Source organism: Dendrobates tinctorius, unplaced genomic scaffold (genome assembly GCF_039654945.1).
Source record: "Dendrobates tinctorius isolate UK_male_01 unplaced genomic scaffold, ASM3965494v1 ptg000046l, whole genome shotgun sequence".
Classification (NCBI taxonomy): domain Eukaryota; kingdom Metazoa; phylum Chordata; class Amphibia; order Anura; family Dendrobatidae; genus Dendrobates; species Dendrobates tinctorius.
The window spans coordinates 51,595,998-51,668,086 of NW_027361714.1; positions in this window are offsets into that span (position 1 = coordinate 51,595,998).

Consider the following 72,089-nt stretch of genomic DNA (forward strand, 5'->3'; position numbering starts at 1 on the left):
CCCAGTCCGGCCCACCGACCCTACATATGATATAGGTTGCATAGATGCAAAACATTGATAAACACCTGTTCACATGCCTGGTATCTCTAAAAAGTAGATAATTAGTATTCAAAATGTCAACAAATAAACCATCTGTATCAGGGGTGCACAACATCATGAACATCAGAATATAATGATTCTTTTAGAAATCCCACCTTCCATGGTAGATGTCTTGTTCTCTCCCCCTCACAATCCAGAAAGGAAGTAAGTGTGGATTTAGCTTTTTCCATTGCAGTTCATGAGAGAGGCTGACAAAGTCAAGTGTTTCCCTTCTCCCATAAACTACAGTGATTATGGCAGCGCTTGTACATAACAACTTCTTTATTTCATCAGCTTCTTATCTAGATGATGACATGGTCACAGACATGACCACCCGGTGCACCATTATTAGTCACTCATCCCTACGGTGCTTACGGACACTCCTCTATTTCCTAACATGGAGCATACATATGAACAGCCATCAGACACTGTCAAGCATGTCTGTGACCATGGAGTTGAGGGCCACCCACAAAGGCAATGAGAACTGTATGTGGCCCCCAAGTCGTAGCGTATGCACCCCTGTTCTATATAGCTCCAGCCACATAGATAGTTAGTGCACCTTGCTGTCTAAAATTCTATTGGATATTGCCATATTATTAAAACTGACACAATGTCCAGAACCTCGATAAGCAAAACACATGAGTACTAACACCTAATTTTTCTCAATTGTCAACATTGAAAGGCTTTGATGTATTCTTTAAAAATAATAATAAACATGAGATATTAGTTGGTATTTTGATCAGATTATCATTAATATAAAACTAAATGAATTTATGTGTGATTTACATGTGTATGATGATTGTATTATAGGTACCCCAATAGTTAACTGTTTTTCCCAAAATTGCAAGCTATGTCTTATCTATAAATCCTGAGAGTCTTAAATGGAGCAGAGGTGCACCTACACACCCTCAGCTTCATTAATTGCCTATGGGACAGCCTAGAAGGCAGAGGGCAGTCAAATTGACAAAAAATGGAGCGCAGGCTGAACATGCACATTTCCTCTCTATTCAAGAGGAAGAGAACACTGGGTGCTAGATAACATGCAATTTTTAGGCAAAACTCCTTTAAACTCTACTAGTATTGCAAATTATACTTGTATAAGTGAATATAACACAAGCTTCAAACCTTGGTTGACAGCAGCTGTATCAAAAGTGCCTTCAGCACCCATTAAATTAGTCTTTATGGGAATTTTGGAATTGCCCTTGTTCAAGGTGCCATTGTCTCATAGTCTACTTTTATTGTCAGAGATACTGACTTTTCATTACTAAATACAATGCTTCTTAATAGCATAAAGAAACTTTTATTAAAGAAATGAATTGTTGCCAAAATTCTAAACTTTTCAAGCAGTGGCAGCTGTTACTGATAGTGTTTATGAATGCTTGACTCAAAATCACTATCAGGACATCTATTTTGCTAGCAACTCATTCATTTAGATAGGATTCACGAGTATTTCACCCAATTATTATTATTTGTATCTCTTCTCTGTCCCTATTCAGATTTTGTAACCATATACAGTGTAGCCAAGTAAGTTCATACATTTATAATTTTGTGAGAACATTGTAAACTATTATAAAGTTGAAGGTTGAATGCAGAATTAATAACAGGAATTACTCCATGTACTATTGTTTAACGTGAGAATTTCTCTGCCGAGATTACTGTAATTTTTTTTTTACTGCAGAACAATCATGGGAAGTTTGTCATAGGAATATAACACAGGGGAACATGAAGATGACGGTATCTTCTATTACATTTTAGGCTTTTATAAGGAAATACATTTTCTCAATTAGCAATATTTTGCTGTTAGAGATGAAAGAATCCCTTGAAATTTGAATTTACCAGGTTTGCTGAATTTTTCCCAAATATTTGATTTTCCGTAAATCAATTTGAGTTGAATTACACGTACTTCAGTTGCCCTTAAAAACATGTCTGACGCTTTGAGGTCTCTTAAGACCATACACAACTAATTCCATGTTCTTTTAATGCAAATGCAGCATCAAAGTGACCCAAACATAAATGTCTATGTTCAGCAGATGGTGACTGCTTTTCACTGGCGTGCTGTCACATATTATCTATAATATTTGTTCATTGTTTTGTGACATTCTCTCACTACCTCTATGCTAAACTGTGAGATGTGACATCTTCTAACTTTACAGATTCATAGCCTACATTGGGTGGAGTTGGAGCTTTTGAGTTTGGGTGTTGAAATTATATTGTGCTGAGCAGCCTACCTTATCTACGGTCATGGCCAAAAGTTTTGAGACTGACATGAATTTTGCTTTTCACAAGGTTTTCTGTTTAAGTGTTTTTACATCTTTTAGTCATACATTTCTTTGATAATTGCAGTAGAAATATAAGCATTGCATGAGTTTTCATGCTTTTATTAACAAATACATTTGTGCAGAGACTCATAGAGAGCCCCTTTTCTGGGGCGGCTGAGAGCTGATGTTTTGAGCGGGGGGGGGCAGTAACTATTATTATTATTATTATTATTGGTATAGCGCCATTTATTCCATGGCGCTTTACATGTAAGGAGGGGTATACATAATAAAAACAAGTACAATAATGTTAAACAATACAAGTCATAACTGGTACAGGAGGAGAGAGGACCCTGCCCGCGAAGGCTCACAATCTACAAGTGATGGGTGAGAATACAGTAGGCGAGGGTAGAGCTGGTCATGCAGCGGTTTGGTCGATCGGTGGTTACTGCAGGTAATTGGCTTGGTCTATGGACTATGGTCCATTCCTAGGCTATTAATATCAGTCCGCAGCTGTCTGCATAGCCTTTGCTGGTTATTAATTATAGGGGGACCCTAAGTAATTTTTTTGGGGTCCCCCATTTTAGTAGCCAGTAAAGGCTAAGTATACAGTTGTGAGCTGATATTAATAGCCTGGGAAACTCCATGGTTATTACCCCCTTGACAGGATATACACATCGGCCCCCAGCTGGTTACCAAAATTGCGCAGGAGCCCACGCCATTTTTTCAAAAAAATAATCTTTTATTAATTACTGTAAATACATGTACAATAAGCTTCAAAAACACTGTATTAATTGTATTTGTCACAGACATCAGTATATCTACCTATTCTATTTGCATTTACTGTATGTAATCCATCTCTTCTATCCTGTTGGCTCCGCTGTACTTTTGATAACCAGCCAGGCAAATAGTGAGGTCCCCACACTGTATTTTTTAATTATTTAAATAAATAATTTACAAAAACGGCATGAGGTCCCCCTATTTTTGACAACCAGCCTTTTAGCGCTCACAGCTGGGGGCTGGCATTCTCAGGCTGGTAAGGGGCCATAAATATTGGCTCTCCCAGCCTAAAAATAGCAGCCCACACCACTCAGAAAAGGCGCATCTATTAGATGCACCAATTCTGGTGCTTTGCCCGGCTCTTCCCACTTGCCCTGTAATGGTGGCAAGTGGGGTTGATGTCACCTTTATATTGTCAGGTGACATCAAGCCCACTACTTAGTAATGGGGAGGTGTTTATAAGACATTACTAATCCTATAGTTACATGGTAAATAAAGACACAGCCAGAATAAAGTCCATTATTAAAAATAAGGCTAAACAGTTTTCCTTTTTTATTTGAAAATAACAGACACAGTTATACTCACCTAACGCCTAATTCCACCGAAACCCTCGTATACATGGCCCCTTATCAGCCTCAGAATACCAGCCCCCAACTGTGAGCTATAGCAAGGCTGATTGTTAAAAATGAGGGGATGCCACACCATTTTTTAAATTATTTGTTTAAATAATTTAAAAATACAGCGAGGGGTCCCCTCAATTCTTAATATGTAGTCTTGCGGAAGCTGACAGCTGAGGGTTGCAGCCCCCAGATGTCAACATGCATTTACGTGCTGCATGTGTATCAGCTCAAACCAAGCTCAATTTTTGTGTTTTTTTCTTTGTATATTTGCATTCTGTGCAAGCTGGGGTGTGGCCTCCCTCTCCTGAGCTGGAAATTGTATATAAGGCTTCCCCAGACTGGTGTCTACTGTTTGGGACCCAGTCATTTTGTCTGCCCTTGTTCACACATTGAGGTCAACCTTGACACAAGGCAAGGTTTTTAATATTAGACGGTGTAGGACTATCTCAAACACAGTTATCGTGTTGTGGTGTGATGGCTATTTTTGATCAAAAACAGTATTACTAAAAACTCTGTATTATTTAGATGCACTTTTGCTTTTACTTATTTAGTTACAGCAGGGTTTTTTCTCATGTTGTCTTTTGTAGGTTTTATGTTTTATGGCCAATGTCAACATGCATTTATATGCTGCATGTGTATCAACTCAAACCAAGCTCAATTTTTGTGTTTTTTCCTTTAAAAATATGGATGCCACCTGATGCCCCTATAAAAATAGGCTTTGTGACTTTCAGAGTCCCTCCTTCATAAATGAAACAAGATGTGTCTGATGATGTGTCACACACCACATTGCCAGCTAGGGTGTTAAATGTTAAAATGACAAGTTCCCTGTGAATGCATTTGTCTTGGCTGAAAGCAATGGTAAAGTTGAAAAATGCATCAAAAACGCTACGTGTGAACATAGCCCAACTGGTGGAGGTACATACAAATCATTACCCTGGAAAGGATGTTCCTTAACATATTTCCCAGGAAAATCCATTTTGGTTTCCTTTTTGTATGTTTTAGTTTGCGCCTGTAAAAGTGACACAACACTCTGATAACATTGATCACAGCAGTGACCAAGGAGTAAGAAATGCTTCCTGGGGTCTTCCTTATGATGTTCCCCTGTCATTTGAGCACTGTTACTATCAATTTCAGACATTTTTAGACCCTAAAAGGACCCCCGGGGGGATCGCAGCAAAAATGCTCGGTTTTCCCATAGACTTACATTGGGCTCGTTGCTTGGGGCAAGCACCCGAGCATTCCAATTTACTTGACTCGAGCAATGAGCACCCATATTTTAGTGCTTGCTTATCACTAATCTCTACCTGCTAACAAGCTTGTAAACATTTTGATGGCTTCCTTTCTCAGATACTGTATACAGTGATACTTTGCTTGTAAACATTTCTGTGATCTCTGAAAGTGAACAAAAGCTTTTAAAAATTTTGCAGGCTTCCATATCTCAGACATACAGTATTACATGGTCTGTAAACATTTTCGTGATCTCAAAAACTACTAAAAAGCGTTTAAAAATTTTGTAGGCTTCCATTTCTCAGATACAGTGGTATTTGTGGTTCCGTGATCTCTAAAACTAAGAAAAGCATTGAAACATTTTTCTGGATTGAATTGGATTGTCATCCATACACTTTTTCATTCTTTCTGTTACATTACAGTGAAGTAAACGCACAAAAAACACTTTAATGGCTGCAGGTTACCATTTTTTTCTTTTAGTAAAATTAATCTTGGTTTAAAGAGACCTTGCAATTACCAAATGTGTAAGGCATGGGACGGGGAAGTGAAAGTGCTGTCAATGTGTAACTACGCTTGCTGATGGAACACAAGAAACATGCCCATCGACGACACATAGGATCCTGTGCCACTTTGCAGGGAGGCAAGATTCACCACTTCTGAAGCCAGAGCAGTGTAAATAGGTGGTCAAAAGTATAGCAGATAATACTTCCAGCAGGCTTGGCAGCGCTGCACAGTCTTCCACACAGTCATGTCTCACGAGCATAAAGTCAAGATCACTAAATACTTGATTGTGGACTCTTAACCTGTATGCTCCAAGAGTGACTGGAGGACTTGCTGATAAGTGAGGCACAAACTTTAGAGCAATCATGGCCACAAGAAGATGATGGTGAGGAACGGCAAATTTGGAATAAGGAGGAAGCTGATGAGACACAGTTGTCGCTAAGTCTTGTTATTAAGTCACAAAGTCAGGAGGACCAGGGTGCAATGGTGAAGATGAGGTGGTGGATGAAGAAGTCACTGACCTAACCTGGGAATTTGGCATGCAGAGCGAGGCCAACAGTGCTGAGGGGTAAAGATATGCAGCATCGAAACAGACAGGCTGTGGGTTGACCAGAGGGAGTAGTAGGGCAACTGTTCTGTAAAGCACCGATACTACTGAATTTCTCCATTAAAGAGTTAGGTGTTCCTCAGTCTGGGGCTCTTTTAAAGAGTTCTGAGGTAAACAAAATGGCAATTTGTAACCTGTGCCATGCAGATATCAGCAGGGGCCTGACCACTAAGAATCTACCTACCACTAGCATGATCAGGCACATGTTATCTAAGCACCAGACTCAGCCAAACGCCTAGGTCCACGATTGGTGCCATCAGTTGACACAACTACCTCTTCCCCTGTGCTTGGTGCTTTACAATCCTTTTTCCAAAATGCTGGCACAGATACCTCCCGCACTGCTCCTATCTTTGTGCATTCTGACTTAGCATTATCTGGCACTTCCAAATCTCTATCCCAGCCCACCATTCAGCTGTCTCTACCCCAGGCCTTGGAGCAAAAAAGAGAGTGCCTAGCTGCTCACCCACAGAAACAAATGCTAAACGGGCACATTTTCAGACTGATTGCAGTGGACATATTGCTAGTTAGGCTCATAGACACAGAAGACTTCCATCAGTACTCGATCCCCAGGCACCAATTTTTCTCCTGGTGTGGTGCCCCTGCCTTGTACCAGCATGTGTCCAAAAACATCACCCATGCCCTTACCAATGCACTTCATTGTTCACTTTGTGACCGACACATGGACAAGCGCTTGTGGCCAGGGATGCTACTTTTCCCTGACAAAACACTGGGTGAACATTGTGGATGCTGAGGCTAAGTCACACCCTTGCACGGCACTTGTGCTCGCAAAGCCGAAGATTTCTGGCCCTACTTCTATCAGAGTTTCCTCCACCTCCAACTGCAGTTCCTGCACCCCCTCCAGCTCATCCTCATCTTCCATCTCCAATGTGGTATCTCGGAGCATATCATCCACATCAGCCAGAAGCTGGAAGCTCTGCAGCATTGCCACAGCGAAGCATCAACAGAGTTACTTAAAGGAAAAACAGACCAGACAGAGTGGTTTTTGCCACTGAACCTCCAACTAGGCATGGTCATGTGTGATAATGAATGCAACCTGATGGCGGCTGTGAAACTTGGCAAGCTCACAAACGTAACATGCTTGGGGCCACTTGATAGTTCAGCGGTTTCTGAAAACATGCTGATTTTCCAGAGTTTCTGGTCAAGGTACATTTCATCAACAGCCATTTCCACAAGTCGGCTACAGCTGCCACCGCTCTGGCAGTTCTGCAGCAGTGCATGCAAGTGCCAGCTCACTGACTGGTTTGCAGTGTCAACATGCACTGAAACTACACACTGCACATGCTGGTAAGGCTTTTTGAGCAGAAGAGGCCAGTGGTTGAGTACCAGTTCCATCACACTCATCAGTATCCGGGTCTGCCTCTGCACATAACAACTGAAAAGTGGGCATGGATGTGTAAGATTTGTTGGGTTCTCCAAGACTTTGCGGACTCCACAAAGATGGTGATGCCATAGTCAGACCAACTATCCCGCTTCTGTGCTTACTTAAACAGTTGGTGCTCACAATAAAACATGAAGCTTTGCAAATTGGCCAAGTGGAGATGGCATGAGACAGTGAAATACTATACAGCCCAGCCTCATCTCATCTGCTCAGCATGGATTTGGTAACAATGAGGAGGTGGACACCGAGGAGGAGGAAGATGAGGAAGATGACTGCATCCCAAAAGGCCTGCTTATTCAAAAATCCCTATCCGGGGATATAGGGGATGAATCAACCCTCAATGAGTGGGACACTTTATTAAAAACATTCTCAAGACAGGCAGTGTCCTTCATAATTAACAAGCGAAAACACCAACACTTGGCTAGTAAGAGTGAGATCTCTAAATTATTTAAAGAAATTGATCCTTATAAGGACCAGCCAGAGATCAGAAACTTTTCAAATTGTATTCAAAATCATCTTAACTATAAACAAGAAGAAATCATTGAAAAAAAGAAATGTAAATTTGGCCGAGACCCAATCCCTGAGTATGAACCCCGAAACCTAAGAGAGGAGCAGGAGTTTGAAATAATAATTCGTCAAATAGATGGCAGTCACTCATCCATGAACCTATCAGAAGATAGATTCTCCAAACAACTTTCCCAGGATGATGGTGTTACACCAAATCAAGTTTGTCTCCCTGGGGAAACCGCAGAAGTTGGGGCTACCACTTTGTCACAAATAACCATTAACCATCAATCCATAACCCCAACCTTAACTCAAAATTGATTTCAGGTTCTGGATACATTACCAGAATCGTCATCCATCAATTGCTATACAACTCAACCCCAATCTAGTACAGCAAGGAGGACACAAACCAGGGACAACACTAAAAATAACCAACCTGTAAATGGGCGAAAAACAACTAATCCGTTTTTTTCAACTAGGCCACAGAAAAAATGTAATGGGCTGTAGGGGGGGGACTCTCCCAAAAAAAGAAAATCACAAAGAAATGAACAATGAAAACCAAAAGATTTTTAATTTAAGCAAATACCCACTCAACAACAAAGAAGTGTCCTTACTGAGAATAGTACTGACGTTTGCCCCAACAGCTAAGTTTAACAAATTTCAAGCCTTTATAGATATTAAGCAATTCATGTGAAAATTGGCTTAAAAAAACATTTTCTCAACAAGACCCCAACCGATGTGCGACTGCTAACATAATATAGTGATGAACGGCCACCTAATTTTACCAACTTACAGGTTAAATCAAAGTTTAACCCATTAAATGAATATTCTGAGGCCTTTGAGTCATTCCAAAAAAATGTCATCTATGATCTAAAGAAAATTAGTGATAAAAAGTGCTCCCAGTTCAGATACAATCTTTCCAACAAAGAAAGAAATGCCATACGGGAACTCCAACAAAAGGGGACATTGTCATCCGCTTGGCCGACAAAGGCAGTGGCATTGTTATCATGGACTGCTCCCAGTATGAAAAGGAATCCCAGTGCCTATTGAGTGATACAACAACATACCAGAAGCTGGATAGCGATCCCACGGATATAGCCACAATTGAGCTAAAAAACCTGCTAAATAAAGGATTAAATGATGGGTTGTTAGATAAAAAGGAATTTGAATACATTTATACACCATTTCCTAGAGCAGCTGTGTTTTACCATCTTCCCAAGATCCACAAGGATCTCGTAAATCCACCAGGCCATCCCATTATATCTGGAATTGAGAATTTAATGTCAAATTTATCCCATTATGTAGACTGTCACCTACAGAGGATAGTACCAAACCTGCCAGCCTACCTTAAGGATAGTAAGCACATCCTAAAAATTTTGGACAAATTGCAATGGAAAAATCACTATATCCTTGGCACATTTGATATTACATCTCTGTATACAGAAAAATATTCAGAATTAAGAGTCCTCAGTGGTTGATACCTTTTAATGGCTAACTGAAAAGATGGTAACACATTGCAAGCTTTCGAGACTACTCAGGTATCTTCATCAGGCATAGACTAATACAAAATTTTGATGAAGAGACCTGAGTAGTCTCGAAAGCTTGCAATGTGTTACCATCTTTTCAGTTAGCCATTAAAAGGTATCAACCACTGAGGACTCTCAATTCTGAATATTTTTCTATCTACTGGCTAACACGGTACAAAGATATACATCTTTCCTGTATCTCTGTACACAGTCATTCAACATGATAAAGGAACTGAAGCAATGCAGTATTTTTTTAATAAATCACACATTTTTCCTCCCAAGAAAGTGGATTTTATTAAATAATGCACACTTTTTATACTAAAACATAATACTGTTCAGTATATGAAGAACTGCTACACCCAGCAGTAGGGCACGGCCATGGGTACTAGATTCGTGCCCAGTTATTCAAATCTCTATGTGGGTAGATGGGAATAACCCCACATCTACCAGGGGGATGCACTGCGCTGGTCTGGTCCTATGGCTTCATTTTATTGAGGATATCTTTTATATATGGGAAGGAATTTTCCTAGATCTGAATATTTTCGTTGACCAAGGCAAACTTCAAACATGCACATACAATAAACCTACTGACTCCAATAGCTATATTGCTATGAATAGCTGCTATCTTCTAAGATGGCTGCTAAATGTCCCCTGTATTCAATTTATGAGATCATATCGTAATGGCTCTAGCTCATCTCACTACAATAAGGAAGCCTACACCCTTATTAGAAAATTTTAAATGAGGGCTATGACATTAACATCTATTGGAGATAAAAAATAGTTTAAAGGAATTCCCGCATGATGAACTCCCCTAAAGCAGTAAACCAAATAAAGGAAACCAATTGGAAAATATGGATGAAATATATATTCCAATTATCACACAGTATAATTCAAATATCCACCTCCTGAAGAAAATTGTAAATAAGCATTGGGACCTTTTGAAAGAGGTTAAAATCATTGGTGCAAAGCTACCTCAACGCCCAAGTTTTGCTTTTAGAAAGGCCAGAAATTTGGGCAGTATTATTGCCCCCACAGTACGGGCCCCTAGCCCGTCAAAAAATCGACTTGGCCTCTTTAAGCAACAAATAAAAGGATTTATCTATGCCAAAAATGTAACATGTGCAAAACATTACATCTGACCATACAAAAGTCTGTGGTATCCCATAGTAACGTGCTGTTAAGGGCTGGCGGAATGCACCAAATAATAAAGATGGTATTTAGGTGTGTTCGCAGCCTGGGATCCACCATGCAGAGATGTTAACTGCTGCTTGGTAATGGCAGATGTTATATGGAGGTATAATAGAGGAACACACAGGGTTAACTTCACCCAGTGTGAACAGAGGCGGACTCTGTTACCTCACAGAGCTGCACGACCGCCAAATATAAATGCTATAGCCTGTTTATGCTCACAGAGCTCGGCAGTGTGAGCGTTAGTGTTTAGTCACAGGACTCTGCCCCTGAGACACTTGGTTAGAGTCCCTCTAGACACACTAGTGCTCGACACCGCAACTGCGTTGTCATGAAGAGGCGAATAAATAGACTAAGCACACTACATGCGCACAGCACCGCTCTGGCGGATGCCACTAACCACCCGGGCTAGGGAAGAAAGCGCTAGACTTGCGCACAGCACCGCACTGGCGGATACAGTTACTTAACTCGGTACAAAGGTGCCTAGAACAGAACGGCACCGTATGGCACTACGTGAGGTGCTGCGAATAGGTAGCTTTAGTGGTGCAAGACAATGCCACTAATGGCGCTGACTCTAAACCCTATACCCTACGAACAAGCACAACCAGAGGGAAGGGAGTCATAATGAGTCAGTCACCAGTCTTAAGCATCCATCATCACACACACAAATAGCAAATAGAGTCTATACTAGTGCATGGCCGAGTGAACCATTTATAGCAGCGTCCTTCCAGGACCTTCCAGATGGTCCAATCCGAGCTGCTTGAGGACCTGGGCACGTGACCTCCGACCTCCAATGAGAGGTCGTAGCACGGGCATGCTCAGTAGGCTGCAAAAAGGACTTAGACTCTGGAACTGCTAGCTGCTGGCTAGTGTGGATTGCTAAAGCTGATGGCTGATGGCTGATGGCTGATGGTGGCAGCCGCAACCAACCTGAAAGCACTAGCTTGAGCAAGACATCGGGATCGACGCCTTTGCTGAGCAGCCTCCTCTGCGGCCGGAACAGAATGGAAGACCGCAGAAGGCAAGTCTCGGGCTTCCTCCCATGCAGAGGCAGGAACCCGATGCCTAACACATACAATTTCCAATTACTGATTTCATTACATGTTCTATACAAGGAGTCATTTACATGATTGAATGTCCATGTAGAAAAATATATGTGGGGTGAACGACACACCCCCTATGTAAAAGAATCAATGAACATCTTCGTAATATTAGAAATAAATTTGATGACCATCCCTTATCCAAACACTTTGCTGCGTTACATGTTGGTCTTTACAGGGTGTGAAAGTAACAGGCATTAAGGTGGTCCATAAACATTGGAGGAATGGGGACTTTATTAAACGGATGTCTAAAAAGAAACCCTCTGGATCTTTGAACTGGATACTCTAAAACCAAAGGGTGTAAATAATGAGATCAAACTATTTGCTTTTGATTGATTTATACATGACGAGCCATGGATGTTTAAACCCACCAACACAGAAGGAGCCATCCCTGATGTAGGAATCCACTGTTAGCGAGCGTCTGATAACAATGTCCAATAGGGATAAGCGAGCACTAAAATGCTCAGGTGCGCATTGCTTGAACCAAGCAATTTCTGCTACTTGCATACTCGTTTAGAGTAATGAGCATAACGGAAGTCAATGGGAAACTCAAACTATTTTCCAGCAGACCCTGCAAAGCTGGGGCAGAGATAATGTTTAAATGGATGGAAAAAGTGTTGAATGGAAAGAGAACAGCATGGGGAATCCTATAGAATCATCTTTGACTCCCAGAATGCTGCTGAGAACATTGGTGTCACACTTTTACTCCACTTTAAGTACTGACAATAAAACATTAAAAATCGACAAGAAATTGGAGTTTTCAGAAAAAAATGTTTAAGAAACATTCTTCTCTATATAATGACTTGTATATAAAGCAAAATTAAAAAAAAAATTAAAAAAAACAAGAATTTAAATAGTGGCTAGAGCTACTGATCTGTCTGGTCTGCTATTCCTTTCCTAAACTCGGCAGCAGTGTGCGGTTTTCATTCTAGACAAATTACCTTCAGCAGAGCCTGTTGCTGCTTCGCTGACACAGTGCTGCAGAGCTTCCAGCTGATGTAGACGATGTGCTTTGAGATAGCACATCGAGATGAAGGATAAGGAGGAGCAGGAGTGGTGCAGGAACTGATGTTGGAGGTGAAGGACACCCTGATAGAAGAAGAGCTAACAATCCTCGACATCTGTAGCACATGTGCCATGCCAGGGTGTGACTCCTCCACAATGTTCACCCAGTGTGCCACGAGGTAGTTAAGTGGACATTCCCAGTAACTGCGCTGACAAAGGACAATGATGATGTTCCTGGGTCTGTTATTCCTTTCCACAAGTCTGCAGTGGTGTGCTGTGTGTCTCCTAGACAAATTAGCTTCAGCAGAGCCTGTTGCAGCTTCGCTAAGGCAGTACTGCAGAGCATCCAGCTTACAGTTGATATCGATGACATGCTCTGAGATGGCAAATCATAGATGGAGGATGAGAAGGAGTAGGAGGGGGTAAGGTTACTGATGTATGTGGTGGAATAAACCTTAATAGAAGTAGGGCGAGCAATCATCGGCATCCATAGCACATGTTCCATGCCAGGGTCAGACTCAGCCCCAGCCTCAACAATGTTCACCTAGTATGCCGTTAAGCGACAATAATGGGAGTTGTATTCAGCACCTGCTGTGTGCATCCTATGTAAAATTAAGAAATAAATAAAAAAAATATTGTGGGCTCCCGTGTAAATTTTATACCCAGCAGAGGGAAAGCCCATGGCTGGGGACTGATGGTAATCAGGCTTGGACTGGCCCACAGGGTAACAGAGGAATCCCCTGGTGGTCCCCTGTGCAGATCTGGGCCTCCAAATCCACTGTATGTGCAGTACTTGGCATAATTCACTTAATTAATTCTGTACATAAAAAGCAGCATACTGTATTTCATTCATTAACCAAACTACCTGGTTTATTATTATGTAGAGATATAGATACATTTGTGAATGAGGGTAGTGTAATATTTGCATGCAGGTGAAAAGTGGGCCCCCACAATCAATATTACTGGTGGGCCCTTAGCACCCCAGTCCGACACTGATGGTAATTATCTGGAAAAGGGGACAATATCCCTAAAAATTCCTAGGCTTTGAATGACAGCTCACAGTTGTGTGCATAGCCTTTGCTGATGAATTTAAGGGCACCCCAGAAAAAAATGATGTAAGGTCCCCCTGTAAGTTCAAACAAGCAAAGGCTAAACAGAGAGTTAAGGGATTATATTAATAGTCTGGGAAGGAGCAAGAGATATTGCCCTGCTTCCCAGGCTGCGAACATCAGCCCTCTGCCACCCCAGAAATGGTGCATCCATAAGATGTGCCAAATTTGGCACTTAGCCTCAATCTTTCCACTTGCCCTGTGGTGGTGGTAAGTTGGGTAATAGGGTTGGTGCTGATGTCAGCAATGTATTGTCAGGTGACATTAAGCCCATGGGTTAGTAATGGAGAGGTGTCTAAAAGAAGATAATTCTCTAATGCCCATGTCCCCTGTAAAAAAACCAAAATTGTAAACAACCATATCCCTCACCTGTCCAATGTGAAGATAATCCATACTGTTCCACGCTGTAATCCATCTCTGCTACATCTAATTTTTAAACTGGATGATGGGATGAAGCGAGTGTTCAGGATATAAACCAGGAAACAATGAGGTGCTGCGAGCATAGCTTCGGTGACAAGTGGCAACGTCATAGAGGTTACCGCCGGTCACTGAAGCTACGGTCACACGCTGAGTTCACTGTGAGCTGGGATGATTAACTGCCATGGTCTAAATCACCAGTAGCACTGTGACAAGATTATGAACACTTTTTTGGAGCTTTAGATACCACCATAATGCAACACTAACCACATTAAATTGTATGCATGAATAATTGAATCAAGAATTTATTTTTTACATTTCAAATACCACTGTAACTGTATACATGACTAATTCAATGTACAAATTTTTTTCAGCATAAAATATTTTGAAAGTGTAGTTGATGCACTCCTACACGCAAACACTTTTCAGAAACTGCAAAGCCAGGAAAGGAGAGTAATACAGTAATACTCTTCAGGTGCCCACATCTTCTCCTTCCACGGGAGGCTGGGGGGACTACCTCCACTTGCTTTCCAGATCCCAATTCCCAGGTGCCTGGGCTGTAAGTAACCCTGCTTTGGGTAGTGTCAAAGCCCCCGACTTTTACAAATGGGCAACAACCCCCTGTGTCACCTGCACCATCTCCTGCTCCTGCATAGGAGGGACAGTCTGATCTCTCAGGGGTAGTTGCCCCGTTTCAAGCCACCATGAGGAGCCTCTTCTAGGCCCATTCATTTCTCAAGAAAGGTCCATCCTGCTCCCTTATTTCTCAGATCACACCCACCGCATACATGCGATGTTGCCTCTCCATTTTGAGGAATATGATTTTGGTTCCAGCCATCAGCTCTTGCAGTCTTAGAGGCAAATGTTCTGTCTCTGCTGTCCGCTTATTGAGAGAGATGTGATGGAGGTTCCCAAACTCGTCCTTGGATCCCCATCTCATCTGACTGTCATATAGGTCAACCTTCTTTCCGGGATGCCAACTGTAAGTACCTTATGGCTAGCGCACCTGCCAGCATGTCTCCAGCCTTGGTTCTTCTCTCTTTTGGCTTGCCTAGGCTCCACAGTCTGCTCACTAGTTGCTGTATCCTGGATTTCCCATCTGCAGTCCACAATAACCCCAGTGGTCATGGCTGTAGCCTTGGTGGTTTCGTGAAAACATCCGTATCAGGACCACAGGCGTCTGCCACCTGTCGCGCCAGCTTGGTCTGGCTTCGATATTCTTCCTGTCTCTCCCTCTGGAGTCTTGAGGGATTTTGCCATTTTTGTTGCCCATTAAGACCATAATACTATATGGATAACTGAGTGAATCAAGACAAATTTTTCAACGCTGATGGATGACTACACTGTGTGCAGAATTATTAGGCAAATGAGTATTTTGATCACATCATCCTTTTTATAGATTTTGTCCTACTCCAAGCTGTGTAGGCTTGAAAGCCAACTGCCAATTATGTAAATCAGGTGATTTGCATCTCTGTAATGAGGAGGGGTGTGGTGCAATGACATCAACACCCTATATAAGGTGCGCTTAATTATTAGGCAACTTCCTTTCCTTTGGCAAAATGGGTCAGAAGAGAGATTTGACGGACTCTGAAAAGTCAAAAATTGTGAGATGTCTTGCAGAGGGACGTAGCAGTCTTGAAATTGCCAAACTTTTGAAGCGTGATCACCGAACAATCAAGCGTTCCATGGCAAATAGCCAACAGGGTCGCAAGAAGCGTGTTGAGAAAAAAAGGCGCAAAATAACTGCCCATGAATTGAGGAAAATCAAGCGTCAATCTGCCAAGATGCCATTTGCCACCAGTTTTGCCATATTTAAGAGCTGCAACGTTACTGGAGTATCAAAAAGCACAAGGTGTGCCATACTCAGGGACATGGCCAAGGTAAGGAAGGCTGAAAAATGACCTCCCTTGAACAAGAAACATAAGATAAAGCGTCAAGACTGGGCCAAGAAATATCTTAAGACTGATTTTTCAAAGGTTTTATGGACTGATGAAATGAGAGTGACTCTTGATGGGCCAGATGGATGGGCCCAAGGCTGGATCAGTAAAGGGCAGAGAGCTCCACTCCGACTCAGACGCCAGCAAGGTGGAGGTGGGGTACTGGTATGTGCTGGTATCATCAAAGATGAACTTGTGGGACCTTTTTGGGTTGAGGATGGAGTGAAGCTCAACTCCCAGACCTTCTGCCAGTTTCTGGAAGACACCTTCTTCAAGCAATGGTACAGGAAGAAGTCGGTATCGTTCAAGAAAAACATGATTTTCATGCAGGACAATGCTCTATCACATGCATCCAAATACTCCACAGCGTGGCTGGCCAGTAAAGGTCTAAAAGAAGAAAAAATAATGACAAGGCCCCCTTGTTCACCTGATCTGAACTCCATAGAGAACCTGTGGTCCCTCATAAAATGTGAGATCTACAAGGAGGGAAAACAGTACACCTCTCGGAATATTGTCTGGGAGGCTGTGGTGGCTGCTGCATGCAATGTTGATCGTAAACAGATCAAGCAACTGACAGAATCTATGGATGGAAAGCTTTTGAATGTTTATTTCTAAATTTTGTGTTGTTATATTGGTTTACCTGGTGAAAATAAACACGTAAGATGGGCATATATTTGGTTTCTATTAAGTTGCCTAATAATTCTGCACAGTAATAGTTACCTGAAAAAACAGATACCCTCCTAAGATAGCCAAATCTAAAAAAACCCACTTTCAACTTCCAAAAATATTAAGCTTTGATATTTATGAGTCTTTTGGGTTGATTGAGAACATATTTGCTGTTCAATAATAAAAAGAATCCTCTCAAATACAACTTGCCTAATAATTCTGCACGCAGTGTGATTGAATCCCAAAATATTTTTCAACGCTATTTTGGAGCATTATATACCACCGAAATGTAATAGAAAGCAATTAATACTCTATGAATTACTAATTCAATCAAGAAAAGTTTTCAACTCTTTTTTGTTGTGCTATATACCACTGAAATCTAATAGAAAGCACTTAATACTCTATGGATGACTAATTGAATTCATAAATTTTTTTTACCGCTTTTTTGGAGTGTTATGTTCCATCAAAATGTAACTGAGGGCACTTAATACTTTATGGAAGAATAATTGAATCCTGAAAGTTTTTTCAACTTTTTTTTTTTTAGTGTTATATAACACCCATATCTAACGCAAAGCACATAATACTCTATGGGTGAGCAATTAAATCCAGAAAAATTCTTCAACACTTTTTGGAGTGTTATCTAACACCAAATTCTAATGCAAAGCACGTAATACTCTATGGGTTAGTAATCGAATCCAGAAAAAAAATTCAACGCTTTTTTGATGTGTTATATAACCACAAAATGTAACGCAAAGCACATAGCATTCTATACATGAGTAACTAAGTACAGAAAAATGTTTCAACGCTTTTTTGGAGTGGTGTATAAAGCTGAAACGTACCACAAAGCATGTAATACACAGTGGATGACAATATAGTGAATTTGTTGACCCTCCAAAAAGGAATGTGGTCAACTGTTCCAGTTATATATTTTTGCATCGTAATGTAAATCCCTAAGACCCAGCCACTCTCCCTGCTCCTGCAACTGTCCATTCCTAGGCTAAATGCAGGAAAGATGTATATCTTTGTACCGTGTTAGCCAGTAGATAGAAAAATATTCAGAATTGAGAGTCCTCAGTGGTTGATACCTTTTAATGGCTAACTGAAAAGATGGTAACACATTGCAAGCTTTCGAGACTACTCAGGTCTCTTCATCAGGCTAGACTAATACAATATCTGAAGAGTCACATATTTATGCACAATACAACACAGAAAAAATGCAATAGATGAGACAAGTGACGTGAAGCAGAACTATCAATATGGGAGAGGGAGAAACATAAATATTGGACCAGTACATAGATAAGTAGTCCGGATGTTTAATAGTCCTCTGATTGGGGTCTCCTAATGTGTTGTGATGGTCTTGGAAGCAAATTCCTTAATTGATGTAAAAAGACATAAATCCATGTGACACATTCATTCCAGCACTGAGAGTGTCAAAGGTTGTCATAAATTTATACTCACATACTCTTCTCTCTCTCTGAGACTTGAAGTTACCTTTCAATACCAGTAATTTCATATCCATGTTGCTGTTATCAGGGATGCAAAAATGTTTTGCCACAGGTAGATCCATTCTTTTTTCTCTTATTGTGTGGCGATGAGCATTCATCCTTGTTCTAAGCTTTTGCCCTGTCTCCCCCACATACAGACCCCTAGTCTTTTTACATCAATTAAGGAATTTGCTTCCAAGACCATCACAACACATTAGGAGACCCCAATCAGAGGACTATAAAACATCCGAACTCCTTATCTATGTACTGGTCCAATATTTATGTTTCTCCCTCTCCCATATTGATAGTTCTGCTTCACGTCACTTGTCTCATCTATTGCATATTTTCTGTGTTGTATTGTGCATAAATATGTGACTCTTCAGATTTTGTATTAGTCTAGCCTGATGAAGAGACCTGAGTAGTCTGGAAAGCTTGCAATGTGTTACCATCTTTTCAGTTAGCCATTAAAAGGTATCAACCACTGAGGACTCTCAATTCTGAATATTTAGGCTAAATGCAAAATTTATCTGCTACAAACAGCAAAGCACAAAATTAGTCCTTAGAAGGACTGATAGTATGATGGTTTAGCATCAGCACCAGTATCAACACTAGGAAACTTGAATTAATTAAACTCTGCATGCAGATGCCGGAACAAATACTCTCCCACAAATAAGAACTGTCCATAAGCTGTGCGATGGCTTCAGTGTGCCGAGCATTGTGGTACCAGTCCTTATATAATCCTACATGGTATCACACGGCCAGCCAATTACAGTAATGCCATTAGCAAGATAGCTATCAAATGTGGCGTAGTGACCACTTTGTCCGCTAGGGGGCGCTGTGTGGGTGTCCCAGGACGAGTATACAGGCACATCCAGTGTGGTAACAGGAGTAGGGTGCTAAAGGACTGTTATGTATCCCAAGGTGGGTGGCCTTGGGATAAAGGCTTGATTATGTGCTGATCAGCAGAGCTACTGCTGATGTTCTGTTCCAATGTGTTAGGGAGAAGCCTTCAGGTGATTGGTGAGACAGGTGGGATCAATCACCTACAAACCCACCCAGGGGCGTGTGTCTAGAATGCCACAGTAAAGTGTATGTGTGTGAATGGTTGTAGGACCTGCGATGAGGTCATAGCCATGTGATCCGGTGGGCGTGGCTACAGACCATATAAGGTGACCAGGGTAGGTCACATGAGGAAACGCTTCGACCCGGTTGGTCCGTATGGAAGGTCTCATCAGAGCAACTGCAGGAAGATGTGTCTGCCTTCCTGAGTGCACGTGAGGAAGCTGTGTATCATGGCTGCATGTGTCTGAGAGTTCCCAGGAGAGGGAATGAACGTCAGGACTGAGAAGCAGCTATGAGGTAACCCAGGAGGGGAAATAACTGTGAGGCTAGAGAACCTGCGTACCGGACATAACAAAGCCTGTGTGACCATAGGGTTAATAGAGCGGAGCTCTGTCATGGACGTTATCCTGTTTTAATATGAACTTTCTGTTGCTATTGATGGTTTATGCTGCATAATAAACTGAATGGACTGAGTTATGTTGGGAAACCTGTGCCGTACCTGATTTATCGGCTGCCTAGCGAGTATCCCCTACCTGAATGACAAGCGCCACCTTACAGACATTACAGTGACTTGTATGCTATTCGAGTTTCAAATTCGAGCACCAGCTAATCCACACCGAGGGCTGAGCACAGTGAAGCACCCAGATACTTGAGTGATATTCGATTATCACCGAGCACGTTCACTCATCCATTCTAAGAACTTATTTTGTCTAATGACTTTAAGTGAAAAGTCCATATAGACAACATCCATGGAATTACCATGGTCCTTTCTGGAACTTACCTCCTCATAGAAGCTGACTAGAATAATTTGAAAGGACTGATCCCTCATAAAATCATGTTGATTCTGGGTTATGAGGTGATTCTTCAGATATTTTAACATAGCATTTAGCTCAAAACGATCAAGGATTTTCCTCACAGTAGAAGTTAAAATTACAGGTCTATAATTTCCAGACTCAGATTTTTTCCCTTTTTTGAATATTGGCACTATATTTGTTATGAGCAAGTCCTGTGGTTCAGACCCTGTTATAATGGAATCCTTGCACATTAGATGTCAAATCTAATGCAATTCTTTGGGAAAAATCCACTTATAAAACTCACCATAACCACAAGAGAAAGTGACATGTTGTTTATTTCAAACATGCAGCGCAGGTCAACTTACACAATGTAAAAAAACATCGTGGATATGAGATTTACGGTATATACAGTAAATCCCATCCACTTTGCTGCTACAGAAAAATGCAGCATTCTGATGCAGCAAAAACATGCAGCGCATCAAATACTTGCCTAAAAATCATTGTGGGAGCTTATTCTTTCCTTACTAGTTTTACTAGTTATTTCTATTTGTAGCTTAAACCTTAGAAGTTGAGAAACACCTTTTAATAATTCCCATAAATCAGTAAGAGAACACTGTGGGAAGAAAATTCAAATAGAGTCTCACAGCATGGGAGCTCAAGTCTATGTTTTTGTTCTTCCAATTGGATCCATGCTCTAACATCTAAGAATGCTTGAAATTAGAATTTCAGCTGGCAAGACTACACGTAACGATACAATTTTCTTATAATCTGGCATTTTACTTGGTGCAGATTAAAAATAGCAACTTCTGGAATGGTTTCTCAGTGCTTGGGTAAAATAATTTATTAAAAGAAGTGATTGATATCGATCCAGAAATCACTTTCTATACTCTTTTCTCTTGAAGCTCATTTGTTTTACAATATGTGTGTAAAGGCCCCATCACACACAGTGAGATCGCTAGCGAGATCGCTGATTTTGTGACGCAACAGCGATATCGCTGTGTGTGACATGCCTCAGCGACTGGCCCCCCCGCCGGGTATCGCTGATCATGCAGAATCGTCCTGGGACATTTTTTGATCGTTGGTCTCCCGCTGGCCAGCACGCATCACTGCATGTGGCAGTGGGAGACCAACGATCAGTGAGCGCGTCGCTTAGTTACCCGATGTCTACCTTGGATACCTGCATGCTCGCGCTGGGAGCTGGTATCCAAGGTACACAGTGGGAAACTAAGTGACGCGTGCGCTTAGTTACCCGATATTTACCTTGGAAACCAGCTCCCAGCACGAGCACGCATGTATCCAAGGTACACAGCGGGTAACTAAGTGAAGCGCGCGCTAAGTTACCCGATAATTACCTTGGATACCAGGGTTGCTGGTCTTGATCACTGGTGAGAGCTGCCTGTTAGACAGCTCACCAGCGATCATGCAGCGAGGCACCAGCGATCCTGACAAGATCGTATCATTGTTGGGATCGCTGGTGCATCGTTTAGTGTGACGGCACCCTAACATTTACATGATTATCTTTATCATCTTGAATTTTTTTGCTAGTGCTTTACTTACTTGCAGTTCATAGTAACTCTACACTTGATGTAATTTAATTGAGCCACTGATAAGATAGTGAGGCACATAAATATTGGCTATGTGGTTAATACAAGTAAAAATTACTATGACACCTAACAGGCTGTAATAACCACAAAGGTTTGAATTGCTCTCTTAACAACAACAGGAGAGGTACTAAATGCTTGATTACCAGGACTGTGTGGCGCCCCCAGGAATATGGTCATCACAGTGGCCTTAGCTTCCACCAAGGGAGAGTGATGTCATTCCTGGGAGCAATGAAAGAGTCTCTTTATCAGGTAGTTCCAGCACACAACACAGTTCCTACTCCAGGCCAGCAGAGGGATCTCTTAACCTAACTGTAGAGGAGCTGCTCTCTGTGGTCAGGAATAGGAAGTAGGCAGATGAAGAGTGGACAGGGAAGAAGGAGGACATGGGAGAGGAGCTGGGGACTGGAGCTATAGCGAGCTCATCTCCAAGGTGAATCGCAGAGGCCGGACACCGGAGTCCGAGGTTGTGTGGATACTGAAGGTCCCACAGCAGAAACCGGAGGAATAGAGGCTGCAAATGATCTGTTCCCAACTGAAACTCGACAACACAGCAGCAACGTGTGTGAGCCGGAGATGCCATTGTGGCGTGGTATTTGAAGGAGGCTACAGCTACCTGGCCTGCGAGTAGAGTTCTAAGTGACAGACAGAAAGAGGAACTTGAGTGGAGTTCAGAACCGCAAGTACTTCAGAATAGCGCTAGCAAGGAGACCTCACAACCCATATGTATAGAGAGATTTCCAAATTGCTTTCAGGCTGAGCGACTCCTGTACCATCTGTAATCTGAATCCTGGACTGTACCTACAAAGCACAGTAAAAGGTAAAGGAAACTGCACTCTGTTGTGTCCTTTGAATTCTTCCTGCATCACCTTCTCAGCACTGCTACATCTCTTGCTACCTACTACATCTCCATCTATTCCTCAACATCTTTCACCTGGGACTCAGCTCTGCCCGTGGAGAGCTTTCCCAATGCTGCTGCATCACCATCAGTCCCAGTGGATCTGCACTGCAGCACTGGACACCATTGATCAGATACCACGGGTGGCGTCACAAACGCTTTACAAGAACTCTTTATTTTTCATTCCCTTGTAACTACACCCCTTTTATTGGACGCCCAGGCCCACGGACCGGGTCACCACCGCTGTGGCACTGCCCCTTTAAGAAGCGGCCTGGTACCGAGTACCCCACTGTCCTGGCTGGGCGCTTCAACTGCCACTCCAGGATTTAGGACTGCCACTATAGATTAGCAGAATGATCACAGGTGAACAGTGGCTATCAATGCAGCTCACAACAGGTGCAGAAAAGGGACTAGGACATTAACTGGTTTTTCATTCAGTATTTCATTGGGGTTTACGGAAGGGTCACCACTGATTCACATATTGATTACCCCACAAGATCATACATGGTATACCCTAAAGTTAAAAGGTTCTGTCTCAAAATGTCACATTACAAACTCTATTCCTTATTAATTAGATATTTGACACTTTATCTGACTCATGTACTTACTTTTAAATTTATGCCAAAATGACTACATAACAGTTATATGAAAATGATCTTTTTATTAGACCAGATCTTTTTATTTGATATTATTTTAATATCAGGATTATATATCCCTTCTGTCATGGATTTTCAAATTATTAACATAAGTCTCATCAGCTTTAACCCCTTAGGGACAGAGCCAGTTTGCAGCTTAATGACCAGGCCAATTTTTACAATTCTGACCACTGTCACATTATGAGGTTATAACTCTGGGACACTTTAATGGATCCCGCTGATTCTGAGACTGCTTTTTGTGACATATTGTACTTCATGTTAGTGGTAAAATCTCTTCGATAAGTCTTGTGTTTATTTATGAAAAAAATGGAAATATGGCGAAAATTTTGAAAATTTTGCAATTTTAAAACTTTAAATTTTTTTGCCCTTAAATCAGAGAGATGTGTCACACAAATTTCTTAATAAATAACATTTCCAACATGTCTACTTTACATCAGCACAATTTTAGAAGCAAATTTTTTTTCGTTAGGAAGTTATAAGGGTTAAAAGTTGACCAGCGATTTCTCATTTTTACAACAAAATTTACAAAACCATTTTTTTTAGGGACCACATCATATTTAAAGTCATTTTGAGGGGTGTACATGACAGAAAATACCAAAAAGTGGCACCATTCTAAAAACTAGTTCCCTCAAGGTGCTCAAAATCACATTCAAGAAGTTTATTAACCCTTTAAGTGCTACACAGGAACTAAAGCAATGTGGAAGGAAAAAATTAACATTTAACTTTTTTTTGCAAAAAATTTACTTCAGAACCAATTTTTTTTATTTTCACAAGTGTTAAAAGAGAAAATCAACCACAAACTTTGTTGTACAATTTCTCCTGAATACGCCGATACCCCATATGTGGGGGTAAACCACTGTTTCAGCACACGGCAGAGCTCGCAAGGGATGGAGCGCCGCTTGACTTTTTCAACGCAGAATTGGCTGGAATTGAGATCGGATGCCATGTTGCGTTTGGAGAGCCCTTAATGTGCCTAAACAGTGGAAACCTCCAACAAGTGACCCCATTTTGGAAACTAGACCCCTTAAGAAACTTATCTAGATGTGTGGTGAGCACTTTGATCCTTCAAGTGCTTCAGAGAAGTTTATAACGTAGAGCCGTGAAAATAAAAAATCATTTTTTTCCACAAAAATGATCTTTTCACCCCCAAATTTCTATTTTTACAAGGGTAACAGGAGAAATCATACCCCCACAGTTGTTGTGAGATTTGTCCTGAGTACGCTGATACCCCATATATGGGGGAACCACTGTTTGGGCGCATGGGAGAGCTTGGAAGGGAAGGAGTGCCATTTAGGAATGCAGACTTTTATGGAATGGTCTGCGGGCATCACGTTGCATTTGGAGAGCCCCTGATGGGCCTAAACAGTGGAAACCCCCCACAAGTGACCCCATTTTGGAAATTAGACCCCCCAAGGAGCTTATCTAGATGTGTGGTGAGCACTTTGAACCCCCAAGCGCTTCACAGAAGTTTATAAACGCAGAGCCGTGAAAATAAAGTCTTTTTTATTTCCACAAAAGTGATTTTTTAGACCCCAATTTTTAGACCCCCAAAGTTGGTAAATAGTGTAAACCCCTCAATTCTTGCGCCAACCCTAACCCCAACACACCCCTAACCTTAATCCCAACCCTAACCCTAATTCCAATCTTAATCCCTAATCATAATTCTAACCCTAATCTTAGTTCGCCCTAACCATAATTCGAACCCTAGCCCTAACCCTAGCCCTAACCCTAGCCCCAACCCTAGCCCTAACCCTAAACCTAGCCCAACCCTAACCCAAGCCCTAGCCCTAACCCTAGCCCTAACCCTAGCCCAACCCTAACCCTAACCCTAGCCCTAGCCCTAACCCTAACCCTAGCCCTAACCCTAACCCTAATGGAAAACTGAAAAAAAAATATTTTCTTTATTTCATTATGTTGGCCTAACTAAGGGGGTGATAAACAGGGGGGGGGTTAAGTACTATTTTTTTATTTTGATCACTATGATAGTTTATCATAGTGATCAAAATGAATGAATGGAATCTGCCAGCTGGAGCCAGAAGATTCCCGGCGGGCGCACTGCGCATGTGCCCGCCATTTTCTTCCGGATCCAAGATGGCAGTGCCCACCGGAGGATGCCAGCGGGACATGGGACCACCGGGAGGGGACCCTGGACCACGGAGAGGTACCTGTGGGGATCGGGGACCTTATTTCTCTCTCCTCTGATGTGCGATCACATCAGAGGAAAGAGAAATTTAATGCAAAATCGCGGCTTTTTTTTTGCGGTCACCGTTATAGGGTTAATAACGGCGATCGCAAATGCGGGGTCGGTAAAAACTGACCGATTCATGTTCTCTGGGGTCTCGGCTACCCCCGGCTGCCGAGACCCCGGAGAAAATCCGACACTGGGGGGCGCTATTCACTTTCTCCACAGCGCCGTGAATTAACGGCGCTGTGGTTTAAGTACACTTAATTACCGCCGTTAAAAGGCATATCGGCGGTCGCTAAGGGGTTAAAGATCTAAAATATTTAATAATGTAGGCAGTTTAAATAGCAAAATCTCTGAACAGAACTCTTTAAATTCCTCCAAATTTGTTTTCATGTGGCAGGTAAAGTTTACAAGTAATAGGTAATTTTCAAAAGGGTTTTTTGGAGTCATATCTTCCAATGCCGTACTAAAGGAAGATTGCCATATTATTTTCCAACTCTTTATCAATGGGAAGTCTGTTATCTGAGTTCTTAAATCGTTCTTCCACATGCCTCAGACAAGTTTGCCAAATATCATTCTCTGAAAATGTATTTAACATTTTCATTCCAGGATCAGGGTAACCTGCATAAAATAATTGGTAGATTTGTCGATTTGTCTACATACCAATCCTTCCGGTATTCCATGCACATTGGCTAGTCAATTATTACGTGTAATTTGATTCACAATGCACTCATATTACATTTGACTTCACTTGCTGGCTTTACTGTGTTATCTTCTGCTTAATCCCATCTGCAAAACAAATGGAAACAAGTTTAACAATATATTTTTATAACTTTCTGCAAAGATGCCCATTAAGAAGAAGCCCAAGTTTCCATTATGAATTTCCATCCCTGCTTGATACACGTCCCTGTCTTCACTATTTTTTTTCCAGTTACACTTTGATAAATGGGGCTATAATTGGAGACAAGAATCTCATATTTGTGAACTATGTATCACTGGTAATTAAGAATTGAAAGGAGAAATACAGGGCGCATCCACTGTGTAAATCTGTATCAAAAAACACAATAACAGAGAAAAAAGGAAGGTGCTCACCTATTGGGGTTGTGAGGAAGTCACAACACCCATAAACGCATGAGAAGCAGCAGCAAATCTGCACAGGGTCCTAGGACAAATTTGCAAAAACGGAGTGAAAGTGCAATAAGGACTGCGCTTGCTTCTGGTGGAGTACAAGGTTCTTTATTCAGCCAACGCGTTTCCTGAGCCTACTGGCTCACTTCATCAGGGCAGATCTGCCCTGATGAAGTGAGCCAGTAGGCTCAGGAAACGCGTTGGCTAAATAAAGAACCTTGTACTCCACCAGAAGCAAGCGCAGTCCTTGTTGCACTTTCATGCCGTTTTTGGTCATTAAGAAAGCATAGAGTATTCATTTTAGATGCCATATATCAGAACATTCACAAAATTTATGACTTAAGTTTAACTTTTAAGAAGGATCAAATATAAATGCTCTTGCATCAATCTGAGGATAAACAACAGAAACCATGCAGTCTGCTATTATTTAGGGACTTAATTCTAAACCATGTTTAAATACTTATGGTTTGTAGCATTGAAGTGTTCTTTACTCATTTTGCAGGTTACTGATCTATACGCATTGATAAAGACATCTGTAGACGTACAAAGATTTTTAAAGGAACTGTCTTAGCTTGGGCAGCTAAGCCAAAATCAAGTCATGAAAGCATACGTCAAATTTTGGATGACTTTTCAAAATAAGATGCTATGAGTATATACAAGCAAAATAAAGTTTCTGTCAATCATACGACTAGATAATGTAAATGTATACAACTAGATGGAGGCCCGATGAGGGCAGTAATGTCACGAGGGGGCAGGCTATGCAGCATTGAGAATTTCTCCCTCATGTACTCACCCACCTATCCACTCTCTCTTTCCCCATGTGCTGACTTCTCCCGTCTGTGCTCTCTTCTTTGACCTGTCTACCCCATGTGCTATCCCCCTTGTCTGCTGTCTCTCTCCTTCCTTTGCTGTGTTCTCCTGTGTCTGACTGTGTACAGAATATACCACAGCTCCTGGGCAGGGGAGGAAGCAAAAGACAATACTGACATTACAGCAGGAGATCGCAGAGGATACATTTTGTGAGGTAAAATATTGTTTAAAAACAGTCAGTGAAATATTTTACCTCACAAAATGAATCCTCTGTGATCTCCTGATGTAATGTGAATATTGTATTTTGCTTCCTCACCTGCCCAGGAGATGTGGTATGCTCCATACATGGTCAGACACAGACAATTTTTTAAAATGAACTTTCGTTCATGGGAAAATCCCTTTAATGTGACCGGCTTCCTCTGCCTGTATTCACATCATGCATCTGCCGCTGGGATCAGCCAAATGATTCACTGCGCCTGCGCGGAATTTGCGCTGGTGCAGTAAATCAGACCACCACAATCTTTGTGCAGACAGATAGTGGCGGTCACATTAAGACTGCGCATGCGCTCCTCCTGTATAAAGATGGCAGCTGTTAGTGAATCATTCGGCTGATCCCGGCGGCGTGTTCACGACCGTGTTCTGCTGGTATCTCGCAAGAGGCTGTGTACGGTGTATACAGTGTGTGTCTGTGTGTGTGTGGTGTGAATGGCGTAATCAGTGTGTGTATGTGTATGTGTGTGTGTCATGCGTACAGAGTATACAGTGTGTGTGTGGTGTTCAGGGCGTATACAGTGTGTGTGGGGTGCATACGGCGTATACAGTGTGTGTGTGTGTGGGGTGCTTACAGCATATAATAAAGGGATGTAGAAGCATAGGTTTGAATAAAAGCAAAATATTTTATTAAAAGGATATGTGCACACGTTGCTTTTTTTAGCGTTTTCGTGGCGTTTTTCCGCTATGAAACGCTAAGAAAACGCATGCCATGCAATCCTATGGGATTCTCCATTGCTGTGGTAATGCTGCGGATTTTTCCACTGCGGAATCACATAGCGGAAAAATACGGAGCATGTTCATTCTTTGTGCGGAATCGCGGTGATTCCGCACCCATAGGATTGCATTGAAATGCTATGCCCACCATGCATGAAGTGAGCGCTTCATGTGCGGATGGTACCCAGGGTCTGAAGGAGAGAAGAATCTCCTCCAGGCCCTGGGTACAATAATCCTGTAAAAAATAGAATTAGAATAAAAAAAATTGGGATATTCTCACATTCTGATGGCCCCCGGAGTCCTTCCAGCCTCTCACCACGCTGCCAGCATCTTCAGATCCGAGTGATGCTTTGCGCGAATCATCTGAGATGACGTCGCGCTCTCGTGAGCATGACGTCACAAAGGTCCTTCGCGCAAAGCTTCACTGGGACCGGAAAATGGTGGGAACGTCGCTGAGGGGCGGGACGACTCCGGGGGCCATCGGAACGTGAGAATAACCATTTATTTTTTTTATTATTATTTTTGCATATGCAGCATCAATAGTAAAAAGTTGGTCACACTTGTCAAGCACTATGCTAAAAAGCTTGCAAAACGCTTGTGTTTAGCAGGAAAACACATGCAAATTCCGCAGGAGTTGCGGAAATGTTGCGGAAATGTCCGCAGCATTTCCGAACATGCGCACATAGCCTAATTGTTAAAAAGATAATAAAATTTAAACATAGGGATTAACAATGGGTATCACAGTACACCAGTAAAAGAAACCGGGCCTTAGCAGCAATGAAACAATTAAGGTTTGAAATCAAACATGTGTCTTAATTACTTTGAAAGTAATGAGCAAAGTCCTATGTTGCAGGTAAAATTAAAGTATAAAGACATGTGCTCATAACTTTAAGGAAAGTCGTGCAAAGCCATCAGGTATTAACAAATATCAACTGAAACTAAAGTGCTAAGTGCTTTGCTGTAAACTAGAAAGAGAAGGCCAGAGCAAAGCGGCCCCCCCACCCCACAGCGTGGACAGAGGCCGGTATGACAATGGGTTGGGGGAGGTAGGGGATATTCATAAGTGGGATGGGTCTTAGTGGGCTCATTTATAGATCCGGGTTTGGGGTGGGGTCCCGTCAGTCCCCGCTCTCCAGGGTCGAGTTCGGTCCCCTCACATCACTCACTCATGATGTCCAATGTGCATTGGGTCCTGGAGAGCCTGAGGGCCTGCATTATCGCAGCCCTACAGCTGGCTAGAGAGGCAGGTGGCCGGTATCATTAAGGGATGGCAGGGCCAGCTGGGAAGGCCCCCTTACGTGAGCCGCATCCTCATCGAGTGAGGCCTCTGGAGAGGCTTTCACTGGATGCTGCTTGCCGGACTTTGCGGAGGCGCAGGAGCCCCTCCGGGGACCCTCCAGGCCAGGCGCCAGTCAGATCACGTACCAACAGGCCCCGGCCTGGGAGGAATCCGATTACAAAGTGGGGTCCAGCGGTGGCATCTAGGCCTTTGTAACATGGCAGTTTGGGGGTGGAGCCAGCCCACGCTGGGCCTTCTGGGATGCCTGACATCATGGGGGGTTCACTGCGGTGAGGTTCCAGCCAGGTGGCCTGCCTCTTCACCCCTGATAGACAGTGGGAGTAGGGGTTTGAGATGGCGGGCAGTTCGCACCTGGGACAGGCAGTTCTGGCCTTTTCATTTTTGGTGGCAGGGGGCTCTCCTGGTCCCAGAGGAGTTCCGGTGGTGACTTCTTCCCCTCGGCTGCGGAGCATTTCAGACAGCGGGCTGTGCGCTGCAGGTTTATTGGCGCAGGCACAGCTGGCTGGTGCAGCACAAATGTTAGGACGCTCCATTTTCCTTGTGGATCAGCTTCCCAGGATGTCAGCAGCTTCTGGGACACCAGGGTCATGTCTGGGAGCCCTGGATGGCACAGTGAAAAGGATCAGCACAGTGGATGGGTGTCTGGATTCAGGATTTCTGGCAGGAGGGTCACAGCTCTCTCACAGCCTGGTGAGTATTATTCTGTGTCATGTCCGTGTCCACAGATTTTGATGTCCCCTGGTTTGAGTGACAGCCAGGTGGTAGAAAAAGGGCCTAGCTTAGGGGTTGTGGTCTTGGCTGATTCAGCTAGCGGGAGTGTAGGTGAAGTTTTAGCTAATGTACAGGATTTGCTCACCCGTTTGAAAAGAGGGTCATAGCACCTGGGAATTTAGCGGCCTGAGCTGGCTCTCAAGTTAGCGGGTACGTTTGGCCTAGTAGGGGATTAGAAGGGTGGGGTAGGCTTTCAGATCCCATGTCTGTGTCAGTGCAGACAGAGAAAGAAAAGGAGGGCAGGATTCATTTGGATGACAGGGTGCATGGGAAAGTTTATGTGTGTTTTGAGGGTCTGTTGGGGGCTCACCATAAAAAGGAAGTGTGGGAAAAGATCTGGAAAGATGAGTATGTAGAGATCTTTTCTCTGCTTCCTTTGGAGAAATTCAATTTAGATAGAGGGAAGAAAAATGAAAGTAAGAAGGAGGAAGAGGAGAAGCGTAGGTGGTATTTTATTCCTCAAAAATTTGTTAATTGGCTGCAGGTTTTTGCCATTTTGGCAAGCATTATCGGTGAGAAGGTACCGGAGAATTGCTCTCCCTTATTTTGTTACATGGACTCCATTGGTAAGGCCCATAGGACTTATGGCGGACAAGCATGGCTCCTTTTTGATGAGCAGTTTTGGCAGAAGAAGGCAATAAGGCCTGCGATTAGGTGGGATCAAAAAGATATAGGCCTGTGGCTTAGGGTTATGGCACCCAATGGGTTTCGCCATTCCTTTTACGGGGGGGCCGGGAGCACTGTCCAAGCCTATAGTCAGTCCAGTGCATCAGGGGCAAGAGGTCAAGCAGGTCAGTTGGGAAGACAAAAGTTGGGCTCATGCTGGCAGTTCAACGATGGCCAGTGTAAGTTTGGAGCAAATTGTAAATTTAAGCACCTTTGCTCTCATTGTAAGGGCTCATCGCATGAGGCAGCCAAAAGTTTTAAGAAAAGCAAGCCTAAAGCAGGGGGCAGTAATTCACAGGGGGGAGACTCCAGTGAGGATGGAAAAGATGGTCCATTACTTAAATAGATATCCGGATAGAGGAATAGCAGAATTGTTGTTGTCAGGCTTTAAGGATAGTTTTATAATTACCGCTCCTCCTTTTGTTATTCCCCGGGTACTCAAGAATTTTCGGTTGGTGGAAAGTTTTGAGGATGTGGTTCCGGAGAAATTGGGTAAGGAGGTCGTGTTGAGCCCCATGGCAGGTCCTTTTAGTTATCCTCCGTTTGAGGATTTGGTAGTTTCACCCTTGGGGGTTGTGCCCAAGGAAGAACTAAACAAGTTTTGGCTAGTTCATCATCTGTCTGATCCTCAAGGCGTGTTGGTGAATGACGGAATTGATCCGCAGCTATGCTCTGTGGTTTATACTTCTTTTATCAAGACAGCGCGGCGGGTTAGGAAGTGTGGGAAAGGGGCTCTGATGGCAAAAACAGATATCGAATCTCGTTTCAGTTGTTGCCGGTGCATCCGGATAGTTCTAAGTTGTTGGGTTGTTATTGGAAAAAGGAGTTTTTCGTGGATAGGTGCTTGCCTATGGTCAGTCCGTTATCTTGTGCGTTTAGTTATTTTCTGGAATGGGTGGTTCAGGACATTTCAGGTTTTGATTATGTTATTCATTATTTAGATGATTTTTTTGTGCACTGGCCTGGGTGAGTCGACATGTTGTCAAACCATTTTGAGGGCCTTGGAGTGCGTAGCTGGGCGTTTTGGAGTGCCGTTGGCCCCAGAAAAAACGAAAGGCCCAAGTACTTGCTAGTGTTTTTTGGGTATTGTCATTTACACCGTCAAGTGGGAATCTAGAATACTAGAGGAGAAGGTGATTGCTTTGAGGAAAGAGTTTGCTAGGGAGCGCAGATTAAAGCAACTGTTCTTGCAGGACCTTCAGTCGCTTAGGAAAGCTTAATTTTGCATGTCGGATTATCCCGATGGGGAGAGTTTTTTCGCAGAGGTTAGCCAGCACTACTGCAGGAGTTCGAGCTCCTCATCACTTTGCTCAGCTTACAGCAGAGCACAGAGTGGATTTGGTGGTTTGGAGTATGTTTTTATAGCAGTATAATGGCCTTTCATTGCTCATGGAGGAAGCAATGTAAAGTGGTGCTTTTGATTTTTTTCACAGATGCAGAAGGTGGAATGGGTTTTGGAGCATATTTCAGGGGTCAGGGGTGTGCGGCAAAGTGGCAAGAGGTTTGGGTTTCTTCAGGCTTTGTTCGAGATATTGTGCTGTTAGAGATATTTCCCATTTTCGTGGCTGTTAACTTGTGGAAGCAGAAGTTTCAGGACAGGCGGGTGTGTTTCAAATGTGATTACATGGTGGTCGTATGTGCAATTATCAGCCTTACGGCTTTGTCACCTCTGATGGTAAAGGTGATTCGTTAGTTGGTCCTGACTTGTTTGTCTTTGAATTCTCATGTGATGGCATCTAATGTGCCAGGGGTTAAGAATGCCTTTACTGATTCTCTTTCTTGTTCGCAGTAGGATCATTTTTGGTTGTTGGCTCCGGAGGCAGAGATTGAGGGGCTGGAATGCCCGGAAGTGCTTTGGAGTGTGGTCTCCATGCAGCACAGTCATTGATTAGGGCTTCTTTGGCTCCCAAGACCTGGACAGCTTACCAGGTGGTAAGGTATTTATGAGAGGGTTTGTTGGCAGCAAGCAAGGGTCAGTTGTCTGGCGATGATTAGGTGGGAATGTTGCTTTCATGTTTGAGTCACGGGTCTGTGGAAGGATGGTGTTGTGCAAAAGTTTCACAGCTAATGGCTGCCCTGCCCTTTGGTTTTAACTTGCACAGTTAGCGTGATTTGACTTAACTGTTTTTGGTGAAAGAGGCAGATAAGGGTTTTCAGAGGGGTAATAGCCATGAGGACATGAGGCGTCCCTTTTCCTTCGGCTTATTGGAGAGGCTGGGGGGGTGTTGGGATCGATATGCAGTTCAGATTTTGAAGTTTGTCTTTTTAGGTTGGCTTTTTCCTTTACATTTTTTGGGGCTCTGAGAGCTGAGCAACTGGTGGTGCCGAGTAAAAGCACATTAGGTGGACTTTTGGCCAGGGATGTGGTTATTACGGCGAATGGTGGGGAGTTTTGGTTGCGAAGGTCTAAGACGGATCAGGAGGGTAAGGGTAAGTGGGTTCTTTTTGGTCCAGTAAAGGATTCGTCTATGTGTCCAGTTAGGTGTTTGCAGTGGTGTCCTGCTTTGCAACCCAGTTTTTAGGGTCCCTTGTTATGTTACGTGGACAAGTCTTTTCTGTCTAGGTGCCAGTTCACGACCGTATTTAGGAAGGGAGTGCGCAGGCTGGGCCTGGATGAATCCCGCTTTGCGCTGCATTCATTTCGTATTGGGGCGGCAACAGAGGCATCATTGGGAGGGCTTACTGCCGAAGCGGTTCAGCGGATTGGGAGATAGCGGTCTAAGTGTTATCGCAGTTATGTAAGGCCGGAAGGGGTGGTTGCAAGTTTTTAGTGGGGGAAAGTTTTGTTTAATGTCTGTTTATTGTATTGTCGATTTTCAGAGCCTTAGTCTTCTTTTTTTCAGGTTCTGCCCCGTTTCTTGTGTGGATTTTCTGCCATTTGTACGTCCACTGGGGAACTTTGCGAGCTGTCGTGAGTAAGGAGGGTAGACAGTTTAGTTTTTCCAGGAGTGCAGCAGTCATCAGGTGGCTTGGCTTTAGAGAGAAGACTTGGAACAGGGTTTTGCAGGACATACATGGCAGTGCTCGGTTAGACATGGCTCCGGATATTTTGGTTTTGCACGTGGGCGGCAACGATTTGGGGGTTTGGCCATTTAGGGAGTTGATGGGATTACCACTGTGTGGTATGAAATTGTACCGCGAAAATGTTGGTGTAATGCGAGGTCAGTGGTTAAGATTATCAAAGCTAGAATTAAGGTCAAAAGGTCAGTGTCTGCTTTTGTTTCTCTGAATGAGGGTGTGACAGTGAGGCACATTAAATTGGAAAAAGAAGAGGATGATTTTTGGTTGGCTGATGTGGTTCATTTGAACGGGGTGGGCAGTGACATTTGGGCATTTGGTTTGCAGGAGGGCATCGAAAGGGCCATAGCTTTTCGATGTGGGGGGGGTTTGGACCTTTGAGGGTTCAAGGGCCTGCATTGTGGTGGCTGGGGGGAGTCCTTGAAGTTGGTTGAAAATTGGTTTGGGGCATCCATGGGCAAATGGTTTCCTCCTTTTCGAATTTAAGATAGTTTGGATCTGGTGAAATGGGAAGGGGAGTTCGGCAAGGTTGTTGGATCGTCAGGATATTTTGAGTGAACATTGCAACCCTTGGGGTTATCGTGCTCCCGAGCCAGTGGGGTAATGGCTGGGAGTAAATTATTGGCAGTTTGTGTTCACTTTATATTTGGTTTTCACCAGATTTTTGGGAACATCAAGGACTCCTCCCAGCATGTAAAATGTGATTTATAAAATGTGATTTATTTTCCAATGTTTTAGTGTTTGTTCGTTTTAAATAAAGGCTGTTGTGGCCATAATTATCCAAAGAATTTGTTGTCACTGTTCTTTATTTAAAGGGGTTGATATAGGGCGTGGGGTGGTTAAAGGGGGGAAGGAGCTAGGGGTTTATCCCCGGGAAACTTTGCCAATACCAGTGTCAATGCATACAGGCAAGTGCCTCTATAGTGAAAACCATATACTGCAGAGCAATCACATAAGCTAATAATGTACTTACACAAGTGTGTGCCTGGATCAAGTACCGCAAATACCACCCTGACAGCACCGTTTCACTGTAGCACAGCACTTTGCACTTTACTTTCAAAGTATTTAAGATACATGTTTGATTTCAAACATCAATTGTTTCATTGCTGCTTTGTTAATCCTTATGTTAAATTTTATTATCTTTTAAACAATTATAATAAAATATTTTGATTTTATTCACGCCTATGCCTCTACATCCCTTTAATATTTTCTGGGAACTCTATCTGGGTATGTAGATTTTTGAGGTTGGTTGGACATATTTGGACTTATGTGAATAATCATCAAGGTTAAGTAGGATTTCATGACGAGACATAAGGATAGGTGCAAGCCTACATCTACAAAAGATCTGTGGTTAGTTCTCCAAGATGTTTTTAACAACCTCCCTCCTGAACTACTATTACTATTTGAATATGACAGCAGAACCATCATCAGTGAAGATATGCTGCACAAGGATCACCATGAGTTTTGTTGCAAGCTGTATGTTATATACTGACCTCAGTTAGGTCAGTATATAACATACAGCTTGCAACAAAACTCATGGTGATTCTTGAGCAGCATATCTTCACTGATGATGGTTTTATTCTTGCTGTGTGTTTATTTAAATTCTTACTAAAGTGTTATTAATGAGGGCGTCTTATAGATGCCTCTCTATTACTAACCCCGGGGCTTGAAGTCACCCGAAAGTACAAAGGTGATATCAACCCCAATGCTATTACCCCACTTGCCACCACCACAGGGCAAGTGGGAAGAGCAAGGCTAAGTGCCAGATTTGGCACATCTTATGGATGCACCATTTCTGGGGCAGCTGAGGGTTGATGTTGGTTGCCGGAGTGGTGCAATATCTCTGGCTCCTTCCAGGCTATTAATATCAACCCACAGCTATCTGTTTAGCCTTTGCTGGTTTAATTTTTTTCTGGGGTCTCCCGTAAATTCATCAGGAAAGGCTAAGCAAACAGCTGTGGGCTGTTATTAATAGCCTGGGAATCTTTTGGGATATTGCCCCTTTTCCCAGATTATTAACATTAGTCACCAGCTGTGGGTTTACCCTGTGCTGGAGCTCACTCCATTTTTTTAATTTAATTCTTTATTTTACACAGGAGGGAAGCAGTGAGTGCTGAATACAACTCCCATCATTGTCACCTGGTTGAGCTGATCTCAGGCAGACCAAGCGACAATGATGAGAGCTGCCTTCAGCAGCCGTTGCCTGGGATCAGTGTGAACTGTTCTACTTTTCCCAGGTGCCCCTATATGTCACATGGACACATGGACTGCACACAGGTGCCACAGAGATTTGAAACACAATCACATGGACAGCAAAAGGATGCATAGATGTCACACGGATGTAACATATGTACATATGGAGGATGGCACACGAACATGGACCATGGATCTCACCAGTATTGTTTTTTCTTCTACAAGAATAACCAGGGAATGTGAAGGAGGCCTTACTGTGCAAATTGGAACACATGCACCTATTCAAGTCAATGGGTGCGTGTAAAACATTGGATTGCCCTTGGATGTCATCTGAGTGAAGAAAAGATGTAAAAATTACATTATCCCTCTTCTCCGCACATGTGCTGTGATTTTCTCAAACTAGGATCAGTTTTTGATTAGAATGTCATTATTATAATCGATCTGATTCTCTCACATGTCGTAAAGTGCTAAGTGTGGAATGCACCCTGCAGAAAAAATATCATGAAAATCACATCATACCATTTCCTGCCTTTGACCGGCTTCACACGTCCTGATATTTCCGGTACCGATTTTTCCAGTATCGGTTTGTCTGTGTGTCTGTGTGTCCGTGTGTCCATGTGTATACTACGTTTAGCACACGTGTAGCAACCGTGTGCCACATCAGTACCACAAGAACGGACACCGGGGAAGAAGCACTACTGTAAGCACTATTCCCCGGCGACAGCTGCAGAACGCGGCTCTCATTCTCCTCTGCTCGCTCTGATTGCTGGCATAGCAGGGGAGAATGAGAGCCGCGTTCAACACCTGCCGCCAGGGAGCAGCGCTTACAGTAGCGCTTCTTCCCTGGCATCCGTCCATGCACATGGGTTACATCAAAGTGTGTTCTCCGTGTGCATGTGTGCTGGACGTTTTGTGGCCCGTGCTGCCCGAAAAAAAAGGGACATGTCAGCGTGTTTTGTCCACGGACACATGGTCCGTGGAAACACGCTGACATATGCACAGACCCATTCATTTGAATGGGTCTACATGTGTCAGTGTCTCTAGTACGTGTGAAAACTGTCACCACACGTACTGGACACACTGACATGCGAAAGAGGCCTTAATGACAATTTTAGCATTCTATAAAGTTGTTTGCTAAACTTCATAAGGCCCCCAGCTATTGTTATTGATGTGATTGAATGTTGCATTGATAAAGCTAGCACATTTCGTTATTGTTAATTGAACTTTGTTTTTCACAGTCTATACGAAATCATTAGTACCCTGAACATTAATCTTCACTTGTGTTCCTCACCCCTTTCATTTTCCTCATTAGTATTCACATCCTTCCTCACAGGCAGCCCTTTTATCACTATTGGCGTAAGTTTGTTTGCAGTCAGTGCATTTAAGATGGGATTGTTCCTGCTTCTTATTACAATATACACCCCTACTATGTTCTGTATATGTAGGCGAGCTCTAGCTTTTGGTGTGAAACAGAATTCTGTACTAGCAAAGTGGGGAATTGCACTTGTAGTATACATTGCATTACACATACAGTACATTAAATAATTATGTCAGATTTGAGTTACACTATCCAAATATGACATCATTATATGTCTGTATTCTGAAGGGGTTGTCCAAGAATAGCATATTGCTGACCAAGCACCTACATTATCTATAGTGTTCCCACTGTGTTATCAGTAGTGTTATACAGGACTGCAGGAATCATCTACTACATTATCCGTATTTAGAGAGTTATCATTGTGGTATCATCAGTAGTGTCACAAAGGACTGCAAGTAGTAACTATTACAACATCTGTAATCAAAGAGATATTATTGTTTTATATTTCATTTTATATATGACTGGAAGTAAAATCTACTACATTATCTGTACTCTGAGAGTTATCACTGTGCTATCTATGGTGTTACATAGGACTGCAGGGATAAAAGGGGTAACGTTTCTCCTTGCAGAGAGTGACACATCAAAATGCCTCTCACTCAGCAAAACCAGATCTCACACTTTACAATGACGAGGGACAGCACATAGAAACACAGTATCTGCAAATTGAGATTCTGGTTTTGGCTTTTATTCTAAGTCATGTGACAAGGCTCCTTAAAAGGTCGATATTGACTGTTAGGATTGCTACTTCCTATATTTGGCACTAGAGTTCTAGTCCACTTCCTCTCTGAAAAGACAATTTGCATAGGACTGCAGGTAACGTTTACTGCTCTATATTTCCTCAGAGAGATATCACTGTGGTGATATATATCTGTGGTGTTTCATAGGACTGTATGTAAAATCTACAGCTATAACTGTACTTAGAGTTTTCTATATGTGTTATTGTAATGTTGCATAGGACTGCAAGTAACATCTACTACATTATCTTCTATTCAGAGTTACCACTGTGTGTTACCAGTAGTAGTTAACACTATGTGCTATCTGTGCTGTTACATTGGACTGTGGGTAATATCGGTCTCATCATCTGGACTCAGATAATTATCATTGTGTGCTTCCTGTGATGTTACATAGTGCTCAACAAAACTTATAATGAAAAATGGAAGAGGAAAATAAAAATCTCCAGCGTGTAATCAAATAAAATCAATTCTTTTATTCAAAAATACAAAGGAAAAGGATGGAGTCCCCATAACAACCAACGCGTTTCAATCTCTTGCGGTTTTAGTCACGGTATGCAAGAGGTTGAAACGCGTTGGTTGTTATGGGGACTCAATCCTTCCTTTCCTTTGTATTTTAGATACATAAATTTTAATATGTCTTGAATAAAAGATTTGATTTTATTGGATTACATGCTGGAGATTTTTTTTCCTCTTCTATTTTTCATTGTGAACCACGCCTCTGATCAAGGTGGCTCCGTGCATGCTCAATCAGAGAAACCTACAGATGACTGGTGAGCTGACTATTTTCCTTTTTCCCTTTACCCATGCTATCAACAAATCTTATAGGAATGAGCGGATTAGGCATAATTAGATTTTGCCTGCTCATGCGTTTCTCCCAGGAAATTTGATTTAATTAGAAGTTGTCTTTCGTAAATTTAATGTCATGTCCCTTATTATGCGACAGAGAAGGTATCGATATATCGAAATAACAAGTGCATTTTCTGTGGAGGCAAAAGGTATTATGTTTGTCAGTGCCTAGAGAGGCCAGGAAACTCCAGCACCTAGGAGAGATGACCCTAGGTCAGAAAGATTGCTCTCCATAACCACTGATCCTGGTCTGGGGAGAGAGTTCTCTCTCTGTGACAGCCCAATTACACTCCGGTTCCGTTGAGAAACTTCATCCATCAAGATCTGATTCTTCAACCACAGACTACACAACAGCTTCATCATCCCCTATCTATTGCCTCCATTGACATAAACCTTATGACAGAACGTATACAAAGTATCACCCTGACAGTAATGTTGTAAATTAGAGTCCAGCATTCCAAAAGGATTTTGTTCTCTGTGCTACCTAAATACGTAAATTCTGTTCTTGTGGGCCTTCCAAGGTGCTTCAGTGGTGACCAATATGTGCTACCAACTGTCTTGCCAAGTTCTTACCCAAATCTTTGCCTTCCCTACCTTTGAACCTTTCCTCTCTGCACACTGATTATTATCGAGCCATTGCAAACATCTTTTGTGAGAAGAAGGCAGAGGTTTTGCCACCCTATAAAAATTGCAAATTTCCCATTGATATTCAGCGTGGTACATCTCCACCATTGGGCTGGGTGATTCCCCTATCTCTACCACAGTGTCAGGCCATGTCAGAGTACATTCAAAAGAACTTAACCACAGGAATCATCTATAAGTCCTCTTCTCCTGTTGGTACCAGCTTCTTCTTCATGGCAAAGAAGAATGGCTCCCAACATACCTTTTGGAGTCTTAACGAAATCACCATAAAGAACAACTATACCCTGCCTTTACTTTATCTGAACTATTTGACAGAAGCCATGGGGCAAAGATTTTCACCAAATTGGATCTATGAGGGACTTATAACTTCATTAGCATACAAAACGAAAGTGAATGGAAAATGGTCTCTAATAACCGTGAAGGTCATTATGAGTATCTCATCATGTATTTTGATCTGTGCAGTTTGCCCACCATATTTCAGGAATTCATTGATGACATCTTCTGTGACCTCTTCTTTCTTTCCATGGTCGTGTATTTGGACAACATCATGATTTTATTTCCTGATCTACTTACCCATACAAGGCATGTTTGTCATGTTATGCAGTGTCTACTGGAGAACAATTTGTTTGCCACGTTGTCCAAATGTGTCTTTGAAAAATCCTCTTGCCTTACCTCGGCTACATTGTTTCCAGCCAGGCTATCAACATGGATCCTGAGAAGGTTTTTGCTGATTTTTTTCTAGCCTCGCCCCCAAAGCATGGGGACCATCAAGCTGTTGATGGGTTGTGACAATTTTGACATGCAATTTATTCTGCACTTCTCGACCCTCTTCACCTGTTTTGATTTTGAGTTGCTCTTCCATCTTGTGGAGAACAATGTTAGAGTGGATCCTTGTCTATATCCTTTGACGTGTCTAATTCTGAAGAGGAAGTACAGCAAATCATTAACTCAGATAGTATTGTTGAAGCAGCTCTTGTTTGGTTAAAAGACATCCTTGTGTGCTAGCCTTTTATACTTACTGATAGAAGTTTGAGAATTCTGTCCTGGAGACACACTTACAAGCTGGCTGACCATGTGGGCATATGTAAGTCCACTGAGCTGATTGTCCTGAACCTCTGATGGCATTTGCTTGGCCGAGGATGTTTGGGACTTTATAACTGCCTGTCCACTATACACCAGAAACTAGTCTCCCAGGAACAAGCCTGGAGGTCTCCTTCAGCCCCTGACAGTTCCTTATGCCCCTGGCAACACATAGCCATGGATTACATCACTGACCTGCCCTTCTAGGTGTTACAACATCATCTGAGTCGTGATGGACTCGTTCTCCAAGAAGGTTAACTTCATTCCTCTGGTCAGCATTCCCTCGCCTCCAAAGCTCGCCACACAGTTCTTTCAGCATGTGTTTCATCTCCATGGACTTCCTCTCCACATTGTCTCTGATTAGAGGAGAGCGAACCTTATCTGGACAGCTCGTGGTTCATGCAGGACACCTAGTATTTGGTAACGATCACCAAACACTGACTTTTTACTGTATGTTCAGTTTCCTCTTATAGTTGCCCAGTCTAATAAAGCTTGTTGAAAAGCCAAAGAGCAGCCAATCAACAAGCTTTTAGACTGTGGGCACTTCCGGAGCCATCATAGCCATGTCAAGTAGTTACATGGCTGTGATTGGCCGACGCAGCACGTGACTCAGCCTGTATAAAGTCCGGATCACAAATGCCGCCGCCATTATGTTCTCATTAGTGTAGGGATAGGACGCAGCTGGAATGTGGGACAGATAGCGGCTGTGCATTTTGCAAAAAAATGCCGTATGCACTCTGCAACCCATATCTGAGGTAGTATTGTGCTAGCACTGTTCTAAAAGCCTCTGTTTGTACTGTGTACCCCCCTGCCTGTGGCAGTACTATACATTAAGCTCCTGATGTAGTCTGCACCCCTTGCCTGTGGGAGAACTGTCCTTTAAGCCATTTCCTGTACTAATTCAAACCTCACCTGTGAGAGTACTGTTATTGTTAAGCCGCTGTGTGTTGTCTAGCAGTATGAGAAATAAATAATAGTCATGAGCCATTTCATTGCCATTCGTAGGCCAAAGAAAAAAATTTCCAGAATGCTGTGTGTTTTCTAGTAGTTTAGAAAATCAATGTATCGCATTATCTGTCTTGGCCTCAAAAATAATTTTTCTCTACTGGTGTGTGTTTTTTATTAGTTTGCAAAATAAATAATTATCATCAGCTGTCTAGTTGCTATTTCTAGGCCAAATAAATAATTTTCAAGACCACTGTGTTTTTTCTAATACTGTTGCAAACAAATAAATCTACTTTTACGCCATCTCTTTGCACGTAGTGTTTTAAAAATGACCTTCCAAAAATAAGAAGAGCATCAAATAAGGGACATGGACATGGGCGTGGTGGTCTTGGTGTAGCTGCTGATGGTGGTGGTATATAGCTGATGCAGGGAGAGGATGTGGTCGTTCTGTACCTGCTACGTTCCCAAATACAACACCTTCCTCTGGTGAACATAAAACAGGATGTTATAAGTCCTTTTGTAAGCCTAAGTGCTTCTGCGCGAATGGTGAGATAACAAAATGCTGAAAATGTATTACATTGGATGGCTGAGAATGGCTCCAGTGGATTTGCATTATCTTCCACCTTGCAAAGCAGCCAAGCAGTCCGAGCCCCAAGTAATGCAGACTCTACTAGTTTTTGATGACTCAACTGGTTATGGTTGGTGGCCCATCCACCTGCCACTGCTACAGAAGTGGAAGAGACTGAGTGCACTGATGCTCAACCACTCATTAGGTCAGAGGATGAGTAAGTGAGATGGTTAGAGCACTTGGACCATCATAGCACATGTCAGATTATGATGAAGCTCAGTTGCCAACTGCATCGTTTTTCTGCAGTGTGCAGACTAGCAAGGAGGGCAGGGTGGAAGAGTCAGTGTAAGATAGTGATTTGCGAAGTTCATAAGAAGAGGAGGTGGCCACATTGCAAGAGCAGCACAACAAAAGTGGGAGCAGGGTGCAAAGGTCCGGTGGGAAGAATCTAGCCTGTACGTCGGCTGCTACTGCCCACCGTGACGCTGAAAAAGACACACCGAAGACAGCTCCAAAAAGCTTCCTGGCATGACATTTCTTTAGGGATTTTGCTGCCAACATGCGGTAGGTGTGTTATCAAATCCTGAAGCGAGACATAAATGTTCTGAACCTGAGCACCACCTGTATGACAAGGAATCTGAATACACCTTAAAAAGCATGACAGATCTGAGCCTCCTCCTGCTCCCTTTTCTGATGCGGTTTTGACCTCTTCCTCCTGCTCATGATCAACAGGGCCACCTGCCTCCCTGCAAAGAGAAGATGTGACAACATCACCACCACTACCACTAGTGTCACCGAGCATCTCCACATCATCCCTTGGAAATATTCAGCTTTCCAGCACCCAAATCCTCAAGACATAAAGGAGGTACCCTATCTAGCCAACCCATGAGCAATGGTCCTGAATGACAGTATTTCCAAATTACTGACTTTTGGAATGCTGCTATTGCGGCTAAACAGACAGTTTTAAAAAACTGATGAAGCTGACTGTCCCGCAGTACGTTGTGCCGTGCTGCCTCTACTTATCCAGGCATGCCATTCTTGCCCTGCACAAGCATTTTGCAGACCAAATTAAGTGTGCACTGTGCAACGCCGTCAGTGGAAAGGTCCACCAATACGTGTACCAGTAAACACAGCCAGTGATGCTACATCTCCGTAACTGCCCACTAGGTCAATGTAGTGGCGGCTGGGAGAGAGGCAGAAGGTCTTCTAGCTCATGTCCTACCACCACCTAGTATTACTGGATGTTAATTTGTCCAGGTTGCTTCTTCCTCCGATTCTTCTTCCTCCACTGCCTCTTCATTCGGTCACAAGAAGATCTGCACCACCAACTTGAGCACAGCCAAAGGGAAACCACAACAGGCTGTTCATAAAACCCTCTATTTGGGGGACAAATCCTACAACGCAGAGCAGCTGTGTACTGGGATCAAAAAGCAGACATGGAGCGCCCACCAGGGCCGTGGGGATACTCGGTACTGGGCCGGTTCTTAAGAGGATGTGTCATGGCAGCAGTGATCAGGTCCGTGGCCTTGGGCGTCCAATGAAAATGATGATGTTAAAAGGGGACATAAAGTTTATAAGAGATTCGTGACGCCACCTGTGGTATTCGGCAATTAAGGTGTTAGCCAACGCTGCAGATTCAGTTCACTGGGGCAGATGGTGTTGCAGCAGAGTTGGTTCAGCTCTCCACAGGCAGAGCTATTCCCCAGGGCAGTTATGGTGTAAAATGATGGTGATGATGGTTGTAGTGCAGGGCTGAGGTGACGCAGGAATAATTCAGAGGACACAGCTGGATGCAGTTTTCAACGCTTTACTCACAGTTCTGCAGATTACTGTCTCCAGCCGTGTGCTGTGTCCTCCAAGCCTGTGTTGTGAGTTCATTCTCTGGTCCACCAGTAGTGAGTTCTCCTTCCAGACTCCCTCTGGTGGTAACAGGAGGTAGTGAAACTGATTTAATACCACCTGATAATGAGGATGACGATTGGACCTCAGGAATCTTAGACTGGATTTAAGACAGCTGACGCCCTAAGTCAGTGCTGGTGATTGCTTCTGGCTTCTGAGGTCTTGGTTTTCAGCTCTGTTCCAGCCTTCTCAAAGCTAAGTGTTTTTGCTAATGTTCACACTTGATTTTGTTGGTCTATTCAGTTTTTTGTGTGTTCAACCAGTCCCGGCTGGGGCTGTGCAGAAATTCCACTCTTATTTATCTGTATTTGCCAATTTGCTTTTTAGTCCCTTATTGGATTGGCCTCTTTTTTTTGCTTTGTCTCAGAATATTTCAGAGTGCTGATATAGTGGGAGAAGTCTAGTGACTTCAGGGTTAATTTTGTTATCAGACGTGTTGGACATTATTTTTGTAGGGTTTTTGGCAGATTGCAGACAGTGTCTTTCCTTTCCTGTCCTTTATAGTTAGTTTGGGCCCCATCGTTTGCTCAGCCTATTTTCCTGCCTGTGTTTGTGTTTTCATCTTGTTTCACCATCAATACATGTGTGGGGGCTGTCTATTCCTTTGGGGTCTGCTCTGGGGCCGTTAGTTTTCCACTTTTCTAGCTTTAGACTTATGTAGTCCTACGGCTGTGACGAGGCGTCTAGGTCATCATAGGAATGCTCTACTGCTACTGCTAGTTGTGTGGATAGGATCAGGGATCTACAATCTGCATAGTTACCAACCTCTCTGGTTTTCTGGGACTTGGCTTTTTGTTGTCCTCCTCGGCGACCCATTCATAACAGAATCACCAGCCATACCGCAGATTCTAGGGTACTCAAAAGCAGGAGAAAATTGTTTAAAAAAGAAAAAAAAAAAAAAAAAAGGGAAAAGTGTCAGAATTTTTTTTTTTATATATTTATATATACTTTCCCCTTTTTTTCTGGGGCCGTAGGAGGATTTTTTTTTTTCCAAAGGAGATTGAGCAATTGTCTGATCGTGTGGAGCAGCTTGCTGCTGAAGTGCAGGGAATTTCCACTTACCTCATTCAGTCACATGCTGCTGAACCTAAGATCCCCACTCCTGATGTGTTTTCTGGGGATCGGTCTAAATTTCTGAATTTTAAGAATAATTGTAAATTATTTCTTGCCTTGAAGCCTAACTCATCGGGGAACTCTGTTCAGCAGGTTAAAATTGTCATCTCCTTGCTGCGCGGCGATTCCCAGGATTGGGCTTTTTCTCTGACACCTGAAAATCCTATTTTGACTAATGTGGATGCATTTTTTCAAGCCTTAGAGTTGTTGTATGATGAACCTAATGCTGTTGATCAAGCTGAGAGAACCATTTTGGCATTAAACCAGGGTCAGGATTCTGCAGAGTTATACTGTCAAAAGTTCCAAAAGTGGGCGGTCCTTACTACATGGAATGATAGTGCATTGGCAGCTCTCTTTCGGAAGGGTTTATCAGAGACCGTAAAAGATGTTATGGTGGGATTTCCTGTTCCCTCTGGTCTTGATAATTCTATGTCATTAGCCATTCAAGTTGATCGGCGTTTACATGAACGTAAAACTACACGGGAGGCGCTGCCACCTTTTGAACAAATGCCTGAACCTATGCAATGTGATGGGGTTTTGTCTAGGGCGCAACGTCAGGAGTTTAGAAGGCATAATAAGCTGTGTTTTTTTCTGTGGCGACGCCTCATACTATTTCTGCCTGCCCTAAACGAGAGAAACGTTTTGCACACACATTTGCTGTGGGTGGTGTACAATCTAAGTTTCTTTTGGCAATTACTCTGATCTGCCCTTATCCACGTTTTCCACTAAGGCTCTTGTGGATTCTGGAACAGCGTTGAATCTGATGGATTTGGACTTTGCTAAACGTTGTGGTTTTTCCATGACACCTCTGCGGACGCCTATTCCTTTGAGGGGTATTGATGCTACTCCTTTGGCGGAGAATAAACCTCAGTTTTTGACAAAGGTGATAATGCGAGTTGCCCCAGACCACCAAGAAAATTGTAAATTTCTGGTGCTACATAATTTTCATGATACTATTGTTCAGGGTTTTCCCTGGTTGCAAACTCATATTCCTGTTTGGGATTGGAAATCTGGGTCTGTGGTGAGTTGGGGCTGTCAGTGTGTTCTTAGGGATGCTCCTGTTTTCTCCACCTCTCCTCAGTCTCATGATATTCCTGATTATCTAGCCGATTTTTCGGATGTGTTTAGTGAGAGCAAGTCTGCGTCTTTGCCTCCTCATAGGAGTTATGACTGTGCAATTGAGTTGATGCCTGGGTGTAAATTTCCCAAGGGTCGGCTTTTTAACTTATCAGTACCCGAACATGATGCTATGCAATCCTATATTAAGGAGTCGTTGGAGAAGGATCATATTAGACCATCCTCGTCACCTTTAGGTGCTGGGTTTTTTTTCGTGGCCAAGAAAGATGGTTCATTAAGACCCTGCATTGATTATCGTTCCCTTAACAAGATGACGGTTAAATATCAGTACCCGTTACCTCTGATGTCTGATTTATTCTCCAGAGTTAAGAGTGCCTGCTGGTTTACTAAGCTTGACCTCAGGGGGGCGTATAATCTTATTCGCATCAAGCACGGGGATGAATGGAAGACGGCGTTTAATACTCCGGAGGGACATTTTGAGTACCTGGTGATGCCTTTTGGGCTCACTAATGCCCCTTCTGTCTTCCAGTCCTTTATGAATGATATTTTCTGTGACTTTGTGGATAAGTTTTTGATCATCTATCTGGATGATATTTTGATCTTTTCTAGTGATTGGGATTCTCATGTGGAACACGTCCGGACTGTGTTCCGGATTTTGAGGGAGAATTCCCTGTTTGTTAAGGGATCAAAATGCCTCTTTGGTGTACAGAGGATTTCATTTTTGGGATTTATCTTGTCTCTATCGACTATTGAAATGGACCCGGCCAAGGTACAGGCCATTTTTGATTGGGTTCAGCCTACTTCTTTGAAGGCTCTCCAGAAGTTTTTGGGTTTTGCTAATTTCTATCGTAAATTTATAGGTAATTTTTCTGGTATTGTCAAACCACTGACTGATCTGACCAAGAAGGGCGCTTATGTGCTGAATTGGTCTCCTGAGGCTGTCTCAGCATTTCAGGAGCTTAAGCGGAGATTTACTTCAGCTCCAGTTTTACGGCAACCTGATGTCTCTCTTCCATTTCAGGTGGAGGTAGATGCTTCTGAGATTGGTGCAGGAGCTGTTTTGTGCCTTCTTTTCTCGTAAGTTCTCACCATCTGAAAGCAACTATGACGTGGGGAATTGGGAATTGTTGGCCATGAAGTGGGCATTTGAGGAGTGGAGACATTGGTTGTAGGGAGCCAGACATCAGGTTGTGGTCCTCACCGATCACAAGAATTTGCTTTATCTGGAGTTGGCAAAACGCTTGAATCCCAGACAGACTAGATGGACCTTGTTTTTCACGTGTTTAATTTTTTGGTCTCTTTTCTTCCGGGCACTAAGAATGTTAAGGCAGACGCTCTTTCTAGGAGTTTCTTTGCTGATTCTCTTAATGTGACCGAGCCTACTACCATCGTAGGTGAGGGCAGTGGCGGATTAAGTGGACTATGGGCCCGGGGCTGTTCATAAAACCTGGGCCCCTGTACCCCCTTCCCACCTGAGCGCTGCGGTCCCCGTGCAGGAATTGACAGCCGTACGGACCGCAGCACTTGGTTTGCTGCGGGTCCATACGGAAAACCCGCCACCATTCCACCACGTGTGGACATGGCCTAAAAAGACGTTGCACATAAGCTATAGGCCTACGGCCAATACGCACAAAATCGCCCAACATGATCCTGGCCATAGGGGATCCACTTTAATGTCCCCACTTTAATTTGAAGTCCCCTTACTTCATCCATTGCAGTCCCCTATCACCCACTCACTTCATCTGCAGTGCCGCTTCATCATTTGCAGCCCCTTATCCCCCCTTCCATCTCATCATGTGCAGTCCCCTTCCCCCCCAACTTCATGTGCAGCCCCACTCCCCCATCATCATGTGCAGTTAATTTTACCCCCACATCATGTGCAGTCCCCCTTACCCCCACTTCATGTGCAGTGCCCCTTACCCCCAATTCATCATGTGCAGTCCCCCTTACCCCCAATTCATCATGTTCAGTCCCTCTTACCCCCAATTCATCATGTTCAGTCCCACTTACCCCTTAATTCATCATGTGCAGTCCCACTTACCCCTTAATTCATCATGTGCAGTCCCACTTACCCCTTAATTCATCATGTGCAGTCCCCCTTATCCCCCACTTCATCATGTGCAGCCCCACTTATCCCCCACTTCATCATGTGCAGCCCCACTTATCCCCCACTTCATCATGTGCAGCCCCACTCACCCCCCACTTCATCATGTGCAGCCCCACTCACCCCCCCTTCATCATATGCAGCCCCACTCACCCCCCTTCATCATGTGAAGCCCCCACTCATCCCCCCTTCATCCTGTGAAGCCCCCACTCACCCCCTTCATCCTGTACAACCCCAGTCACCCCCCTTCATCATATACAGCCCCCAGTCACCCCCCTTCATCATATACAGCCCCCAGTCACCCCCCCTTCATCATATACAGCCCCCACTCACCCCCCTTCATCATATACATCCCCCAGTCACCCCCCTTCATCATATACAGCCCCCAGTCACCCCCCTTCATCATATACAGCCCCCAGTCACCCCCCTTCATCATATACAGCCCCCAGTCACCCCCCTTCATCATATACAGCCCCCAGTCACCCCCCTTCATCATATACAGCCCCCAGTCACCCCCTTCATCATATACAGCCCCCACTCACCCCCCCTTCATCATATACAGCCCCCACTCACCCCCTTCATCATATAAAGCCCCCAGTCACCCCCCGTCATCATATACAGGCCCCAGTCACCCCCCCTTCATTGTGTACAGCCCCCACTCACCCCCTCCCCCATTTAATTCATTTTATAAATAAAAAAAAAATAAAAAAAGTTCCCCATACTTACCTCACAGCCGGCTCGCTCCCCAGCAGCGCCTCTGCTTTCAGCATCCTCCGGGACATGTCGGCGCGTGCACGATGACGTCATCGCGCACGCCCGACATCTGACCCGGAAGTACAGCCGGAGGGAGCCGGAGCTGAGCAGCCGTCAAGGTGACGGCCGTGCACAGCTCCCGGCCCCTCATAGAATGTGACGCGGGCGGCTGTCTGCTGCCAGCGGCGTCACAGCACAGGGCACGGCCGGCCCTGTACAGGTGCTGGGGGAGCGGTCCGGGTGGCATTTGCCTCTGCCACCCGGCCCAGTACGCCACTGCACCTGCCCCTGGGCCCCCAAAAAACCTTGGGCCCGGGGCGACCGCCCCATCCGCCCCTATTAAGATCCGCCATTGGGTGAGGGGGTAGTTCTTTCTGCCAATTCGCCCGATTTGAGACGCACCCTGGAGGAATTTCAGGAGGATAAACCTGAGCGTTGACCTATGGGAAAATTGTATGTTCCTAACCAGTGGAGAAAGAGAGTGATGTCTGAAGTTCATTGCTCCGCATTGGCTGGTCATCCAGGTATTTTTGGTACCAGAGATTTGGTGAGTTGGTCTTTTTGGTGGCCCGCCTTATCTCGTGATGTCAGGAATTTTGTGCAGTCCTGTGGGACTTGTTCTCGGTCTAAACCCTGTTCTCGTTCTAGTGGGTTGCTGATGCCCCTGCCGTTGCCCAAGAGGCCATGGACTCATATCTCAATGGATTTTATTTCTGGTCTTCCTGTTTCTCAGAGAATGACTGTTATCTGGGTGATTTGTGATAGATTTTCGAAGATGGTCCATCTTGTACAGCTCCCAAAGTGGCCATCTTCTGCTGAGTTGGTGCCCTTGTTTTTACAACAGGTGGTTCGGTTACATGGGATTCCTGAGAACATTGTGTCGGACAGAGGAGTCCAGTTTGTTTCCAGATTCTGGAAAGCCTTTTGTTCCAATCTGGGAATTCAGTTTTCCTTCTCCTCCGCGTTTCATCCCCAGACTAATGGGCAGACTGAGAGAACAAACCAGACCTTGGAGTCTTATTTAAGATGTTTTATATCTGCTGATCAGGATGATTGGGTTTAATTTTTGCCCTTGGCCGAATTCGCGCAGAACAATAGAGCTAGTTCTGCCACTTTGATTTCACCCTTTTTCTGTAATTTTGGGTTTCATCCTCAATTCTCTTCAGGGCAAGTGTAATATTCGTCCTGCCCAGGTGTGGACACTGTGGTTGAGAGAATGCAGCAGATATGGGACCAAGTAGTGGATAAGTTGTCACTCTCTCAGGAAAAGGCCCAGCGATTTTCCAACCGACGTAGGACCATTGGTCCCCAGTTTAAAGTGGGTGATAAGGTCTGGTTGTCATCTAAGAATATTCCTATGAAGGTTGCATCTCCAAAATTTAAGCCAAGATTTATTGGACCTTATAAAATTTTGGAGATTCTTAATCCTGTTTCTTTTCGATTGGCTCTTCCAGTTACGTTCAAGATCCATAACGTATTTCATAAATCACTGTTGAAGAGGTTTGTTGAGCCAGTGGTTCCTATGCCAGCACCTCCTGACCCTGTATTGGTTAAAGGCAATATGGAATGTGAGGTAGAGAAAATATTGGATTCTCGTTTGGTTAGACGGAGACTCCAGTATTTGGTCATATGGAAGGGTTATGGCCAGGAGGATAATTCTTGGGTCTCTGCCTCTGATATTCATGCCAATAGATTGGTTCGTGCCTTTCACCGGGCCCATCCTGATCGGCCTGGTGGCGTGGATGAGGGTTCGGTGACCCCTCCTCAATGGGGGGTACTGTTGTGAGTTCATTCTCTGGTCCACCTGTAGTGAGTTCTCCTTCCAGACTCCCTCTGGTGGTAATAGAAGGTAGTGAGGCTGAATTAATAACACCTCATAATGAGGATGACGATTGGACCTCAGAAATCTTAGACTGGATTTTCAGACAGCCGGCGCCCTAAGTCAGTGCTGGTGATTGCTTCTGGCTTCTGAGGTCTTGGTTTTCAGCTCTGTTCCAGCCTTCTCAAAGCTAAGTGTTTTTGCTAATGTTCACACTTGATTTTGTTGGTCTATTCAGTTTTTTGTGTGTTCAGCCAGTCCCGGCTGGGGCTGTGCAGAAATTCCACTCTTATTTATCTGTATTTGCCAATTTGCTTTTTAGTCCCTTATTAGATTGGCCTCTTTTTTTTGCTCTGTCTCAGAATATTTCAGAGTGCTGATATAGTGGGAGAAGTCTAGTGACTTCAGGGTTAATTTTGTTATCAGATGTGTTGGACATTATTTTTGTAGGGTTTTTGGCAGATTGCAGACAGTGTCTTTCCTTTCCTGTCCTTTATAGTTAGTTTGGGCCCCATCGTTTGCTCAGCCTATTTTCCTGCCTGTGTTTGTGTTTTCATCTTGTTTCACCATCAATACATGTGTGGGGGCTGTCTATTCCTTTGGGGTCTGCTCTGGGGCAGTTAGTTTTCCCCTTTTCTTGCTTTAGGCTTATGTAGTCCTCCGGAGGTCACAAGGCGTCTATGTCATCGTAGGAACGCTCCACTGCTCCTGCTAGTTGTGTGGATAGGATCAGGGATCTGCAATCTGCATAGTTACCAACTTCTCTGGTTTTCTGGGACTTGGCATTTTGTTGTCCTCCTCGGTGACCCATTCATAACACCTGTGGTCCAGCCAACCCCCAGATGATTTGGGGTACACTTCTCCAGGACTCCTTTCTTATGTTCCTTCCCTGGCCATCTCACTGCACTGGTTCCCACTTCTCCTGCCCTGCACCTTCACATACAGTGTCCCAAGCCAGCAGACTCGGATCTTGACAGGGAAAGTTGGTCAGACCTCTGGATCCTATATGTCTGCCTTTTCAGCGAATGTATGTGGAGTTGGCTGTAGCACTTGCAATGCCTACCGCCTCCTGTTTCCTAGCTGAGTTTTTAGTTTCTCCACTAGTTTTGGGGCCAGTCCCCTAACTGCGACCTGGTCTCTCCACCGACCACGCTGATGGATGCGGGCCCCATGGATGGATCTCTCACTATCCGTGCCTCTAAGACCTCTCCTTTCTTTCCACTACAGGAGCTTTCTTCTCCTCACTCTTCTTTCTCCAGCTCCTTCTGACAGGGAGTTGCTTTCTGCACGTCTTACTTCATCTCCTTCCTCTCTCAGACTACTCACTTTACCTCCTAATTAGCTCCTCCCCTCTTGTTTCCATGACATCTCTACTCTCTCCACCCACACCCTCTAACTATTAACCCTCTCCAGACTGTGATGTGGCCATCCTTCGATAGGGTACTCCCAGGTGCTCTGACAGGAGTGGTGAGGTGTTGAATGCTGGTGTTAGAGTCCTAGCTGGTGCCCCCTCCTTATCTGAGAGTGGGATACCACACCTCTGGATGAGATGCAGTACCTCTGTGATGACTGAACCCTCAGGGGCACCACAGACAAATGTAGTTGGTGCCGGTGAAGCTAAAGTCCCACCTGGTGCTGTGCAATAACTGGCAAAATCTCATAGCAGCTCTGGGCTTAGCCAGTTTGGCGAACATCCCTTGCCTGGCTCATGTGCTAAACTTGGTGGTGCTGAACTTCCTGAATAACTACCCACACATGTTTGAGCTGCTGCTGAAAGTGCGGGCAGTGTGTGTGTACTTTTATCGTTCTCATCCTGATGCTGCATGCCTGTCTGCGCTGCATCGTCAGTTTTGCCTTTCCAGTCACCGGCTGATATGCGACATAACAACAAGGTGGAACTCCATCTTGCATATGCTGGAGAGACTATGCAAGCAGCAGTAGGCAATAGAGGAGTTTCAGCTGCAGCACACACAGCTGAGTCACTCTGCAGAACGAACAGCACCACTTCACCACCAATGACTGGTCCTCCATGTGTGACGTGTGTGCCGTGTTGCACTGCAATTAATTTTTCATAAATATGACACCTTCATCAACAATAATATACCTCTTATATGCCTGCTGGAAAAAAAATCAGGCCATTATGGATGAGGTGTTGGCACAGGAGGAAGAGGAGCTTGAGGAGGAGCAGAGCCAATTCATTCCATTATCAGGCCTGTCCTCCACACATGGCTCGGCGGGTGGGTTACTGTCCCAACATCGGCCACATACCCAACTGTACAGCCAGTGGACAGTTTTGGAGGATGATGAAAAGGAGGCAGGGGAGGAGGAACAATCGTGTTTATAGCAGGGTGGCACTCAGACCAGCTCACGAGCATCACTGGAGCATGACTGGAAGTATGTGGGTCGCCCTCCCATGGCCGTGGGGTACTCGGTACCGGGCCGGTGTCAGGGGGTTGTGTCACAGCGGCCTTGACACGGTCCGTGGCCTGGGCCCCCAAATCAAGGGTGGTTTTTGTGATTAATGGAATAGTTCGTGATGCCATCAGTGGTGTTCGGCAAGGGAGGTGTTAAGCCGACGCTGCATGCAGATCCGCTGGAACTGATGGAGTGGTGCAGCAAAGATGGTGTAGCTCCCCACAGGTGGAGCTGTAGTCCCAGGGCAGTGTAGACACTATGGATGAAAATAGGTGCAGGATGGTGTGGATGCTGGTACCCAGATGTAGCGGTGCTGAAGGTGCTAGCAACGAATGAATGGAGGAGACCAGAGCTTGCAGTTTCAAAGCTTTACTCACAGTTTGTGGTACACACTGGTGCTTGCCTCCGTGCCGTGTCCTCCGGGGTAGAGACTCAATCAACCTTCCGGGCAAGTCAGGGCTCTCCTCTCCAACACTCCGCCAACATGTACCTTCCTGAACGACTCCTCCAATGCGCCTTGTGGTGTGAAGCACTCCAGTACTTAGTAACCCTGGAATGCCTCCTATCTAGATGTTCCTAGAACTTTACTTGCACGGCAGACAGCTGTAGCCTGCTTCGGGGACGCCTCACTCCCGGCTCTCTATCTGTATCGCTGTTGTGCCTCAAGTCTTGGATGGGAGTAATGTATTTAAAGCCAATTACTCCACCGGTGTCTGCTGCAGAACCATAAGTGTCCATACAACCTCGGGGACCGGGCCCCGGCCTTGCGCTGAGAACCTATAGGCAGGGTTCCTATTCCAACCCACTCCTCCTCTCTGTTCTCTACTCCTTCATTCCGTACTTGTCTCTCTTTCTTATGGATGCTTAGGTTACAGTTCTTCGTCTTTCCACCTTCCTTACTTTCCCGTGCCAGCTGGCTCAGGTCACTGAGGCAGCTGCAGCACTCCTTCCTCCATCCCTTCTTCCAGGGATCCCCACTCCTCACTGAGTGGCTTCCTACTCCGCCGACCTTCTGTCAGACTGAACCTGTAATTCTAAACCTTCCCAAACTTTTATATGGATCTAAACTCCACCCACCTCCCAACACATCCAGTGTTCCAAGCAGGGAACCACCAGAGGTGCTCTGCTACTCTCTAAGCACTGAGCCGCAATGTGGTTGTGCAGAACTACCCTGTTGTGTGGGGTGCAAGTGTTGGAGTGTGGAAAGGAGTTCCCAACTTACCAGGATGGTGGGGCACCACACCTTAGGAGAAGGTGCAGTACCTCTGTGGTGACTGAGCCTCAGGGGCACCACAGATGCAAAGTACCCAAACGACATACCTCCCACCAAGGACAGCTTGTCGTTGCCTCTGAGCAGCCTGCCACACATGAGCCAATACATGCATCCTGTGGAATGACCATTGAGTTACCCATATTGGTACAAGTGCAGATTACTGGGTCGCCACCTGATGGATCTCTGCTACAAGGACAACATATCATCATTACTTCCGCCACTGGAGAGGAATTGCAAGCACAAAGCTGGTAGAAAAATACAAATACAAGCACATGCTGGTAGAAAAACTACTTATGGCTTTCCCACCTGAAAGCAGGACTCAATGGAACAGCAAGGCAGTGGCGGAGAAGGAAGTCGCCAATGCAACTGGGACACCACCGGCAGCTCAGAAATCAGGGTTATCATGGCAAAAATGTGACAAAACTTTATGATCACGCCACAACATTTTGCACAATCATCTGATATGGTCTGTATGAGCAGGAGGAAGCGCTGTAGCAACATGGTGGAAGAGTACCTGTCCACATGTCTCCACATACTTACAGATGGGTCTTCCCCATTTAACTCCCCATTTAACTCCTGGGTCTCCAAATTAGACACATAGCCTGATCTTGCCCTTTATGCCTTAAAGGGGCATGCCTGCCCTGCAGCTAGAGTACTGTCTGAACGTTTATTTAGCATGGCAGGGATGTCAACACACACAGGCACATCCGCATGTCCACATCCAATGTAACTGTGACGCTAGTCACTTCTCACAGACAAGCCATGAGTCAGAGTGGTCAAAGAGTCCAAGGTCAGAAGCCAGGAGGGTATGTCATAAACAGAAGGAAGAGACAAAAGCATAGTCAGGTAATGTTCCGAGGTCAGAGTACCGGGAGGATAATGGATTAGAGCTGAAGGGGTTAAACAGGCGGATTGTCAGAATGAAGTCCAAGGTCAGGCAACAGATCAAGCATACAGAACTCTAGCCACAGAAAAGCACAACCCTCACTTTGAATGGACATCTGACAGTGTTCTGGGAGACATAACTCAGTTAAGAAGCATGGTCATTCACGGGAATAATGAACACATGGAGACAGCAGATGCTTCACAGTCTCAGATTGTGTAGTCGAGCTGTCATTCAAAACACTGACAGCTCAGCACGCCCCTGTACCTGATTGGATGGCTAAGCTGTCAATCAAAGTACTGACAGCTTCAGCACACCACTATACCAGTTTGGTCGGTAGCTGCATCCCAAACACACTGAGGGGTGAAACTCTAACAGTACCCCTTCTTCTAGGGGGCACGGGACTCCCAGACTTCCCAGGAAATTTTAGATGGAAGGCCCTAAGTAACCGATTGGCCTTTATATCTAGAGAAGGGACCCAGGATCTCTCCTCTGGTCCATATCCCCTCCAGTGGATGAGGTACTGGAGGGAATTACAAACCCTCAGAGAGTCCAGAACCTTCTGAACCTCATACTCCAGGCCGCCATCCACTGAAATTGGAGGAGGTGGGGATGAAGGAGACAATACAGAAGGGACATATTCCTTTAATAGGGATTTATGGAATACGTTAGGGATGCAAAGAGATTGAGGAAGCTTTAATCTAAATGCTACAGGATTGTTCACCTCCAGGATCTTATATGGAACAATTAATTTTGGACCTAACTTTGCCAACGGCACTTTAAGTTTAATGTTTCTAGAAGACAACCAAACCTTATCCCCAATTTTAAAATCAGGACCCACTGAACATCATCTCTCTGCCTTTTGTTTTTGGCGAATCTGGGCAGTCCCAATATTCTTTTGAACCTACCTCCAGACATCCCCAAATCTCTGTATGGTGACCTCCACCATGGGAGGACATACCGCATGTGCAACCTGTGCGAGTACATCGGGGCCCAGAGGTGGAGGGGGGCCCCTCTGATGGAGAGGGCAATGATGGGGTTGCAGGGGAGAAAGCAATGATTGAGGTGGTGGAAAGGGCAATGAGGGGGTGGTGGGGAAGAATGCAATGATGGTGGTGGTGGAAAGGACAATGATGGTGGTGGTGGAAAGGGCAATAATGAGGGTGGTAGGGGAGGAGGAAATAATGGATGTGGTGGAATGGGCAATGATGGGGTGGAGAGAGGACAATAATGGGATGCGGAGGGAGGAGGCCAATGAGGGGTGTAGGGGATTGGGATGGGAGGAAGGGCAACTTATAATGGCCTTAGGAACAGGGGGAGGTGGAGGAAGACATTATTATTGCTTATTATGTCTAACACAGTCCCTTAGTATATAGTGTACTCACTTATTATGTCTAACACAGTCCCTTAGTATATAGTGTATGTACTTATTATGCATAACATAGTCCCTTAGTATATAGTGTGCTCACTAATTCTGTATAACACCATTCTTAGTTACATAGTTTGTTCTTTTGTTAAGTATAACACTATCCCTTATTACATACCATCCTCTCTAGTTATATATGGTGCCGTCCCTCATTATATAGCTTCCTCTGCTGTTATGTACAGTGTTTTCTTTTTATTTTTTTTATTCACAGAGCCCTCTTTTATTACACAGTCCATTCTCTTTTTAGATATAAAATGACTGCTGATGGAGGAGCCGGTGACCAGATGACCAGTCTATCAGGTCCTCCATTAGAAAAGAAGCTTTCCCATGCTTGATCAGCCATCATTGCATTATACATCTAACAAGACAGGATGGTATGTAAAAAAAAAAACAGGGCTCTTTGTAATCCAATATGTAAGGGATGGTGCTGTACATAACAAGAGAGGGCTTTGTATAATAATGGATGGCAAAATACATAATAAAGGAGACTATGTAATATACAGTGCCTTACAAATGTATTCGGCCCCCTGGAAGTTTTCAACCTTTTCCCACATATCATGCTTCAAACATAAAGATACCAAATGTAAATTTTTGGTGAAGAATCAGCAAGAAGTGGGACATAGTTGTGAAGTTGAACAAAATTTATTGGTTATTTTAAATCTTTGTTGAAATTCAAAAACTGAAAAGTGGGGCGTGCAATATTATTCGGCCCCTTTACTTTCAGTGCAGCAAACTCACTCCAGAAGTTCATTGTGGATCTCTGAATGATCCAATGTTGTCCTAAATGACTAATGATGATAAATATAATCCACCTGTATGTAATCAAGTCTCCGTATAAATGCAACTGCTCTGTGATAGCCTCAGGGTTCTGTTTGAAGCACAGAGAGCATCATAAAGGCCAAGGAACACAACAGGCAGGTCCGTAATACTGTTGTGGAGAAGTTTAAAGCCGGATTTGGAAACAAAATGATTTCCAAAACTTTAAACATCCCCAAGGAGCACTGTGCAAGTGATCATATTGAAATGGAAGGCATATCATACCACTGCAAATCTACCAAGACCCGGCCATCCCTCTAAACTTTCATCTCAAACAAGGAGAAGACTGATCAGAGATGCAGCCAACATGCCCATGATCACTCTGGATGAACTGCAGAGATCTACAGCTGAGGTGAGACAGTCTGTCCATAGGACAACAATCAGTCGTACACTGCACAAATCTGGCCTTTATGGAAGAGTGGCAAGAAGAAAGCAATTTCTCAAAGATACCATAAAAAGTGTCATTTAAAGTTTGCAACAAGCCACCCGGGAGACACATCAAACATGTGGAAGAAGGTGCTCTGGTCAGATGAAACCAAAATCGAACTTTTTTGTGACAATGCCAAGCGATATGTTTAACGTAACGACAACACAGCTCATCACCCTGCACACACTATCCCCACTGTCAAACATGGTGGTGGCAGCATCATGATTTGGGCCTGTTTTTCTTCAGCAGGGACAGGGAAGATAGTTAAAATTGATGGGAAGATGGATGGAGCCAAATACAGGACCATTCTTGAAGAAAACCTGTTGGAGTCTGCAAAAAACCTGAGACTAGGACAGAGATTTGTATTTCAACAAGACAATGATCCCAAACATAACGCAAAATCTGCAATGGAATGGTTCACAAATAAACGTATCCAGTAGAGTTGAGTGAAACGGGTCATCAAATTCAAAAGTCGCCGACTTTAGCTAAAGTCGGGTTTCGCCGATCGAAACCGACCATAGCGTGAGGTCGGCCATGAGGTCGCCAACCCGCGCTCCAAAGTCAAGCTTCAAATAATGCTTCCAGCACCTTTTCTCTGCCAATGATGGAGGACGCACACTGTGGGCAACGCGATGACATGGGCAGCGGCCACCATCATCTTAGAGAAGGGCATTGAAGTGATTGACTTGCTTTGTGTGGCATCACAGTGGCTATAAAAGGCTGTGACCACCAACCGCCATCTTACTTCTGCCGATCTTAGAATAGGGAGAGGTTCTGCTGCTGATTCTGAAAAGGGAGAGCGTTAGGCAGGGAAGAAGAAAAAAAATAGATTCTGCTGATAGTGCTTTTCACTGTACAGTTAGTGTGCAGTGAAAGGGGAGGATTTTTGCTGTGTGCAGCACCGCTGGTGGTGATTAGACTGCCTTTTAAGACTACCTGATAGCTGCATTGCTGTGTGCACACTGCTGTTCAAACTGCTTTTTTCAAAGCACTCCAACTTTTATTATTTTGTTCTGATCAGTTACTGAGCGTTCATTTTTTCATACACTGTATAGCGGTGTACGCTCCTCACACACTACTGTGTACCGGCTGGTATCACGGACAAATACAAGCTATCTGTGTGTGACTTTGGAAAAACAAACCGAAGAGATTTTCCATTTTTCTAGACCTACACCGTATAGAGCTGTCCGCTTTTCAAACAGTTTCGTATATCTGCTGTTTGAAAACGGTCCAAACTATATAGAGACAGCGTGTGTCACGCCGTATAAAAATAGATGGAGATTTAAAATTTTCCATGCAGACACCGTATAGCGGTGTATGCTCCTCACACACTACCATGTACCGGCTGGTATCACGGACAAATACAAGCCATCTGTGTGTGACTCTGGAAAAACAAACCGAGGAGATTTTCCATTTTTCCAGACCTACACCGTATAGAGCTGTCCGCTTTTCAAACAGTTTCGTATATCTGCTGTTTGATAACGGTCCAAACGATACAGAGTCAGCGTGTGTCACTCTGTATAAAAATAGACAGAGATTTAAAATTTTCCATACAGACACCGTATAGCGGTGTATGCTCCTCACACACTACCGTTTACCGGCTGGTATCATGGACAAATACAAGCTATCTGTGTGTGGCTCTGGAAAAACAAACCGAGGAGATTTTCTATTTTTCCAGACCTACACTGTATAGAGCTGTCCACTTTTCAAACAGTTTCGTATATCTGATGTTTGATTACGGTCAAAACTATGCAGGGACAGCGTGTGTAACTCCGTATAAAAATAGACGGAGATTTAAAATTTTCCATACAGACACCGTATAGAGCTGTCCGATTCTCAAACAGTATTGTATATCTGCCGTTCGCATTATGGTCACATCTATACAGAGTCAGCGTGTGTGTGTGTGACACTCCGCAAATACATATACGGATGTTGTGAGTTCATTTTTCCCTTCACCGTTGAGGTCTGATGAACTCCCTCCTCTGGTGAAGGAAGGTAGTGAGGCTGATTACCAAACACCTGGGCAGCTAGATGATGACTGGGTGGCAGGAATTGAGGACTGGATATAAGGCAGCCGACGCCCTTCTGCCTTGCTGGTGATCCTGCTGGATTCTTGGAGACCAGTCTGATTCCTGCATCTCAAAGCTAAGTTTTTCTGTTCTGCTTTGCACACTTCAGTTTTGTTTTTGTTTTGCCTTGTTTTTTGGGAGTTCTGCCATCCCCGGCCGGGGGTGAGCTGAATTCCATTTTTGTCTCTGATCTGTTGATCTTTTGCTCTGTCTTCAGAATATACTTGAGTGCTGATATAGTCTTTTGAAGAGTAGCGACTTCAGAGCCTGTTTTTCCTATCAGTCGGTTGGCACATTTTGGATAGGGTTTTTGCGGATGTCAGACAGCGGCTTTCCTATCCTGTCCTATTTAGTTAGCTTGGGCCCCATCATTTGCTCAACCTATCTTTCTATCTGTGTTAGTGTTTTCATCTTGCTTCACCGTCATTATATGTTGGGGGCTGCCTATTGCTTTGGGGTCTGCTCTGGGGCAGTTTAGTTTTTCCCCTTTCTGTCTTTAGGCTATGTAGTTCTCCGGCTGTGATCGAGGGGTCTAGGGCATCGCAGGAACCCCCCACGGCTACTGCTAGTTGTTGTGGATAGGTTCAGGGGTCTGCAATCCGATAGCTGCCAACCTCTCTGGTTTTTCTGGACTTAGCTAGTATTTTGTTTTTTCTTCCTTCGGTGACTCATCATAACAGAATCACCAGCCATACCGCAGATCCTAGGGTACGCAATAGCAGGAGAGAATTGTAAAAAAAAAAAAAAGTGTGTCAGAATTTTTTTTTTTTGTGCATATTTTTTCCTCTATATCTCTGAGGCCGTAGGGGGAATTTTTCTCTCAATGGAGATGAAGCAATTGTCTGATCGTATGGAGCAGCTCGCTGCTGAATTGCGGGGAATTTCCGCCTATCTTGCTCATTCACATCCTGCTGAACCAAAGATTCATACTCCTGATGTGTTTTTTGGGGATCGGTCTAAATTCTTGAATTTCAAGAATAATTGTAAATTATTTTTTGCCTTGAAGCCTAACTCGTCGGGGAACTCCGCACAGCAGGTTAAAATTGTCATCTCTTTGCTGCGCGGCGATCCCCAGGATTGGGCGATTTCTTTGAAACCTGATGATCCTATTCTGAATAATGTGAACGCATTTTTTCAAGCCTTGGGGTTGTTGTATGATGAACCTAATGCTATTGATCAGGCTAAAAAGACCCTGTTGGCATTAAGCCAGGGTCGGGATTCGGCAGAGTTGTACTGTCAAAAATTCCGAAAGTGGGCGGTCCTTACTACGTGGAATGATTGTGCCTTGGCAGCCCTCTTTCGGAAGGGCTTGTCAGAAACTGTAAAAGATACTATGGTGGGATTTCCTGTTCCCTCTGGTCTTGACGATTCTATGTCATCAGCCATTCAGGTGGATCGGCGTTTACGTGAACGCAAAACTACACGAGAGATCTTGCCACCTGTTGAACAAATGTCTGAACCTATGCAATGTGATAGAGTTTTGTCTAGGGCGCAACGTCAGGAGTTCCGAAGGCGTAATAAGCTGTGTTTTTTTTGTGGAGATGCCTCGCATATTATTTCTGTCTGCCCTAAACGAGAGAAACGTTTTGCACACACGTTTTCTGTGGGTGGTGTTCAACCTAAGTTTCTTCTGGCAATTACTCTGATCTGCTCCCTGTCCACATTTTCCGCCAAGGCTTTTGTGGATTCGGGAGCAGCTCTGAACCTGATGGACTTGGATTTTGCTAAACGTTGTGAATTTCCTATGACACCTCTGCGGACGCCTATCCCTTTGAGGGGTATTGATGCTACTCCTTTGGCAACGAATAAACCTCAGTTTTGGACCCAGGTGGTAATGCGGGTCACCCCAGACCATCAAGAAAATTGCAGATTTTTGGTGTTGCATAATTTGCATGATACGATTGTTCTGGGGTTTCCCTGGTTGCAAATCCATAATCCAGTTCTGGATTGGAAATCTTTGTCTGTGGTGAGTTGGAGCTGTCGGTGTGCCCTTAGTGATGCTCCTGTTTTCTCCACCTCTCCCCAGTCGCATGATGTTCCTGACTATTTGGCTGACTTTTATGATGTATTTAGTGAGAATGAGTCTGCATCTTTGCCTCCTCATAGGAGTTATGACTGTGCAATTGAGCTGAACCTGGGGTGTAAGTTCCCCAAGGGTCGGCTTTTCAATTTATCTGTACCCGAGCACGAGGCTATGCGATCCTATATTAAGGAGTCGTTGGAGAAGGGTCATATTAGACCATCCTCTTCACCCTTAGGTGCTGGGTTTTTTTTCGTGGCTAAAAAGGATGGTTCATTAAGGCCTTGTATTGACTATCGTGCCCTCAACAAAATTACTGTTAAATATCAGTATCCGTTACCCCTGATTTCTGATCTATTCTCCAGAGTTAAAGGTGCTTTCTGGTTTACCAAGCTTGACCTCAGGGGGGCATATAATCTTATTTGCATTAAGCATGGGGATGAATGGAAGACGGTGTTTAATACTCCGGAGGGACATTTTGAGTACCTGGTGATGCCTTATGGGCTCATTAATGCCCCTTCTGTCTTCCAGTGCTTCATGAACGATATATTCCGAGACTTTGTGGATAAATTTTTGATTATCTATCTGGATGATATTTTGATCTTCTCCAAGAATTGGGACTCTCATGTGGAACATGTTCGGACTGTGTTCCGGATTTTGAGGGAGAATTCCCTGTATGTCAAGGGATCGAAACGCCTTTTTGGAGTACAGAGGATTTCATTTTTGGGATTTATTTTGTCTCTGTAGACTATTGAAATGGACCCGGCCAAGGTACAGGCCATTTATGATTGGGTTCAGCCCACCTCTTTGAAGGCCCTCCAGAAGTTTTTGGGTTTTGCTAATTTTTATCGGAAATTTATAGCTAATTTTTCTGGTATTGCCAAGCCATTGACTGATTTGACTAGGAAGGGTGCTGATGTGCTGAGTTGGTCTCCGGAGGCTGTTTCTTCCTTTCAGGAGCTGAAGCGAAGATTCACTTCTGCTCCGGTTTTGCGGCAACCTGATGTCTCACTCCCGTTTCAGGTGGAGGTGGACGCTTCTGAGATTGGTGCAGGAGCGGTGTTGTCCCAAAGAGATCCTGTGACATTTAAAATGAATCCTTGTGCTTTCTTTTCCCGAAAGTTCTCCCCATCCGAACATAACTATGATGTGGGGAATCGGGAACTGTTGGCCATGAAATGGGCATTTGAGGAGTGGAGACATTGGTTGGAGGGAGTCAAACACCAAGTCGTGGTCCTTACTGACCACAAGAATTTGATTTACCTGGAGTCGGCCAAGCGCTTGAATCCTAGACAGGCTAGGTGGGCCTTGTTTTTCACACGTTTTGATTTTGTGGTCTCTTTTCTTCCGGGCACTAAGAATGTCAAGGCAGATGCCCTCTCTAGGAGTTTCCTTGCTGATTCTCCTGTTGTGACTAAGCCTGCTACCATCTTAGGCGAGGGGGTAGTTCTTTCTGCCATCTTGCCCGATTTGAGACGTGCTCTGGAAGAGTTTCAGGAGGACAAACCTGAGCGTTGTCCCAGTGGAAAGTTGTATGTTCCTGACCAGTGGAGGAAGAGAGTGATGTCTGAAGTTCATTGCTCTGCATTGGCTGGTCATCCAGGTATTTTTGGTACTAGAGATCTGGTGAGTCGGTCTTTTTGGTGGCCCGCCTTGTCTCATGATGTCAGGAATTTTGTGCAGTCCTGTGGGACTTGCTCCCGGTCTAAACCTTGTTCTCGCTCTAGTGGCTTGTTGATGCCTTTGCCGGTGCCCAGGAGGCCATAGACCCATATTTCAATGGATTTTATCTCTGATATGCCTGTCTCTCAGAGAATGACTGTTATTTGGGTGATTTGTGATAGATTCTCTAAGATGGTCCATCTTGTACCACTCCCTAAGTTGCCATCTTCCTCTGAGCTGGTGCCCTTGTTTTTGCAACAGGTGGTTCGCTTGCACGGGATTCCTGAGAACATTGTATCTGACAGAGGGGTTCAGTTTGTGTCTAGATTTTGGAGGACTTTCTGTTCCAAGCTGGGAATTCAGTTGTCCTTCTCCTCTGCGTTTCACCCTCAGACCAATGGGCAGACGGAGAGAACAAACCAGACTTTGGAGTCGTCTTTGAGATGTTTTATTTCTGCCGATCAGGATGATTGGGTTTCATTTTTGCCCTTTGCCGAATTTGCTTTAAATAATAGAGCTAGTTCTGCCACTTTGATGTCACCTTTTTTTTGTAACTTTGGGTTTCACCCTTGATTTTCCTCAGGGCAGGTGGAGCCTTCTGCCTGCCCAGGTGTTGACACTGTGGTGGAGAGAATGCACCAGATCTGGGACCAAGTAGTGGATAAGTTGTCTCTCTCCCAGGAAAAGGCCCAGCGGTTTTCCAACCGGCGTAGTACCGTTGGTCCCCAGTTTAAGGTGGGTGATATGGTTTGGTTGTCATCAAAAACTATCGCTATGAAGGTGGCTTCTCCTATGTTTAAGCCTAGATTTATTGGACCTTACAAGATTTTGGAGATTATTAATCCGGTCTCTTTTCGGTTGGCTCTTCCTGTCACATTTAAAATTCATAATGTGTTTCATAAGTCCTTGTTGAAGAGGTTTGTTGAACCAGTAGTTCCTGTGGTGGCACCTCCTGACCCTGTATTGGTTGAAGGTAACATGGAATATGAGGTAGAGAAGATACTGGATTCCCGTCTGGCTAGACGGAGACTCCAGTATTTGGTTAAGTGGAAGGGTTATGGTCAGGAGGATAATTCCTGGGTCTCTGCCTCTGATATTCATGCCGAAAGATTGGTGCGTGCCTTTCATCGGGCTCACCCGGATCGCCCTGGTGGCATGGATGAGGGTTCGGTGACCCCTCCTCAAGGGGGAGGTACTGTTGTGAGTTCATTTTTCCCTTCATCATTGAGGTCTGATGAACTCCCTCCTCTGGTGAAGGAAGGTAGTGAGGCTGATTACCAAACACCTGGGCAGCTAGATGATGACTGAGTGGCTGGAATTGAGGACTGGATATAAGGCAGCCGACGCCCTTCTGCCTTGCTGGTGATCCTGCTGGATTCTTGGAGACCAGTCTGATTCCTGCGTCTCAAAGCTAAGTTTTTCTGCTCTGCTTTGTACACTTCAGTTTTGTTTTTGTTTTGCCTTGTTTTTTGGGAGTTCTGCCATCCCCGGTCGGGGGTGAGCTGAATTCCATTTTTGTCTCTGATCTGTTGATCTTTTGCTCTGTCTTGAGAATATACCTGAGTGCTGATATAGTCTTTTGAAGAGTAGCGACTTCAGGGCCTGTTTTTCCTATCAGTCGGTTGGCACATTTTGGATAGGGTTTTTGCAGATGTCAGACAGCGGCTTTCCTATCCTGTCCTATTTAGTTAGCTTGGGCCCCATCATTTGCTCAACCTATCTTTCTATCTGTGTTAGTGTTTTCATCTTGTTTCACCGTCATTATATGTTGGGGGCTGCCTATTGCTTTGGGGTCTGCTCTGGGGCAGTTTAGTTTTTCCCCTTTCTGTCTTTAGGCTATGTAGTTCTCCGGCTGTGATCGAGGGGTCTAGGGCACTGTAGGAACCCCCCACGGCTACTGCTAGTTGTTGTGGATAGGTTCAGGGGTCTGCAATCCGATAGCTGCCAACCTCTCTGGTTTTTCTGGACTTAGCTAGTATTTTGTTTTTTCCTCCTTCGGTGACTCATCATAACATACGGACATTTCAATTTCTCCATACACCGTATTGAGCTGTCCAATTCTCAAATAATATTGTATATCTGCTGTTCGCATTACAGTCACATCTATACAGAGTCAGCATGTGTGTGTGACACTCTATAAATAGATAAGCAAAAACGAAGTTAAAGTGGTACACAGTATTCCACCATATAAATGTACTTAAAATGCAAAACCAATTTCTATGAGCGCAAACCTGCAGAGACTGTGAGAAGGATGTAACAAGTATTGCTCTAATGCTAGAATAGGAAGAGAAATCACCCCAAAATAAGGGGTATCAGAGCACCACATACAACCTGAGTCACAGAGGCAACTGATGGTGGTGGTGCATCGGCTGGTTCTGGCAAAAGCACAATAGCAGCTAAGGCAGGAGGTGTTGAGCCTGTGTCATCGTCTGTCCCAAGAAGGCCTGTAAGGTTGCCTTTTCTTGGAGTAGGAAAACCGCTTTTAAAGCCGGAGCATCAGGAACAGGTTTTGGCATACATTGCTGAAACAGCCACCAGATCTATTGCCTCCTCTTCTGAACGTTCGAAACCTGCAAGCACGGAGTCGTCAGTGCAGGGTTCTGGTCAAGAAAAGCACCTTTCCTTGTGTCCTTCACCCCCACCAAAAGTTAAGGATGCGGCAGCCTACAGTTCAGATTACTCTATGGAGCTCTTTTCACATAACATGCCTGGGTTATTCAGTCAAATCCTGAATTTCCCAGTCCAAGATGAATCTGACATGGAGTGCACTGATGCACAGCCACTGCTAGATGATTCTACTGGTACATTGACCAAGAGCACTACATTGCCCTCGCAGTTTACTGAGCAAGAATCTGACCCTGATGAAACTCAGGTGCCCCTTCCCACATACTATACCACCTTACACGGTGACACAGAGGAAGGTAAAGAGGAAGGTGCAGATGACTTTGAAGAGGAGGTGATGGATGACCTAGCTCTTGACCCGGATTGGCATCCATTGGGGGAGGAGGGTGGCACTGGCAATAGTTCAGATAAGGAGAAGGATCCGCAGCAGGCATTGACAACGCAGCAGTGGTAATCTGGCAGGCCCGTAGCTGTCGAAAAATGTGGACCAAAAACTAAAAGAGTTGCAGGACAGCTTGGCCAGACGGACAACTTAGCACAGCATGCAAGGCCAGAAAATGTACACCATAGTAGAAATAGTGCAGTGTGGCACTTCTTTGTCCAAAATCCTACTGATGAGGCAAAGGTTACCTGTAAGAAGTGCGGAATGACCTTTAGCCGAGGTAAACAACTCAGAAATTTGAATACCAGTTGAATGCTTAGACATTTAACCAACATGCACTTGAAAGCGTGGATGGACTATAAAACCTCAGGTAGCACATGTGCACCTGCTCCGACTCAAGTTAGCCGGCAACGCTCCATCGCTTCCCCCACTGTAAGGCCACCGCTAAGCATACCACCATCAAGAAATGTTGAGGTGTCGTCGCTAGGCCAAAGCAGTCAGGCAATCACAATATTTTCGCAAGGAAACACTGAATCTAGGCCATCAGCACCCTCACCATCACCAACCCCTTCTCAGTCCGTCATGTCCAATGCTAGTTCCCCCATATGCAGCTCTCAAGTCCAGCTCACCCTACCAGACACTCTGAGTAGGACAAGAAAGTACTCATCCTCTCATCCGCGTACACTGGCTTTGAACACCTACATTGCCAAACTGATCTCATTAGAGATGATGCCCTTCCATTTGGTAGAAAGCGAAGCTTTCCGAGAGCTCATGGCCTACGCTGTCCCACGCTATAACCTATCCAGTCGGCACTTCTTTTCTCAAAAAGCCATACCTGCCCTCCTCCGGCATGTGAAAGACTGCATTGTCCATGCACTAAAACAATCAGGGAGTGGAAAGGTGCGCCTCACAACAGATGCATGGACCAGTAGGCATGGCCAGGGCCGTTATGTGTCCATCACTGCGCACTGGGTTAAAGTGGTGGATGCAGGCTCCACAGGGGACAGCGGTGGTGGAACTGTGCTGCCTAGCCCACGGTATAGGAAACAGTTGGCTGTAGGCTTTCGATCCTCCTCCTCCTCCATAAGCGAAAGCTCATCCACAGAGTGCATTCGCATGAGCACTCCATCCGCAGCTGGCAGTGTTGCACACGAGGTGTCCCACTATCGAACAGCTAGTGGTAAGCGTCAGCAGGCTGTGTTAAAGATGATGTCTTTGGGCGACAACAGACACACCGCTGAGGTACTGGCCGACTACTTGCAGCGACAAACTGAGTCATGGCTGGCATTCTACATCTTGAGCCAGGCAAGGTAGTCAGTGATAACGGCCGTAATTTTGTGGCAGCCATAGCCCTTGCAAAACTCACACACATACCTTGCCTGGCTCACACTTTGAACCTGATGGTGTAGTGCTTCCTTAATAATTATCCGGCGTTAACATCCCTGCTCCATAAGGTGCGAAGACTGCTCGCACATCCGTCGCTTGCCCGTACACTCCAGTCGTATGCAGAAGCTGCAGCGATTGCTTCACCTCCCCAAGCACTGCCTAATCATAGACGTTGCAACAAGATGGAACTCCACCCTGCACATGGTTGAGAGGCTGTACGAACAGAGGCAGGCTGTAGTGCATTTGTGGGAGGATACACGGGCAGGCAGTTTGAGGGAAGACATGAAATTGTCGGGTGTGCAGTGGTCAAAGCTGAAAGACCTCTGTAAAGTCCTTCAGTGTTTTGAGGAATGCACACTGCTGGTAAGCGCAGACGACGCCATCATAAGCATGAGCATCCCACTTATGCGTCTGCTCATGCAAACTTTGGCGCACATTAAGGAGCAGGCATCTGCAGCAGAGGAGGAGGAACAGGAGGAGGAGGAGGAGGAGGGAAGCCTTGCTGACAGTCATCCATTGTCTGGTCAGGGAACTGTCCTGGACGAGGTGGAGGAAGAAGAGGAAGAGGAGGAGGATGAGGGGGATGATTATTTTGGGCAGGAGGATGCTTCTCAGGGGTCAAGAGAAAATGTTGGCGTTCCAAGGTCAGGTACAGGGTTTTTGCGTGACTGTAGGGATGTGGATTTTCCAGTAAGTGCTCCTCCACCCACCACTGGCAGTGCATCATTGACACCTGGAACATTGGCCCACATGTGCGATTATGCCTTGCGGATCCTAAAAAGAGACCCCCGAATTGCCAAAATGATGACGACTACTGGCTGGCCAGCATCCTCGATCCATGCTACAAAGGAAAATTACACAACATCATGCCACAGGAGAACCTAGAGATAATATTGGCTAACAAACAAGCTGTTAAGCGTCGGGTTCCTGTCACTGCACAGCAGGAATCCCGAGCCTTACTTCCGGCGGTCTCCCATTCCTCTCCAGCCACAGAGGAGGTTGCTCAGCAAACTCGTCAGTCCCGGCGCTTTGCCCAGACCAGCTCCGTGTGTTTGCTTGCACAGATATGGCAATGCATGCTGCTCAGAAGTGAGATTCTCCAGAGACTAAGTCCCCATGTCGGGCCACTGAGCATGCCCGCTCCTGTTCACATTGGGTGACGTATCCCACGTGTGACTGTTTTTGCGCTGCTCTATTCTTCCGCCATTATCTAGCAGCAATGTACCACCTCTGCACGGTGGACCCCGGGCTGCGAACGCACCTACTATTATTTTATAATTTGGTGAGTTCCACCAGTCCTAACATTATCCTAGCGCCAAGGTCTGGCTAGTAATGACGTACGTACAGCGACTGTTGCAGTACATTCGGCAGCTGCATGGCAGGTTGGCGGCTCTCGAGCATCCAGCCTCAGCTGCGGATGTTACTGCGGTCGCTGTTCAGGCAGCCACAGAGGCTGTCTCCTGTGTGACCACTGCCATCCCTGCCCCAACTTTGTCCCGCCTCCCACTGCCCGAGAAGTTCTCGGGTGATAGTGCCTCTTGTAGGGGTTTCGTGAGCCAGTGCTCGATACAGCTGGAGCTGCTGGCAGCACGATTCCCCTCCGAGCGGGCTGAAGTGGGATTTATTATTTCCCTCTTGTCGGGCAGGGCTTTGGAGTGGGCAACACCGCTGTGGGAGCGTGGTGATCATGTGGTGCAGAGTGCCTCTCGGTTCTTGGACACTCTGAAACTTGTCTTCCTGGGACCGCGAGTCACCCATGACACCGTGCTCCGGCTGCTGGCATTGTCACAGGGTTTGTCCATGGTCAGCCACTTTGCCATCCAGTTCTGGACGCTCGGAGTTAGAGTGGCCAGATAATGTCCTCATTCCGGTATTCTGGAGAGGTTTGGCTGGCCATGTGAAGGAAGCTCTGGCCACTAGGGAGATTCCTGCTACACTGGAGGAGCTTATCACCGTCTCCACCAGTATAGACCTTCACTTTGCCGAGCGAAGATTGGAGCGGTCCCAGTGTAGGCAGAGGTTTAGGTTGGCACCCAGTTTTGCTAAACCTCTGGAATCTCCCGATCGGGCGTCCGAGCGTCAGGGGGCTTCCCGCGAGGGATCCAGGCCCCGGCCTGCTCGAGCCCCTGTGATCTGTCATGGTTGCCGGCAGTCCGGTCACTTTGCCAACCAGTGCCCACAGCGGCTGGGAAGACGCTCGCCCCTAGTGGTCGTAGGAGGCGGCTCATTAGAATCCACGGCGTTTTCCTCCAAGTTGTCCTTTAAGGGGACACTTGGGTTTGGTTCTTCCACTCTGGCGGTGGAGGTTTGTGTGGATTCTGGAGCGGAGGGCAATTTTATGTCATCTGCCTTCTCTCAACGGCACACGATACCACTGCTTATGATGTCCAAGCCAGTCACCGTCAGAGTAGTGAATGGCACGACTCTGCCCTCACAGATTACCCACCAAACCACTCCACTGTTTCTCTGTGTCTCCATCTCATCAGGAGACGATATCCCTCCTCGTCATGCCCGAGGGTATCGACCAGGTCCTTCTAGGGGTTCCCTGGTTGCAGTATCACTCTACACATATAGAGTGGTCCTCGGGGAGAATTCTTGGTTGGAGTAAGTCATGTGAGGGTAGATGTCTGAGGGAATGCGTCCAGGTTGCCTCCACCGAGGTCCCCGCAGATCATTCCTCGCTTCCCAAACCCTATCGACAGTATGTGGACATATTCTCCAAAAAGGCGGTGGAGACACTTCCACCGCAACGCCCCTATGACTGTCCTATTGACCTCTTGCCTGGTGCTGAGCCTCCCCGGGGTCGAGTCTATCCCCTTTCTCTCCCGGAGACAGAGGCCATGTTTCAATACATCAGGGAGAATCTGGCAAGAGGATTCATTAGGAAGTCAGTGTCACCAGCGGGGGGCGGAATTCTTTTTCAGAAGAAGAGTGGGGAACTACATCCTTGCATCGATTACAGGTGTCTTAGCGCCATCACCGTTAAGAATAATTTTCCTCTACCCCTGATATCGGAGCTGTTTGATAGGTTACGGGGAGCGAGAGTGTTTACCAAACTTGACCTGCGGGGGGCTTACAACCTGATTCGCATCCGTGATGGGGACGAATGGAAGACGGCATTTAACACCAGAGACGGGCACTATGAATATCTGGTGATGCCCTTCAGGCTCTGTAATGCCCCAGCCGTCTTCCAAGACTTTGTGAACGATATTTTCCGGGATATGCTTACCACCTCGGTAATAGTCTATCGTGATGATATTCTCATCTACTCTCCAGAT